Source organism: Lissotriton helveticus, chromosome 4_1 (genome assembly GCF_964261635.1).
Source record: "Lissotriton helveticus chromosome 4_1, aLisHel1.1, whole genome shotgun sequence".
Lineage (NCBI taxonomy): Eukaryota > Metazoa > Chordata > Amphibia > Caudata > Salamandridae > Lissotriton > Lissotriton helveticus.
Genome location: NC_136063.1, coordinates 1345264452 through 1345336540, shown reverse-complemented (window position 1 = coordinate 1345336540; position 72089 = coordinate 1345264452).

The following is a 72089-nucleotide window of genomic DNA, read 5'->3' as shown; positions in this document are numbered from 1 at the left end:
AAACACATAAAATTAGCTGCAAAAGAATTATGGTATTTAAGCAACAATAATCAAAGCATAACATTATAATGCATTTTTAAAGTACACTTGTTTTCTATTCTCTCCAAAGCAAATAATTAACTGAGGCTTTGTTTATCATTTCCAGTAACTAAATACATAAAGCAGGTTACATTCTGTAAATTATGCTACATTTCTTCTTAAACGCAGGTTTTATCTGAATGTCAAACGGAAATGTTTCTGTGTTTCTGTACTTTTAATGTTGTGTTAATTCAGTACAAATTATATTCTACTACCGCACACTTTTGACATTTTTGAAAATTAAAATCACATTCAATAGGGAGGACGCAATCTATGTTAGGAGTGGGCGGAATTTGCGTAATCTCATTACGCAACTCTTCGCAAAAATGTCAAAAATCTTCGCAAACAAGTGGAAATATCACGAAGACGCGGAAGTTCTTTTCCTGCCTGTTCGCGATATTTTCTGCGTGATCGAGTTGGAAATGTCTCGCCAACTTGCCGATGCGGTCGCCTATGGGCACGGCCATCTTGTTTTCACTTGTCCCGCCCGCCCGCGATGCTTATTTCCTGTTCCGGGTCGCGCAATGCATGGTTGCGCCCATTCTCGATACGTATTTCCTGTTCGGGAACGCTTTTAAGTGTTTGCGCCGCTGTTTGCGTGGTCGCGGGGAAAATATCGCGCAAACCTGCCCGCGCGGTCACAATGGGCACGGCCATCTTGTTTTTCACTCTATTGCTATGGTTCTGGGGCCTGCTTTTGAATCCTCCCTCTATCTTTTCAATCCTTTGTTTCTAGGAACTTATTTTTGATCTTTTTTATTTATTATCTCTCAGACTATTTTCCTGATTCTATATTTGTTGTTTTTGTCTACTTTTTCTCTTTTTCTATTGCCTGCTCTTTACATTTCTTTTACTTACTTTTTTAATTTTTACCTTTTCTTTCCCGCCTGCCTACCCCAGAACCATGTCCAAAGGGCAAAGGGCTCGGTGCCAGAGCCGCTACCGCCTTCCTTGCCGAATGTGGCGCCCGCAAGGGGTGCAGGCACGGGCCTTATTTGGGGAGCAGTGTTTCGCTGCTCTAGTGTCTGGCGCACCCAGAACCAATTGACGCACCGGTTGTCCGATATACTGGACCGGGAGGAGGACCTGCTGGACCTGCTAGAAGTGGCGGTCCCTGGTCTTGGTGAGTAACTATTTAAATATTACTACTTTGTGTCTGTTCTTCTGCTCTGTGTTATATATTGCGAATATCTTTCTTTTTTTCCAACCAGCTAGAATGCTGCTGCTTACATTACAGGTAAATTACGTTTAAAAGTCTTCTGTGATTGTTAAGACACAGGTGCTCTTCTGTGCGACTAATCTTACTTTTTTGCAACTTTGCGTTTGCGCTCGCTTAGCGTGATTATGTAAGAGTTTATTTTAGAGAAATTAAGTTACGTAATGCTATAGTGACTCTAGTCCTTACTTTGTCCTGTCACTAAGAGATAGGGGGGGATTGATACTTAGGTTTAGTTACTTCTTAGTATGAGTTTGTAATTTTTTAGTGGTATGCGTGATGCCCCCTCTGTTATGTCACCTGCTGCTAATGCTTACCCCAGTCCTTAGTAGAACTTTTTTTAGTTGAGTGGTAATAGGCTTAGCACTAGCAGAACATCAGCACCAATCAATCAACCAACAATTTGGTGTATGCAAAAATGTAGACATGTGTCCTCCATTTGACCATTTATGCATTTTTGAGGACTAAAAAAAGGGAAATGCATACTTAATGTACAATTGGCACGCCTGGAATAGGTGGGCTAGGTCAGGTGGTGCGTACTACTGAGGCTTAGTTAGTATTCTGAAATCAGAATGGAAGACTGGATTAGTGTTGATAAATAGTAAGTAGTCGATCCGCGAATACCCCGATACTACTTGTTTACCAGATGAGATAGGTCAATTTATTTATTGCAATTGTTGTTTACATAAATGTTTTTTTGACCGTCCTTTAAAAATATTTTATTTGTTTCACACCAATCATCAATGTTTGTCTCTTTCTTATATCTTTCATGTTCAGCACCCAGGGGCAAGCAGACAGGGTCTCAGTCGGCGGGAGGAGCAGAACAACAACAGGAGGACAACGACGAGGGCTCTTCTGCTGGCCCTAGTAAGTCTTCTTGTTTTTTATATTAATAATTCTTATTCCCGAATTTTTACTGCACCATTTTTTTCCGAACTATTGTTTCTGTTTCCTAATGCTATTTTTTACCAACAAATATCCTTCGATCTGGCCTATCTGCTTCTAAATTCTTGTTATCCCTGCCTCTAACTGCCTCTGCTATGATGACTCTCTGTACTACTACTATTAGTCTGTCGGTAGCTTAGCTTGCCCAGTAGGCCACTCTTTATTTAAAATGTTTTAAATAAAACTCAGATTCCCCAGTAGCTCTAGCCATGGAGTCCAGTCCTTTGGGTTGTCCTCTTGTACTACTTCTATTCTTATTGATCTTGAGTCTTTGTTCATCTTGAGGCTTTTCGACAATTCCCACCAACAAATGCCTAAACAGATTTTACTCGTTTGATAGGATAGGACATACTATTACTGTTGCAGGGATTTTGCACATACAGAACTTTGCACAAGAAAATAGGATGTTGGTGATGGTAGGTTGGACCTTCCTCACGCCTCAATCAGAAGTTCAGAACCCACCACAATCCCCTGCTCGACTAGGTATAGTAGTGTCTCGTCATAACTATTAGCTCTCTGCACCCCCCCAAGATACCCAACAAGTAGACAACCCAGAATATAAAACTCCCGAGCTCTCAGTCATGGAAGCAATGCACATGCACAACCTTCCTTTTGCTCGCTCACTCGTATAAGTCTACACCAAATACCACTGAGTCTATGTAAGTTCAAAAGTTTTATTTTCAATTGACAAGCTCTTTAGGTTGTTCTATAATGCAGCACCAACATGAAAATGCATATCATTAAAACAATAAACATTGTTACACTTAGTTACAGTTACAACAACTACAAGTCCATAGATAAAAATGGGAAATGATGATAACTGAACAGTGGTGTAAGCACCACCATCCCCTTGGTAGGAATATAGTTTATATAAAGTTATAAATGAAGATCTCTCAGTGAATTCTGGGGACCACTCACCTTAGAAGAACCTAGTACTGGTAGTTGTTACATCATAAGCTCTGCAAAGCTCTGTTTCGTTGAAGGGAATCTTCAGTCTGTAATGAGAAAAATGGTGCGTGTTACTATATTGCAAGCATCTCTCAGCTGTGCCAAAAAGTGTATCATTTTTATGGATAAGCAATATGGACTAACACCAGAACTCCATAATGTGACTTGTTAATGTTTTGGTTGATGTGGTACGCAACGCTTAGACAGTAGCAGTATGAGGTCATGTGGGCTCAAAGGTGTCTTATACAACAAGCTGCGAGGTAACGTCAAGTGTGCAAAAATAAAAGACACAAAGGTAAAATGGTTGCATGGCTCGGGCTAAATAAGCAAAGACTAGAATGACCCTAGGGACCATATATAACTACTAGTGTCTACTCTACTACTACCTGATTTGTACTGTGGTGGCAAGCCTCAGCCAGGCCTACCAGTGCAAGGGATTTGCCCTTCTCTACACAGAGTCCCCAAGACCAATAGCAAGAAGTTGGCACAGAAACTGGAATAGAAAAAACAGAGTTTATTAAACCTCATGAGGTGGAACTACATTCACACAACACCCTTCGGTAGAGTATGAGGTAGCACACTGACTGGAAGAAGCTTGGTCCTTTTATACCCACACAGGGTCTCAAATTAAGGCGGTACAAGGTATAGAATGCTGGTTTCAAATACATATACGGTCATACAGAGAGTGTGCTAGCAACAAGTGGGAGGGGCTGACAGTTAGCTAATTCTGGTGGGCACATCTTGACAGTTACAAGCCGGAGACAGCTGTATGCTCAATTGAGCATGTGCAAAACAGAGGAGACTAAATATATCTTGTCTCTAGACAGATTTCGAGAGCAGTTGACAGGAAGGTAGGACAGAGCACATGGAGAGCACATGGCAAACAAAATGGCCGAGAAAAATACAAAATGGAGTCTGTAAACTGACAAGATAGTCTCTAAATACAAGATGTCTTCTGCTAATGCTTAACCTAATCATTGCTAAATTACAACAGACGACCCTTTCAGCATTTACTGAAGACATTCGTCTATCTAGGGTAATCTAAATCTGCATCCTGTACATTGATATTCATCATCTCAGTAATCTCACAATTTAGCATTTGTTGTTCTTTTGTAATATTTCTTTTGGCAGGTGTACACGCAGTGATGCACATAGAGCAAATCATAGGGCCGCATTGTATACAAGTACAACATGTAAATAGTATCACCAGTAGTATACATAGAATAGTCAGTAGTTTCCAGACCCAAGTAACAAAGAGTGTCCATATCCAGTTTGAAAATGTCCATGTACCAGTGTCTGGGTGAATGTCTGCAGCAATCTTATGTAGCTTAGAGATTGCATCATAAACTGAAGGTGAGTGGTCAGGTATAAAGACACAGCAACTGCTACCGATGATGAGGCATGCACCACCTCGATCAGCCAAAATCACGTCGAGCACCATCCTATTTTGGAGTGCTACAATTCTTGCAATTTGCAGTTCTTCTGTAATGTTCCCAAGTGGCATGGCTGTCTGATTGGTGACAGCTTCCACAACACGAGTCAATCGTCTGATTTTTCTGCTATTCAATGCAGCACCCACAAAGAAGAACAAACCCAAATTGAAATTGCAAAGCGGTATCTGTCTGGTCGATCTCATCTGTATTTATTGTTTGTATCCATTCTTAGAAATATCATTGTACAACTTCCGGTCAAGATGATATGATGGAGGTGCTAAAAACACAGGGGGTAACAAAAATGATATGTAGCATACCCCTGACCACCCAACAGGTAGTTGATAGTATCCTTTATTACCACACAAAAAGTAGGTGTTGTGCGACGATGTAAAACTACTATTATTCATGCCCTCACTGTTCAGTACAGAAATACATTCTCTTCGTCCTAAGGAAATTCTCCCAGCACTGCCAATACATAAATCTGCTTTTGCTCTGGTTACAGAAATCACAAAGGGTCCAATGTTCTTCATATTCCTCACATTTGTGAAGACATATGGTGTCAAAATATTGTCTGGTTGGTATTCTTCCCAATCCCCATTTAGTCCCTTTGGCTTGAGGATAGCCATCTTTATCTTGGTAGCATTTTTTATTCAACCGAAAAATGATTCCACCTACTGAGGGCTTTCCGATAGCAAACAAAAGGGCATACCAAGCTTGACATGAGCCATTATGGAAAAATGGTAGAGGAATAAAAGGTGTTCCTCCTTTCTTTTGGTGTGCAGATATCATCCCACATACCCAACAATTGGTAGTATTCGTAGCATGTGTTATTCAGATAGGACTGTCGATGTTTCTGCTCATGATAAGGAAGAGTATAGTAACGATGCTCCAGTGGAGCTGGAGTAGTTGCAACAAAAAGCTGTCGAGCAGGAACTGCTTTCTCAACAAACCAAGTGGTTATTGCCAAAATCATCAAGGCAACAACAAACCCTACAGCACAAATAATTCTCTTATTGTTCATTTCAATGACAGTGATGATCGATCTTTCTAAGAACCTGTTGAAAACAATTGTTGGAGCTCTTCTCCTTTGGGTAGCCGTTGATTTCTTCACCACGGGCCAAGACAGGTGTCACTACACTAATGCAAGGCTGGTCCCTTGCCTCATTGGCTCTCCGTTTCACAAACCCAGGGCGGTAGCTCAACCAGTCTCGTTCAAAACTGCAGATTATTTTCTCAGTCTCAAATTGTATTGCGATGCTCCGGGAATCATGTGGTCCGGGAAGACTACCGTAGACTCGTAAGGTGAGATAGCTTAACCTTTCTCTGTCTCCAGAATTTCTCGATGGTCGGTCAGCGCAGCAGGTTCCACCAAGGCGGGCGACACACGCTTACAATGCGTGGTGTGCAGCCAATTCCTTTTGTTCGTCACTCGAACTGCTGTCCTTGTAGCCAACAGCACCTTCTCCGGGCCTCGCCACCTCGGCTCCAAGCTGTTCGATCTGTCGAAGACCTTTATCATTACGTAATCACCGGGACGAAGATCATAGGCCTCACCTGTAGATCTATCGGGAAGAGCTTTGTGAACCTGTTGATGAATAGAGGTCAAACTGTCAGTTAACTGTGCCAAATAATCTTTCAACAGAACACAAGGAACATCATGTATGGGGCGTGGCTTAGGAACTCCCCAAATGTTCATTGGTCTTCCAAATACCACCTCATATGGTGTAAGACCTGATTGTGAGTGTGGCACAGATCTTGTGGATAACAGTGCCAAAGGCAATGCATCTGGCCACTTTAGGGACATGGAAGCCAGTATTTTTGCCAGCTTCAATTTTAAGGTAGCATTATACCTTTCCATCAATCCTGCTGATTGTGGGTGGAAGACTGTATGGAATGTCTGTTTGATCCCTTACCCTTTCAGGACATACTCAACAACTTGCAAAATAAAATGAGGTCCATTGTCACTCCACAAAATTTTACAAACACCATACCTCCGATGGGATGAAGGAAATAGCGAGTTGGATGTCTTCCAACTTTCTTCAATGTAATGTTGGAAAGACCGAGGTGATGCTTTTTGGCAAAGCCAGGGTCCAATGGTCCCCTGACTGGTGGCCACTGGACTTAGGCCCAGTTCCTGAACCTAAATCGATAGTCAAGAACCTGGGGGTTCGATTGGAATCAGAGTTGACCATGAAACAGCATGTTAATATCACTGTGGGATCTTGTTTCCACGTGATAGGTCTCCTCCGCAGGATTTTTCCATTCCTTCCTGACTCCCATAGGAGAACGTTAGTTCAGGCTCTAGTGATCAGCCGCCTTGATTATTGTAATGGGCTCCTGGCAGGTGCAAATGAAGAGGTATTAGATCGTCTGCAGGTAGTGCAGAATACAGCAGCCAGGTTGGTGCTTAATGCACCCCCTAGATCTCCATCGAAACCTTTATTACACAAACTTCATTGGCTGCCTATTACTCTTTGAGTAAAGTTTAAGACCTGCTGTGTCATTCATAAGGGTCTTCATGAATTAGGACCAGAATACTTGGCAAGAACATTTGTTCCATATGTTCCTGCCCGCTCCCTTAGGTCCAGCGAACAGTTGCTATTGAATGTACCTAAAATTAGAAAAACTAGGTTAGGTGGTAGGGCCTTGTCTGTGGTGGGTCCTAATGTCTGGAATGCGCTCCCACTTTATTTGAGACAATGTCCCAACCACCTTCGTTTTAGAAAGGACCTGAAAACTTTTTTGTTTAGTCTATTTTAGCTAATCTCCTTCTTTCTGGATCCTGATCATTTATTTATCACATATAATAAAAATAAAAAAGAAATTGATACTTCTATTACTCATATTAGCTCTTTAATGCGGCTGTCATAAGCACAGAGATACTCCTCCGGGAGTTTATTCATAGCGCTATACAAACCTGCAAATAAATAAATAAATAAATACCTAGGAAAAATATTCCTTCAGAAGCACCTTTGCTGTAGTAAGAGCAGTATTATCCTTTGTAGGATATGCCTCTATCCATTTACTGAAGGCACATACCACCACTAGGACGTACTTTAGATTATTGCAGCATTCAAGTTGGATGTAATCCATCTGCAAACCTTCAAAAGGTGTGGCTGGTGTAGCAAACCCTCCTGTAGATGTTCGTGTCCCTTTTCCAGGATTGTACTGCCAACAGATCAAACAGGACTGTACTATTCTTTTAGCGGTGCTGGCAATTTCAGGATGCTCCCAGACTTGTGTAAGCAATTTGGTTATTGCTAAAGCTCCAACATGTGCCAGCCCATGTGCCATTTGAACCATAGGTTGTAAATAGGCTGCAGGCAATTTCCATTTATTCATTTCTTTATTACGCCAACAACCCTAATCCCCTAACATTCCTTCTTTGGACCACTGCTCAAGTTCTTCAACAGAGGCAGATCTCTGTATATCTAATACTTCCTCTCTAGCATTATGCCAGCGCTCAGCTTGTGTCTTTACTATGTACATAGATGTAGTGCTTCGCTGCATTGCAGTTTCGCGGGCTACACGATCTGCAAAGGCATTGCCTTGTCCAATTTTGTCAATAATTTTCTTGTGTGCGCTACACTTCATAATGGCAACTTTCTTCGGATATGTAAGTGCAGTCAAGAGATTATGTACTAATTCTCCATGCATTATCTGCATTCCGTGGGACGTAAGAAAGCCTCTTTCCTTCCAGAGTAGGCCAAAATCATGAACCACTCCAAAAGCATAGCGGCTATCCGTGTAGATGTTCACACATAAGTCAGTACTAAGCTCACTCGCTCGTGTTAAAGCTATTAGTTCAGCTGCTTGAGCCGACTTCTGTGGTATGCGAGCTGTTTCCACTACTGTCTCGAGTGTGGTGATTGCATATACAAGCTGAGGTTGTGCCATCTGGTAACTTCAAACAGGACCCATCCACCCACAGCTCCCCATCTACATCTGAAAGGGGTGTATCTTGTAAATTGACATGACCCTTTGTCTGTTCCTCAGAAAGGAATATACAATCGTGAGGCTCCTTTGATTGAGACTGAGTCGGAGGATATGGCAACAAAGTGGCTGGGTTTTGTGTTGCACACCTCTTCAATGTAATATGAGGTGCTAACAATGTCAATTCGTACCCTGTAAGGCGAGCACTAGTTAAATGCTGTGTCTTAGTCTGATTCAAAAGGGCATCTACTGCATGGGGTACTAGCACCAACAGTTTGTGTGACAAAACTATCCCTTCGCTCCTACGTATAGACACAGCTGTCACTGCAACTGAACGAAAACATCCAGGCAACGCACGAGCAACAGGATCAAGAACTGCAGAAAAATATGCACAGGGACGCTGCTTGTCACCGTGTGTCTGTACTAGAACTGACAATGCACATCCATCTTTCTGGTGTACATAGAGTGCAAAGGCCTTCATGTAATCTGGTGTGCCTAACACTGGTGCTGAGCAAAGAGCTTGTATTAACTGACGAAAAGCATTTTGACATTCATCTGTCCAAGGAAGAGGAGTGGAGTGTTCTTAGTCAAGAGTGCTAGCAAAGGTTTAACAATGTGTGAATAATCCAATATCCATTGCCTGCAAAAAGAAGTCAAACCAATGAATGCAAGGACATCTTTCTGGGTGGAAGGTACTGGAGTGTCTAAAATTGCTTGAACGCGATCTGGTGTCAGTGCAAGTCCTTAGACAGAAGATGACCTAAATAGGTTACCTTCGGTCTACAATATTGCAATTTCTTCCATGATACTTTATGGTTGTGTGTAGCAAGAAAAGAAAGTAAGGACAAAGTACATTTTTCACACTGCTCAGGTGTATCAGCTGCCAACAAGATGTCATTGACATATTGTATGAGAGCCACTCCTTCAGGCAAAATAAAGGAATCGAGTTGTCTTTTTAAGGCTTGACTATAAATACTCGGACTCTCAGTGTACCCTTGAGGAACTCTACAAAATCTGTATGGTCTGTTATTTAAAGTGAAACAGAACAAATATCGGCTATCAGGATTAATAGGAATCGAGAAGAAAGCGTTCTTCAAATCCATTACTAAAAATGTAGTTGCTGTTGGAGGGACCAAGGTAAGCAATGTCGTTATGTCAGACACTACAGGGTACTGTGGTACTACAATCTTGTTAACTTCTCTCGAATTGATGATAAATCTATAAATCTTAGTGTCAGCATCGTTTTTCAAAATGGGAAGAATCGGACTTTTGCAAACATTATAAAGGACTTCTTCCACAACCCCCACCATAATCAGATCTTGTACAATACGTGTAAGTGCTTCCTCTCCTTCTCGAGAAATGTTGTACTGAGGCAATCTCTGCAGTAAAGCACCCTCCTTGACACTAATATGTACTGTTGGAATAACCATTTGTCCTACATCGGTGTCTGAAGTAGCCCACAAAGTACTAGGGAGTGAAGCTTGTGCAATATCCTCTTTAACAATACAGGATTTCTCAATCATGGGGTGGTTGTCATTTAAAATAACCCGTACTCCTTCCGAAGAACATCATTTCGTAGCCCTGAAATATTTGAGCATATCAAGACCCACAATATTGTCTGGTGGGTTTGGGGAAAGCAAAAACGGACATGGAGCTTATCAACATGAAGTGCAAGTGCCTGTGACAATGGGCTAAGGGAAGATGTTCCATCGAAACCTATTGATGTAATAGTCAAGCCAGACAGGGGAGCCCTTGGAATCAAGTGTTTAGACAAGGCGCTACGAGTAGCTCCTGTATCAACCAGAAACTGATCAGTAGAACCCAAAACATGTGCTGTAACATAGGGACCCCTCTGATCTACTGGAACTTCAACTGATTCCTTACCCCATCCTAGGCAATCCTATGCATAAGCAGAATCTTGCCAATCAGACGGCTCATAGTCGGACATTCGATATTGGTTCCGTCTGTCAAAAGTATTAGACCCCTCTTGTCCACGTGTATTAACATCAAACCTCGCACGATCATTTGTGTTTCTTCTAGGCCCTGAATATCCTGAACGATTTCTCATTTGTCCCCAACCACGTGAACCCTGCTGAGCACGCAGGACTGGACAGTCAGAAAGCCAATGTCCAAATTTCTTGCAATACGCACACTGATCAACAGACAAATTTGGACGAGTATAGGGAGGAATGGACGAACCATGAGATCCACGTCCACCTCTATTATTACCTCTAAAAGGTGGGCGCCATCATAACCTTTGTTTTTAACTCTTTAGATTTTTTATCCTCCTTACTTTTAGCTTCTAATTCTTGTCGTTCATAATACTGAGCCATAGTTAAGAGAGAAACCGGAGAGGAGGTAGTCCATGAACTTTCACTCGCTTTTAGGCGACTAGCTATTTCTGGCAAAAGGTTTGTGACATATTTATCGACAAACAGATGCCTACCCGTGTCATCTGTCAATGACTGGCCACTAAAATCGTGAAATGCTTCAAAGTGTGTGAAGAAGTCTGAAACTGATTCATCTATCTTTTACTCACAAGACGCTAACATAGTCCAATCTATCTTTTTAGGGGGAATAATCATCTTTAATTTAACCAATATAGCTGCTGGAAGATCTAAAATTAGCTAACAAGGTTTCTGTGCAGATTCTCTATCTTCATCTAATTGTTCTATATCTGTCCACAATGCCCCAAATACCACACAATCATCCATTTTACACACAGTTCTCTACATATCAGGCGGTAATATTAATCCAAAAAACAAATCAATATCAGACAAAGTCATAGTACAAGAGCTAATGGCACCCTCAATTTCTTCATAAAAGGCTGTTGGATTCTTTCGTGGATCGGGCAATGCATTTTTAAGAGCCATAACATCTGCTCTATTCTAAGGAGTGTACACCCAATTATAAATAAAGTACCTTTTCGCATCAACAGAAGTCTTATCATCACTTGTACTCGTTCCTTTAAGAGGAACATATAAAGGCGCGGCTTCCTGCATGGGTTTCACATTTACAACATTCTTATCTGTTTCGAGCGTCAGAGCTCGTGCCATGTTGATTCGAGATGTTTGTGCAGCTGCGTCTGCTGCCTTTTTCTCCTCCCGCAAACGGACTGCTTCATCACGTAGTTTAACCAAGCGTCTGATCGTGTCAGCCACCTGGGAGAAGACAAAAGAACCTTCACGTAATTGCTTACAATCAGTTGCTATATCATCTGGCTCTACTTCCACCGAATATTTCCTAAATTGCTCCAGAACCTCTGCAGCAAATATCTCGGTAAAATATTTGTGTTCCCTTTCCGACCAATTCTTAATAGTATCTAGAATTTCAGAAGCAGTATTAGTACTCAGATCGGCTTTATGCGCCGCAGATCTAATCTGAGAGGAATGTTCGGTATTTAACATTGAGCGAGTGCCTCTGGCTTTATCCTGCTCCGTAGGAGAGTCCTCATCTAACTCATCAGGAGCAGAAGGAAAAGTATACGGAGGTGGACAACGATCTAATAAGAGATAATCATCTCGGGGTTTATTAAGAATAGGATAAAGAGGCCTACGAATAGCGTATAGGCCATTTACCTGTAACTGACGCTCCCTATCTTCCCTTTCTTTAATTTCTTTATTTTTTATTTCTAAGGCTTTCGCATTCACACTCTTACGTTATTCTTTTTCAATCAAGGCCTGCTCACGCTTCATTCGTTCACGCACTTCTTTCTCCCACATTCGCACACAGTCAAACATATCTTGCCTAGCCTTTCGCTTAAACATCCGTTGCTCCACATACTGAATCTTTCCCAAATCAAATGACCCATGCAACTCAGGATCCTTACGGGTGTATTTGCTCCATAACGTGCTGTACATTATGGACAAAATACCATACTTAATATACATGTCCCTATTAGGCGTCCCCTCCGGGGGGGTCTGGTTGTGCTTCGTAGATTCTCAAATTGGTACCACTACAAAAGCAACACATCCTACGAAGTGTGCTGGAGACAGGCATGCCAAAAATAGTGTAAAATATGCAGTATTATAATCAAAAGTAGCGCTTAAGGTACTCTTCGTACGTTGCGCCGTTCAAACGATCTTAAAGTACAGAAAAATCTCCTCATTACCTGCCTATATGTATTACAACACATATATATATATATATATATATATATATATATATATATACATAGAACAAGGTTAAATATTTAGCCAATTCCATAAACAAATTACACAGTAAGTGTTTCCAAACTAACTTACCAGTCAAAGGCATCAAAACCTACAGCAAGTGCTGCAAAACGGCTCTTACCAATCAAATGGTGTCCAGATTCCTACTGCCAAGTTCTCAAATCAACCAAACGGTCACTGCATAGCGAATCAGCAGAAGAGATCTCAGTCGAGGACCGGCGCCACCTGGATGGTCAGATCAGAAAGAAAGGGAAAACGCCGTGGATGCCAAGACTCCGGTCTCCTCCGGCAGTGATCACGTCCAAAGCGAGATTCCAATCCCTCGTCCTGACCACTCCTTCGGGCATCCGAGTCGCCGATGAGCCCCACGTTGGAAGCGCCAATTTGTGGTGGAAGCCTCAGCCAGGCCTACCAGTGCAAGGGATTCACCCTTCTCTACACAGAGTCCTTAGACCAATAGCAAGAAGTTGGCACAGAAACAGGAACAGAACAAACAGAGTTTATTAAAGCTCATGAGGTGGAACTACATTCACACAACACCCTTCGGTAGAGTATGAGGTAGCACACTGACAGGAAGGAGTTTGGTCCTTTTAAACCCACACAGGGGCTCAAATGAAGGCAGTACAAGGTATAGAATGCTGGTTTCAAATACATATAAGGTCATACAGAGAGTGTGCTAGCAACAAGTGGGAGGGGCTGACAGTTAGCTAATTCTGGTGGGCACATCTTGACAGTTACAAGTTGGAGACAGCTGTATGCTCAACTGAGCATGTGCAAAACAGAGGAGACTAAATATATCTTGTCTCTAGGCAGATTTCAAGAGCAGTTGACAGGAAGGTAGGACAGAGCACATGGCAAACAAAATGGCAGAGAGAAATACAAAATGGAGTCCGTAAACGGACAAGATAGTCTCTAAATACAAGATGTCTTCTGCTAATGCTTAACCTAATCATTGCTAAATTACAACAGTACTAGTGATGTATGTTGTATATGTATGTATTACTATTAACTAATTTTTCAATCTTGCTACTGAACAATAGGGGGAGTGTATATGACACCTAAAAAATGTGCAATGTTTTTTGTAGACGCACTATCGACCACCAGCTGGCGAGGATGCAGCAGTTACGGAGGGAGCTGCAGGGGGTGAGCCAGCACCAGTGGTGGGCGGTGGGAAGTTAGATTCCTAATCCTTAACTATTGATATTACATCCAGTGCAAGGGTGTACTGTATGTATACTGTACTGTTGAGACTTAGTAAATAAGAAGTTGTGAACGTTTGAAGAGTGAAGACACCCTTTAATTGGCATTAGTAAAGGCATTAGCGGCAGGAGTATTGAGTAACCAATGGCCTCTTCTATCTGATTTCAACTCCGCTTTGAAAGTTTTATGGAGAAGACTAAAAGCCAGATCAGATCCCCTGGTGTTGAACTAAACGGGAAAGACGGGTGGAAGGAAGAAGGACGGGCGAGATTTAATATTTATAACTGACAGAGAGAAGGATATGTGCATGCATAGGTGGCTGATAGGAATCAGATGCATGGTTGGTTGAATGCCTGAAAAAATCCCACAAATGTTTAAGCCCAAGGAAGTGGGAGGAGAGATACTTACCACAAATGTTATCGACTGTGCTTTATAGTGCTACCATGCCACCATGCCACTATGTGTATAATTAACTTGTCTTACTGTTTTTCTAAGAGTATATTTTACAATAGTCTTGCTTTTTCTTTTTGATATATAGCTACTCCTACCACTGGGAAACCGGATCGGAAGGAGTTGGCCTCCAAGGCATTGCGCCGGAAGCTGGAGGCCATCCAGCGAGAATATTGTCAGCTGGTGGTCCTGGAAGAGGAGGAGGAGGAGGAGGAGGTGGCAGCAGCTGCAGCCTCCTCCAATGCCCCGGGTTCCAGCCACGGCCTTCCAGCGGTACGGCACCACTGTCTGGCAGCCGCCCGCCGCCTGTTCATTGCCCTGTTTTTATTTATTGTTTTGGTGGGCAGAAATCGGGCTTTGGGGTTTATTTGGGCAATTGGACATTAGTTGGACTTTTTCTTTACGGACATTGGTTGGGGTTAGGGAGAGAGGTGGGTGAGGTTTTGTGTTTTTTTTTCATAGTTTATTTTTGTTAGGGTTATTAAAGCAATATTTCTACTTTACATATATTGTTGTTAATGTTTTGTGGGTTGGGTTACTGTTTTACATCACACTGTTTCCATGCTGGTGCAGGGCCGCCCACAGCCAGTGTTTGATTTAAATAATTGGCTGACTTTGTAAGAGACAAACAGATAGATGCTGCACCCCTCACTGATTGAGTTGTCCTACTAGTACTGTCAGTCTCTTCTACTCAATGCATTCTTTAACTGGACTCAAAGGGGTGTGTGAATTGATTGAAAACATGTCCATTATTAATTATGCCTCCCCCAAACTTCTCTTACCTTTGCAGTATGTTTAACTTAGGCACAGCTATGGCTGCATGGTGATGATGGTTTCCTTTCCTAGCATGCCATGGTTGTGGTGGTAAGAGTAGTAGACACTGGCAGCAGCATTTGCAAAAAAAGAAAATGAGACAGTCAGTCGCCTGAGAGAGACTGTTAGAGGAGTAGTAGAATGAAGTACAGTACAGAACTTACCGCGAAACAATAATATGCAAAAATATTTTACAACAAACATAAAGGTGGTGGAGATAGCCCAATACTTAATTTGTGCAGGTGCTTTCTGGTGCTGAGCACCGGCACCTATTTCTCAGGGCCGGGTCTATTGAATTTTTCTCCCATGCACATCCAGCACTGTGCACAGGCCATTTAAACGCCCCTACCTTGGAGGGCGGCTTGTGCAGCTGTATGTTCAGATTTGGTGCATGCTGCTAGTGTGCTTGCTTTGGCATTCACCAGTGCTTGGTCTTCAGGGTGGGGGAAGGGCAGGTGTGTTGTGTCATGCGCAGTATAAACTGCACAAACGATGAACTGAGAGCATCATTTCAGCTGACCAGCCAGCGGTCTGCACTTTCCAGTGTAGTCAAAGCCGCAAGGTTAGGTGAGTTGTGTGTGCCTTATTTTGCACACAACTGTTATCCTATAGGTAACAGAATAGTGCTTGGCCGTGGGACACCATTGATAAATTCCTGCACAGTGGCACCCAAAGGAAACTGCCCAGTAACTGCCTCCCTCAGGAACCCAGACAAGGCCTTGCAGCATAATAACAAAATACGGGAAGCAGCTGAGGGTGGTCTGAAAATGAAAAAATGTCTTCCTGACAGACAGTGTATTAGTACCATGCACCTACCTGTCCTAGTACGTCTTGTCTCTATCACATCCGTCCTCTCCCTTCTGCAATGGGCAATGTTTCAGTCACAAGCTCCATGAACAACACCTCCCATCACTAATAGTGTGACTGTGGCCCACTGCTACCTCCGACAATGCCACTCTCTCCACAGTGGCCTTCTCCCACTATCCCAGTGCCCCTCTCTCCACAGTGTCTTTCTCACCTGTATATCATTGCCCTTCTGCTTACAGTCCCCTTCCCCTCTGTATCACAATGCCCCTCCCTGCCACAACACTTGCTCACTCCTGTTACAGTACCTCTTGGCTCCCTCCCTCCCTCTCACAGCACCCCTCCCCACCATTGCTTTGTATTAAAGCATGCACTGGGCCCTGAGTATCCGTCCTTTGAGTTTGCACGTGAGACCGTGAAGCGCTTCTCAGTCTTGGCCACTCAAACCAGAAAGCTTTCCCAATCCCCCCCCAACCAGAGAGAGGATACATAGGGAATTTCTCAGCTTTGACCTGCAGAAAAGTAGCATTGATTTAAACCATGCTATCAGAGGCGCTAGGCTGTGTTGGGCGCTCTTTAACACAAGCATTCTGAGATCTACACCATTTCTTCACCTCCAAAGACCCATGTCCCGTAAACCCAAATACCGATGTCCTGTAAACCCCTAATGCATACTTACAGCCTTATGTCCCTGTTGGAGAGAAATCAGAGTTTTGTCTAGTTGTAATTTTGACTGTAGCACAGAGGGGTAATATGGAACATGTACCATGCAGATGACAGAACTATATCTATGTGGATAGCTCAGTGGGTTTCTGTTTTTTTGTCTCAGTTGTCCTTTTGTTACTCACTGATCATAAATTACAATCCTAATATAGCACAGGCGGCAGACTCAGTTGAATTTTGTGGTTTATTAGTTAAAAAGTGTTCATGGAAGCCTCTCTGAATGGAGTTGAATGTCTGACTTCATTTGAAAATAGGTGGCAGTGGGATTTCCCGACTTATAGCCTGATCATGTAATAGAACTATTTGTTTGAAGCATGAGAGTGTGGTTCTCCATCAAGGTGTTATCCCAATGGTATAACTGACACTTTAATATGTTTTATCAGGAATACCTATTGTGATGGCACAAAACCTCTTTTGATGGCATACAACTTAACACAGTTAAAGAATCGCTATTGTGTGTCTTGGACAACACTGCTGTGCACTGATGAGACAGGCCAAGAATGGTACACTCCTGTAACCTCTCAACTTTACATAATTGATGACTGTATATTTAATAAAGCAGAGGAGTACTCTTTGCTTGCTCTCCCTCAGTATCTGCTTTTCTTCCCCCCTTCACACCTCACTCCTTCACTTCTCTCCAATCTACCTTCACTTTCAGTCTTACATCTGCGTTTTGTCTTAATCGCCACCTCCCCTCATTAAATGCTTTTCATTGATCACCTTTACATCTTTCCCTTCCACTCTACTCTCACACGCTACCCACTGTCCGCTCTTCTTCCCTTGCCTTTCTCCACTTTTCACTTTTCCTTCTCATCACTTTGCACTCCAATCTTGCAATCCCAATTTCTGCTTTCCACATTTCTCTTCACATTGTCTACTGTATCTATCTTTGCCTTCGGACCTCTCCTTCTCCCTCACTCTCCCGTTTAAGTTTTTCCTTCTTGCACATATGTTTATATCTACTCCAGGAATCTATGTTCTATCCCAGTGTCATAAATTTAAATCTTGGTGTGGCCACTCAGTCTTTCATCTTTAGATAAAATTAGTGCAATTGAGCTGGATAACAACATTATTAATTTGGTGTCAAGACCCCCTCTAGTGAAGATGTGCTTTACAAACATACATGGTGTGTTTCTCCCTCTATCCCTTAATTTCTTCCTTTCACATTCTTTTCTTATTTCCGCCTTCTTTCTTCCATTACTTATATATTTCCTTAGTCCAGTGCTCCTCTTCCTGCCGGCATTTGTTGCTGCCTTCTTTGATGCATTCCTTTCTTCATCCTTTCCTTTCTTTTAAACAGTGCAATGCAAGCACATTTTCTTTCTTTTGCAAAGCTGCCTCAAGTCCTCAAATGAATTTTTCTAAAGGTGCATTTTGAGATATACACACATTCTCTTATTAGAGTTCACTTTTAAGTTGTTGTCATAGGCTTCCTATATGTAATAGTATGTTCTGTTATAGCGCACTAATCACCCAGGAGAGTATCCAGGGACTTGGGCAGGTGTGTAGGTTCGTGAGGTGCTTTTGTGAAGAGCCAGGCCTTCATCTTCTTAGGGGACCCAAGAAGTGAGGAGGTGGCTCTGATGTATTGAGGTTTGTGGATGTAGGTAGAGCCAAGCGTAACAGATAGTGCTGTGTAGGAGGACGACAACAAATCCAATCAATGCCGGCAATTAATGTGGATGTATATGTTCCTCTGGTAAATAAAAATCACCTCTAAAATATACTGCTCATGAGTGGGCAAGCAGAAGAAGATCCTTGCTCTGCCTTGAAATTGAAGTGCCCAAGCAAGCGTGTGATAAATTATTGGTGTACATTTAATTTAGTCACACCTCAATAAGTCACACAGCCCGGCGAAAGAGGGTTAGGGTTTGTTGAATGGATGGGAAGGGGGGTTTGGGGAAAGGTTTGAAAATGTAAAACAGTACGCATGGACAAACAACAAACAACAAACTCTGTAGACTACTATATCCATATCAATATGTTAAGGGAGAAAAAGGAAATGCATGCATGATGATGATTGATAAGGAGACCCGGATTACATACAGTTTGTGCTCAGTTGTTCCGAGCTTACATTTTTTCACAGATAGCAAAGAAACTTTTTAAATATCGGTAGGGATGAATCATAAACAGAGAGCAAAACTAATGATAATATTAACAACAAGAAGAACACACTGTTGTAAAGATTGTAGACAAAAAAATGAATCAAATTATTTAAAAGATGATGAAAGTTGATACTGTTACCGTGTTATCCTGGTCGCAAATGTGGATTTGCATCTCGGCATTCCTCTTGGTCCTCTCGTCCATCAATCTTGGGTGTCGCCACTGCCTGCCTGGCAGATGTAGATTTATTGGTAAGGTAAGTCTGCATTGTTTTCCCAAGTATAGCACAGGGTAAGGCCCGGCGTGTAATTGTAGATGGAAAAATAAAAGGGACATTGAGAAACAAAGTTGAAAAAAATGCACAAGTTATGGTGTAGTGCAACAAGAACACTTTCCCAGGTGGCATGTATGCATCATGTTTACTCTAGTCTGTTCCAGCATTGACCTACAACAAAAACAGGACAGAGCAGACCCACAGTGACAGCACGACGCTTAGCACATCCTCCGTTTAGTGTACATTTTTTGAAAGAGTTGGACAAAGCACATATCCAGCAACATAGCATTTTACGATTTAAGTGACTAAATCAATGCACCGCAGTCATACCACCGCTACACTCGACTCCACTTCTACACAGACATTTAGGTCTGCTGTGGTTGTTGTTGACTTGTTTACCTTTTGTGCCACTCATGAAACGTCCTGACTTATTATTCCATCAATCATCTCCGATACTTGTACTGAGTGACTGTGAAGATCGGCCTGCAGTAGAAGTACAATTTTGTTATTAAACAACAAGAGTAGAAATATTATTGACTTGAGTCACTCTTTAGTGTGTACAGTAATACTAGTACACTTTGACTTCACTTCATGCACAACAAACAACAAAAACACAAACACCAATCACTCTGTGTCAGGTGTCCAATGCATGCTATTCATTTCCATTACCTGTTCCTTCTCATCGTAAGCTAAGGGGCCGTCTCTCTCACCATCAACATCATGGCGCTGTTGTCCTACTCAGTTTGCAGTGTACAGATTGAGTCGGCTGGAATGCCAGAAACCGGTCCTCGGAAGCTTGTTTCCGGTCTAGGGAAGGCATGGCTTGACAGTTCGGGCTGGACTGTTCCCATGAGGCACAGGGTCAGACTGATTTGCATATAGCCATGTCTGAACTGGGGTGGCAGAGTGGGCTAAAGAAAGGTGATGGATCAAACCCAGATCTTTTGACTGGGTGTGAGTGTTTGTTTGGTTCTGATGCTCCGTCCATCACCACCCCCTTTTGAACCGCTTTGGCCACCATAAGTGTGGCAGGGTATGCTCAGACGTGAGTCCCTTGCTCACTTTGCCACTGGATTCAAGCAAGCCGGGCTGAAGACGACTGGTATGCCAGAAACCGGTCCGAAAGAGCTTGTTTCCGGTCCTGGGAAGGCATGGCTTGGCAGTTCGGGCTCGACTGTTCCCATGAGGCACAGGGTCAGACTGATTTGCGTTTAGCCATGTCTGAACTGGGGCGGCAGAGTGGGCTAAAGAACGGTGATGGATCAAACCCAGATCTTTTGACTGGGTGTGAGTGTTTCATTGGTTCAGATGCTCCGTCCATCACCACCCCCTTTTGTACCGCTTTGGCCGCCATAAGTGTGGCAGGGTATGCTCAGACGTGAGTCCCTTGCTCACTTTGCCACTGGATTCAAGTAAGCCGGGCTGAAGACGGCTGGAATGCCAGAAACCGGTCCTCGGAAGCTTGTTTCCGGTCCAGGGAAGGCATGGCTTGGCAGTTCGGGCTGGACTGTTCTCATGAGGCACAGGGTCAGACTGATTTGCATATAGCCATGTCTGAACTGGGGTGGCAGAGTGGGCTAAAGAACAGTGATGGATCAAACCCAGATCTTTTGACTGGGTGTGAGTGTTTGATTGGATCTGATGCTCCGTCCATCACCACCTCCTTTTGTACCGCTTTGGCCGCCATAAGTGTGGCAGGGTATGCTCAGACGTGAGTCCCTTGCTCACCTTGCCACTAGATTCAAGCAAGCCGGGCTGAAGACGGCTGGAATGCCAGAAACCGGTCCTCGGAAGCTTGTTTCCGGTCCAGGAAAGGCATGGCTTGGCAGTTCGGGCTGGACTGTTCCCATGAGGCACAGGGTCAGACTGATTTGCATATAGCCATGTCTGAACTGGGGTGGCAGAGTGGGCTAAAGAACGGTGATGGATCAAACCCAGATCTTTTGACTGGGTGTGAGTGTTGAATTGATTCTGATGCTCCGTCCATCACCACCCCCTTTTGTACCGCTTTGGCCACCATAAGTGTGGCAGGGTATGCTCAGACGTGAGTCCCTTGCTCACTTTGCCACTGGATTCAAGCAAGCCGGGCTGAAGACGGCTGGAATGCCAGAAACCGGTCCTCGGAAGCTTGTTTCCGGTCCAGGGAAGGCATGGCTTTGCAGTTCGGGCTGGACTGTTCCCATGAGGCACAGGATCAGACTGATTTGCATATAGCCATGTCTGAACTGGGGTGGCCGAGTGGGCTAAAGAACGGTGATGGATCAAACCCAGATCCTTTGACTGGGTGTGAGTGTTTGATTGGTTCCGATGCTCCGTCCATCACCACCCCCTTTTGTACCGCTTTGGCCGCCATAAGTGTGGCAGGGTATGCTCAGACGTGAGTCCCTTGCTCACTTTGCCACTGGATTCAAGCAAGCCAGGCTGAAGACGGCTGGAATGCCAGAAACCGGTCCTCGGAAGCTTGTTTCCGGTCCAGGGAAGGCATGGCTTGGCAGTTCGGGCTGGACTGGTCCCATGAGGCACAGGGTCAGACTGATTTGCATATAGCCATGTCTGAACTGGGGTGGCAGAGTGGGCTAAAGAACGGTGATGGATCAAACCCAGATCTTTTGACTGGGTGTGAGTGTTTGATTGGTTCTGATGCTCCGTCCATTACCACCCCCTTTTGTACCGCTTTGGCCGCCATAAGTGTGGCAGGGTATGCTCAGACTTGAGTCCCTTGCTCACTTTTCCACTGGATTCAAGCAAGCCGGGCTGAAGACGGCTGGAATGCCAGAAACCGGTCCTCAGAAGCTTGTTTTCGGTCCAGGGAAGGCATGGCTTGGCCGTTCGTGCTGGACTGTTCCCATGAGGCACAGGGTCAGACTGATTTGTATATAGGCATGTCTTAACTGGGGTGGCAGAGTGGGCTAAAGAACCATGATGGATCAAACCCAGATCTTTTGACTGGGTGTGAGTGTTTGATTGGTTCTGATGCTCCATCCATCACCACCCCCTTTTGTACCGCTTTGGCTGCCATAAGTGTGGCAGGGTATGCTCAGACGTGAGTCCCTTGCTCACTTTGCCACTGGATTCAAGCAAGCCGGGCTGAAGACGGCTGGAATGCCAGAAACCGGTCCTCGGAAGCTTGTTTCCGGTCCAGGGAAGTCATGGCTTGGCAGTTCGGGCTGGACTGTTCCCATGAGGCACAGGGTCAGACTGATTTGCATATAGCCATGTCTGAACTAGGGTGGCAGAGTGGGCTAAAGAAAGGTGATGGATCAAACCCAGATCTTTTGACTGGGTGTGAGTGTTTGTTTGGTTCTGATGCTCCGTCCATCACCACCCCCTTTTGAACCGCTTTGGCCACCATAAGTGTGGCAGGGTATGCTCAGACGTGAGTCCCTTGCTCACTTTGCCACTGGATTCAAGCAAGCCGGGCTGAAGACGACTGGTATGCCAGAAACCGGTCCGAAAGAGCTTGTTTCCGGTCCTGGGAAGGCATGGCTTGGCAGTTCGGGCTCGACTGTTCCCATGAGGCACAGGGTCAGACTGATTTGCGTTTAGCCATGTCTGAACTGGGGCGGCAGAGTGGGCTAAAGAACGGTGATGGATCAAACCCAGATCTTTTGACTGGGTGTGAGTGTTTCATTGGTTCAGATGCTCCGTCCATCACCACCCCCTTTTGTACCGCTTTGGCCGCCATAAGTGTGGCAGGGTATGCTCAGACGTGAGTCCCTTGCTCACTTTGCCACTGGATTCAAGTAAGCCGGGCTGAAGACGGCTGGAATGCCAGAAACCGGTCCTCGGAAGCTTGTTTCCGGTCCAGGGAAGGCATGGCTTGGCAGTTCGGGCTGGACTGTTCTCATGAGGCACAGGGTCAGACTGATTTGCATATAGCCATGTCTGAACTGGGGTGGCAGAGTGGGCTAAAGAACGGTGATGGATCAAACCCAGATCTTTTGACTGGGTGTGAGTGTTTGATTGGATCTGATGCTCCGTCCATCACCACCTCCTTTTGTACCGCTTTGGCCGCCATAAGTGTGGCAGGGTATGCTCAGACGTGAGTCCCTTGCTCACCTTGCCACTAGATTCAAGCAAGCCGGGCTGAAGACGGCTGGAATGCCAGAAACCGGTCCTCGGAAGCTTGTTTCCGGTCCAGGAAAGGCATGGCTTGGCAGTTCGGGCTGGACTGTTCCCATGAGGCACAGGGTCAGACTGATTTGCATATAGCCATGTCTGAACTGGGGTGGCAGAGTGGGCTAAAGAACGGTGATGGATCAAACCCAGATCTTTTGACTGGGTGTGAGTGTTGAATTGATTCTGATGCTCCGTCCATCACCACCCCCTTTTGTACCGCTTTGGCCACCATAAGTGTGGCAGGGTATGCTCAGACGTGAGTCCCTTGCTCACTTTGCCACTGGATTCAAGCAAGCCGGGCTGAAGACGGCTGGAATGCCAGAAAACGGTCCTCGGAAGCTTGTTTCCGGTCCAGGGAAGGCATGGCTTTGCAGTTCGGGCTGGACTGTTCCCATGAGGCACAGGATCAGACTGATTTGCATATAGCCATGTCTGACCTGGGGTGGCCGAGTGGCTAAAGAACGGTGATGGATCAAACCCAGATCCTTTGACTGGGTGTGAGTGTTTGATTGGTTCCGATGCTCCGTCCATCACCACCCCCTTTTGTACCGCTTTGGCCGCCATAAGTGTGGCAGGGTATGCTCAGACGTGAGTCCCTTGCTCACTTTGCCACTGGATTCAAGCAAGCCAGGCTGAAGACGGCTGGAATGCCAGAAACCGGTCCTCGGAAGCTTGTTTCCGGTCCAGGGAAGGCATGGCTTGGCAGTTCGGGCTGGACTGGTCCCATGAGGCACAGGGTCAGACTGATTTGCATATAGCCATGTCTGAACTGGGGTGGCAGAGTGGGCTAAAGAACGGTGATGGATCAAACCCAGATCTTTTGACTGGGTGTGAGTGTTTGATTGGTTCTGATGCTCCGTCCATTACCACCCCCTTTTGTACCGCTTTGGCCGCCATAAGTGTGGCAGGGTATGCTCAGACTTGAGTCCCTTGCTCACTTTTCCACTGGATTCAAGCAAGCCGGGCTGAAGACGGCTGGAATGCCAGAAACCGGTCCTCGGAAGCTTGTTTTCGGTCCAGGGAAGGCATGGCTTGGCCGTTCGTGCTGGACTGTTCCCATGAGGCACAGGGTCAGACTGATTTGTATATAGGCATGTCTTAACTGGGGTGGCAGAGTGGGCTAAAGAACCATGATGGATCAAACCCAGATCTTTTGACTGGGTGTGAGTGTTTGATTGGTTCTGATGCTCCATCCATCACCACCCCATTTTGTACCGCTTTGGCTGCCATAAGTGTGGCAGGGTATGCTCAGACGTGAGTCCCTTGCTCACTTTGCCACTGGATTCAAGCAAGCCGGGCTGAAGACGGCTGGAATGCCAGAAACCGGTCCTCGGAAGCTTGTTTCCGGTCCAGGGAAGTCATGGCTTGGCAGTTCGGGCTGGACTGTTCCCATGAGGCACAGGGTCAGACTGATTTGCATATAGCCATGTCTGAACTGGAGTGGCAGAGTGGGCTAAAGAATGGTGATGGATCAAACCCAGATCTTTTGACTGGGTGTGAGTGTTTGATTGGTTCTGATGCTCCGCCCATCACCACCCCCTTTTGTACCAGATTGAGTCCCCTTCCTGTATTCAAAAGCAATGTATCAGGCTGCAGTAGAAGTACAAATGTCTTATTAAAAATAGTTGCAAGAAGGGGAAAATTGCCTTGAGTTACTTTTAGTGTGTAGAATGATGATTATTACAAATAGTGCACAGTGAAATAACTTCATGCACAACAAACAACAACAAAATCACTCAGTCTGCGTCCAATGCATAGCATCATTCATTACCTGCTCCATCTCATTTTCAGTAAATGGGCAGTCTCTCTCTGCTCACAAAGGAGGGTTGCTAGAGTAGTCATCATTATGTTCCACTTCTTTTGGAGGGACTAGGAGAGATTTTATGTTTTCTTCTATTTTGCATCATCCAATCATCATCTGTCTTGAGGTCTATGGATTAAGGGAGATTCAGGAGGATGGAGCGGAGGAGCAGGATTCGGAGGACTGTACTGTGAAATGCAGACAGCTGAAACTCGTATATTGAAATAAAAAGAGTAAAAGACTGTGGTGATGGATTTTTTGTGAATCAAAGTTCGTAACCGGAAAAACAGACACACAAATAAAGGAAAATAGGAGAGGAAGACAGTAAGTGCAAGGCTGATTGTCAGGAAAGTACAGCTCATCCTCAAACTCTGGGGGTTCAACCAAAAGTAGGTAATCATCATGTAACACACTACTTCCGTCACCTGAGCCGCTGTCCTCATCTTCCTCTCTCGATTTATGTATTGTGTAATTCGGGGGTATGAAGTGCTGATTCATTTTGATCATTGTTAACCTCTCCACATTTTTGGGTTAGAGATTGGTCCTTCTCACTGTTACAATGGAACCAGCAGCACTGAAAACACGTTCAGAAGCGATACTTGCGACTGGGCAAGCCACATAGCCTATTGCCAGCCTGCTGAGCAGTGGCCATTGGGCCCTTTTCCCATACCAATACCACAATGGGTTTTGATCAATGTACACCTCTGTTGGGTCGTCCAGATAGGCCTGAACCATCCGCTCAATGTTCAGGGGTGCTAAACTTTTTTCGGGCTCTTTTCTCTGTGCATCAGCACTGCATTTACCAAAGCCTAAATGTAAATACCAATCCTGTAATGATGCTACTTGGCCTAATGATCCAGTTATTGCTGTTGTTGATAGTGATGGTGAGTGTTCTGAGCCAAATGCACTGCCATCAGCCTCCGAAGTTACACATGATGCCGGATGCCCTGCTGCAGTACTTGTTGTGTGTTGATCTAGCGGGCTTTTAATTAGCACCTGTTCATTTTCCAACTTACTCGTGCCTTAGCTATCCAAGTTTTGTAGCGGGCAACATCCATCTCTGAAAAAGGAATTAATGTCTTCAGTGCCCGTGGATCCAGAATTGTGGCAGAAATGTAATGTTCTTGTGACAAAATTTTATTTTGCATCCTTGTATTGTTAGCTAAGCGACAGGCTAAGCTCTCCCCCAACTCCTAGGCTTCTTTCTTTTCCTCTACGCCATTGTATGATTCAGACACCGCCTTCAGCTGATGCTCTAGCATTTGCAATAATGGGATAGCTTGGCCCATATTTTTTTTTTTATTTTTTTTTATTTGAAAAGTTTTATATAGCGCTGGCTAGACCCGGAGGTATCAGAGCGCTTTACATGAGATAGGACATTGTTACATTACATTGTTACATAGTTATATCAGTTACAGTTGCAGTTACCAGTACATGCTTATGAGAAAAACGTGAGCTTACACAATAATATAAGATATTAGCATATAGCATAGCCAAGACACACGTCTTATGGGGAGTGGAAGGTAGTGGGAGGAAAGGTAAAACAGGAGAGGGGAGAGCAGACAGAGTTAGGTAGACTTGAAGTGGGAAATGACTCCAGGGGGAATAAAGTAGTCAAAGCAGTCGAAGAGTGAGACAGATAAAACCGTGAAAAACCATGAAAATCAATGTCTGATGTCCGGCTGGGTAGGTGACAGCTGAGGGGGTATCCCCGAGCCAGACTCCTCTACAGCTGCATAGGACAGCTCCACCGGGCATCGGCCAAGGGTACTCTGGCTCCGTGGTAAGTACAAATAATTAAAGTTTCAGCCTGTGGGGCATAGTCATAGTTCCAAAGAAGGCATCAGTCCCGGTGTTGCTGGAAGGCACTGTGCCTCGTCCTCCAGCTCGCCTCCAGATCGGAGGGCGTAGGGAGAGATCACTGGCGACGTCAAAGTGAAAAGGTTCCCTAGCGGTGAAAGTAGAGGAAACATCTTGCTCAGAAGGGTGTTTTGTATGTAGGGGGACGGTGCGTAGCCGTGGCCAATGACTACGCTTCAGATGCATTTAGGACACTGAAGTTTGATGGGACGCTGGGTTAGCTTCATGGGATACTGCTAACACAATGCATCAAATCCTGTAGGAAAGACTGCCATAGTACAGTCCTCCTTGCTGACTTCATGTGTGAAGACCTCAAAAGGACGAAGCATCTCAGTCAGGCACCATTGGTCCATCTGAAGGGTCATACCTTTCACAGTAGCATCCCCTCTTCGCATGACATATTCATTGAGTGGCCTGTACTGCTCAAATAGACGATCAAGCATGTAAAAAGTTTCAGTTCCAACGTGTTGCCACCTCCTGGATGAGTGCTTTGACTGGCATTCTATAGTCATGTTGAATGATCCTCAGCTGCTTCCGAGCTTTAAAAGAATGGCTGAAATGAGTGCATATTCTTCGGCAGGTGGTCAGTAAGTTGCTGACTATGGTTTCTTTTTTCAGAAAGTCTTGAACTATAATGTTTATGCAGTGCGCAAAACACAGAATCCTGAAATAGGAACCAAGCTCCATGGCCTTAAGTACATTCCTGCCATTATCTGTGGAAACAAAACCAATACTAAGCCCTTGAGCGGAGCCATTCAAAATCCTTGCTGCAAAACTGCTCCAAAATGTTTACAGCAGTATGAGATTTCTCCATAGCGAACATGGCTACAGTTGCATGTTTCCGAGTAGCTTTAAAAATCTTAGCTGTGTCAACAGCACCTCCTTCAGATAGCTTATCTCTAACACCCACAAAAGAGACCCAGTGTGCAGTGATGCACATGTAATCTGTGGCTTGGCAACTGGTCCACATGTCTGATGTCAGGTGGATATTGTGAACAGAACTCTGCTGCAAAGCTTGTCCAACCAATTCCAGCACATCATGATGTAGTGCTGGAACAACATTTCTTGCAAAATAGGACCGACTGGGAACCTTCCATTCAGGGCAGATGGCTGATACAAATTCAAGGAAATCCACCCCTTCCACAAATGAAAAAGGGAGAAGGTCCAGCGCTAACATTTTAGCCAGCTTCGCATTGTACAACCGTGCGATTGGGTGGTTGCGTTGGAACTGCCCCTCCAACCTAAGTATGCTCTCAGTGGTAGGCTGGATTACTTTCCTTTGTGGTGTTGTTGTTTTCATTAACCCAATTAGGCTCCACTACGCACTTTGTTTCATTGCAGTACTTGGTCGCCTTGGTGTCTCAGCTTGACTTTGAGTATGGCTCTTACTGTGGTGCCATTGAGATGTTGCTGAGGAGGATGTGTGCGGTACCACTACACCTCTGGGAACAGGGCTAGAAATGCCTCCCTCTTCTTCACCTTCCACCGCCATAATATCATCCCCTGATTCTTCATGCCCAACATCAATGGCTTGAGTTTTTTTACTTTGTTGTAAGTAAAGTAGGTGATCCTCCCACACGATAGTGTGGTGTATTTTGAGATGACTTGTTTGGCCTCCGGTACCATAGTTTGTACCAAGCTTATCCCGCCGAAAACCTTGTCGACAAATTGAGCATATAGCAACGTTCTCCTCCTTAGTGCTAACTGAAAAGAAGTCCCTAACTGGGGAGGAGAACATTCTGGCACTGCTGTATGTGCCACTTTCAATACCAGGTGAAGTGGAGGGTGTGCTTCGAATGTGACTCTGTGCAGCTACACTGTGACTTCTACCACTACCTACTGAGATGGTTGAGCTGGATGTAGGTCCCTGCCGGGCCTTTGAAAATATGGCAGCTGGAGGTTGTGGTGGTGTAATCTGTGTTGGTGGTATCAGTGCTACATCCCTCTCAGCAGCAGCCTTTTTGGATAGGGTGATAATGTTGATCTCCATCCCCTTTGGGGCAGGAGTAATGTGCGTGATGACTGGCTCGTCATCATTAACATCATCCCCCTCTTGTACATCTACCTCCATAACTCTAAGTCTTTCTGGAACCTTACTTTTCACTATCATTGTCTTGTGGTGTGCATCACTCTCAGACTGAGCTGGTGGCTTCCAAGTGGCATCACGACCATCAGAAGCAGGGCTTGAAGAAGAAGATGATGGAAATAGCCTCCTTTTCCTTGCTGGTGGTCTGGAAGACAATAGATCTTCCGAAACAGTGGTTTGCTCCACTTTGGCTGCAGGCTGCTTAATTTCCTGAAATGCCCCTACTTCAGGAGCAACAACTACTATTGTAGACTCCTCTTGTGGCTGCTGCTGTTCTTGCGGCTGCTGCTGTTGTTGTTGCCGCTGCTGCTTCACACTTATCTGCTGAGTTTCCGCCTGCATTGATTGTGTACTACTTTGTGATAATGACATTTCAACATCGCTGCTCATTAGTAAACTGGCTACCTCTGTGACACTCAAGGGCTTGGGCCTAGGTTGGTGGGGTTGGACAGCTGGTACGAAGGTGCTGCTCCCAGCTTGGTTCCTGGACAATGCTGCTGCATGCGTAATATTTTTGGTCCCAAAAAAAACATTGGCCGGCACACCAGTCGTGGTTAGTGGCACTTCCTTTTTTCTGTTCCTCCTTCTCACCGGAAACTTTCTTGGAACTGGACCTAGTACCTTTCTTTGGGGCCATCTTCTTCAGATGTCAGACAGGACACAGGTGCACAAGTTGTAGTCACACGTGGACGTGATACGCAGCAGGACTTCTGTCTGGCAGTACAACCGTGATGATGATGATGATGACACCTCCTTCTCTTGCTTTTTGTGCACCTAAAAGCAAATAAGCCAGGAGAAGAACATCAGTGAAATGTTGCATTTGTTGTTGTGGTTCAATTACTACTGAACTAGTACAAACAAACAAACAAAAGATATAGTCTAGCCATTTCTGAGACTTTGTCAACAAGGGCTATGGTATACTACTGTGTGCACACTACACTCTCGGGAAGGATAGGAAAGAGAATAAGAACCACCAATATAAAAATGTAATGGAAGTCGGTTGGACCCTGTTTGGCACTAAATTATTTGAGCATCACATCATTCATGGATCTGCTGCTGGCAAAGGGGATAGATGGATGGAAGGAGTAAGCCCATAGGAAAACCATGCAGGCCCACCCAACTACAAGAAACAGAAGACAGACAATGCAGGCCTATTGCAAAAAGCACACTGCCAGCCTCCAAAATGGCCACCAGCCTCATGGCCAGGCCTACCCACAACAAGAAGCCTAGGCCGCAAAGGAAAAGCATGCAGGCCTATATGGCAAAAGCAGCACACTAATAACTCCCACCACAAAAAGCCACCAGCCACATGGACACTCACAAATCACAAGCAACAAGCAGGAGGCCTGGGAAACACAATGAAATGACAAATGGCCTATAAAAGCCAGGCAAAGGATGCATGCTAAAGCACACTGCTTTGCCTTTTCAATGCAATGAACTGCAAAAACAAAAATACACAGGCCAAAAAAAGGTCAGCAGGGTGCATGCATTGCACACCACCACACCAGACAGACACAACCAAGACATTTCTTTAAGACACCCAACAACAGCACCCCTCAAAAAAACACATTTCCCAACTCAATCCAATGCCATCCATGTCCTAAATGATGTTTGAAAATGAAATACATTCAACACACACCAAAGGAACAGTTGCTTCATCATGCACCCACCCAAGACTAGCTCTGGGCCTACTGACTACTACTACTCACAAACAATTTAAAAAAAAAGGAATGATAAGTACCAAAATTAAATTGTAGTTGCAACAACTGCAATGCCCCCAATCAAACAGACACAACACCAACTTACTTGTTAAATATCAAACTCTAAAGTCCTCATATCCAATGATAATGATGCAGCAGACACAAAGAGTGATCCTTCCAGCGCAAAATCCAAAGGTAGAATGAGCAGGAGATAGACAAAGCACTGGGAGGAACCTGCTGGACAGGAACAGTAAGTTGGAGATTCTGTGGCCCTTCCTCCCTCTCCCCCATTTTAAAAAGGACTCCTTGCACAAAATAGGACAGCCAAATGTCAATCTGAGGAGTATTTTTCATCCAAATCATCATTTCTAGAAGGTTTTATGCTGCTAGAGATGATATTCTTCTCCAGATTGAAAATTTTGCGTGTTCGAATTCTCAAGCTTAACCACACCGCCGCCGGATGTCGATGCCGTGTCCAAAATGATGTGTTCCCGTTCTCACTCTCCCTGTCGCGTTGGATATGACGTGTTTGCGTCCTCACGCTCTCGCTCGCGGTGGAGAATGACATGTTCGAGATCTCATACTCTCGCTGTGCCTGATCGCGAGACGAATGACGTGGCGCTGGGACGCTCTAGGGCAGCCATGCGCTTTATAAATCAAATTTCATTTCATTTCATTTCATTTCATTTCACGTGATCGCGGTCGGGAACTCCTGCGAGATAGCGCAAACGGCTACCAACATCTCGTGGACCACGCAAACGGATCGGAAAACTCGTCGGCCAACGGGTGGATCCCGGTAAGGCAATCGCGCGCACGAGAACGTATTTTCAAAGCACGAGCACGAAAAAAATCTCTGATAAAATGCAGATCGTGGGCATTTTTACATTTTCGCGCTCTCTGCGGAACGCAAAATTGTCAAATTATAGCAATTTCCGCGAGCGGAATGGAATTTGATGCCCACCCCTAATCTCTATAAGCCACATTAAATCAAACTATGAAATAATTGTGCAATATTTTACATGATTTTTTAAGTAGAAAGCATCTAACTAAAGCCTGTGAATATCAATGCCTTATGTTTTCATTTTGCAGCACCAAAAGTCTACATGTCTCTTTTTAAATGCAGTTGTATATCTGAAGCCCAATCAGGTTTGCCATTAGTAATGCTTAGTTCTATAGGAAATGTTTATGCTCTTGCAGTCCTCCCTCTGATTATTTTTAAATCATCACACTTCTTATGATTTGTAATTCATCAATCCAACTTCATTTTTCATGTGAAACTGTTTAAAAAGCACCCTTATCATTAGTTGAATCAATATATATTTTTCTCACGTAAAAGAACCCTACTAAAAGTAGTATGACCAGTGTAAGTGTTATTACAAAAATTGAGCACGCAGAAATTTGACATCATTTTCTAAGGCAACACAAGTTTTGTCTGCAATCAGATGACAATACATAGCCCAACTCAAAAGTTCATTGCAAAGTCCTGTAAGGACCTTCTTAGAACGGTTAGTTTTCAGCAGTTGAGAATTCTAAGTAGACAATTCCTTAAACCTACTCCGTGGTCTTCTAATAGGGTTATCCCTAGCTCTTGTAGATTTTTCTTGGAACTAGATTAGTCTGCTGTAAAATAAGTAACTTAAATATTAAAGGTCTAACAGAATGGTACTTTTTAAAAATTATTGTTTTATTTTCAGCTTTTGCTAGTTCTTAGTCATACTTTCAGCTTTTCTCAGTTCTTTTCGTTTTAAACTTGAAATCAGGGTGGCTCATACAGTTCAAATCCTGCATCACGCAGTTCATCCAATGTGACATACAGTGCCTTGTCCATGCAGTATGACCACTCAGGTGCTGAATACCTGCCAACAGAGCACCATCGATCTTTTGCACTTTTTCAACCCAAGCCTTCTACCTTCATCTTCTCTGTGTTCTGATTCAGATGTTTCAGCAGTGGGTGCAAATGCTTTTTCAGGGGACAACTGCAGACTTTTTGGATACCCCTTTCGCCATCTTTCTTCCACCTCCACCCGTGGGGACACAGCACTAGTTCCTTCATCAGAGGCTGGACCTGGTGCATTCACCACTTTGATGCCAGTTTCATCTAGCCAGTTACCACTCTTTGATGTTCTAGTCCCACCTTGCTTTGCTCTAATGCTGCTTTAGACTTAGTGTGTTCCCTTACAACTTGACTGACCCTCTCCTGCGGCCTATTGACCACTGCTGGCATCTCTTCTGGAAGAGGAGCGGTTTCAAGAAGGGGACATGGGACCTACAAGCATGGAAGGCATGCACCCTTTTTGGAAGGCCGCCATACTTCACAGCAGTCGTTGTGACTAGGATTATTTGGAACGGGCCATTCCATCTTAGTTTCAACCAAGTCTTCAGAACATGGTTCTCGTTCACACACCATCTCTCAAATCGAGGTTGTCACACCGTTCACTATGCAGATCTTTTGTTGTAGCTGCAAATTGGTGAGAAACTGTATGCACCATGTCAGCCATTCCTCCTACAATGGCTTATCTTCTCATCTGTGATTTTCACAGATGCCTGTTACAGGTACAGTATCAAGCCACTTCAGTGATGTTGATGCACAGACCTTTGCAAAGGGAGTCTCCAAGGTGTCTTTGGGTTGCTCTATTATACTTGAAACTTTAGGTAGATAACTACAGTGCAATCCTTGTTCTATCTGTGTTCTGCACACATCATCTTCTGGACTTCATTGATAGAATGGGTCTTTTGATCTGATTTCAGAGAAACTGGCAATCTATACCTGGGGATCGATTTGTGCAATAACACATTTGCTACCATGTGCTTGTCATTTCTTCTGGTTGTAAAGGAATCAAGCATTTTGATGATGTTCTTTTGCATTCTATTGAAGGGACTTTCTGATCTCCCTATGTGACTCAATGTACCATGTGTTCTTTTTCCCGTATTCATTTGTTGACATTTCACATCTCAGTGACACTCTTCTTTTGCAAGCTTCCTAAACATTTGGTCGTATCTATTCTTTCTAATGAGACATTTCATTGAATCCCTCTCTAAGTGTGTATCCATGCATGTAATGTGTCATTAGAAATGACAACCAGTCTGGCAACACTGGTCTCCCATCAGCTGACATTTGGATGTCATTTATGTTTTTCTCAAAATTTGTTCTGATCCACCCGTGCTGTTCTGTTCTAACACATTTTCCTGAACCCCTTTTAACTCTTCCCAAGTATCCGCCATTGACATCAACATTGAATAGATAGTGTTCTTCTCAGATTCACATATGATATTTCCCTTAAATGTAAAGGCTAGTAGGACAAAATATTGTGCAACTGAATTGCCATCTCTCTTTCCCATGACAATAGTGAATACCATTTGAGTAGTTAGAGGGCATTCAGTTTTTAATTTTGTACTGAGGTAAATTCTTGTAGCCATGAAGCTTCAACAAAATAATGAATGGCGCACAAGGCATATGCTGTTTCTAGTGTGCCATTGTTACCTCTTAAACATGGGCAGATCTACAAAATGGACATGATCTGTCTCAATCAGGCGTTCATGCGTAGTGTCTAACCTTGGTTTCATATTTTTTTCCTCCATTTTTTTTTTATTGAAACTATTCAAATCTCACAATACAACTTGTGAACCCCTCAGCCCTTTCTTGTCTTTTTTTAAAATATCTTTTTTATTGACATTGGATGATACCACAACACATCTTAAAACCATTGATTCCCATCAAACTGATTACATATTTGTACAACATAGGATGTTACCCCTATTTGGGGTATATCGATACAATAAAACCCCACAGAACATCTGTGTCAATAGAACTGTTTAGTCCACCTCGAATGTGATAATGAAAACTGTAAACAAACAAACCAACAAATAAACATATCCACCTCCCGCTCCCTAAACCTTCCCCTGGTCATGGGTAGCCCTGTTCACTATGGAGTCGAGGGTCATCTATTCAATCCTGTGCTTCAACTATCCATATTTTCAATTATTGTATGTTGGGCTTCTCACGTGGGCAATTGTCCCAACCCCACCTGAGTGGGTTGGGAGGGAGTCTCTGCTATCTCTGGTGGTTCCTTCTCTTTAGACAGGTGTGCAATAATTAAGGCCAGGCCCTCTCGTCATCCTCTAGTTTCTCGTCTTGTCTCACCTTTTTCATCCTAACTGACTCTGCAATGGCCCACTCTATCATGTATTTAATCCATCTCCCGTGTTGGGGTGGATCTGTACTGAGCCAGTGAATCACAATTCGCTGCTTTGCTAGCATGAGCCCCAGCTGCACAAACCTTCTAATAAGTTTCTTTTTTTTGGGTGTGGGTTATAGTCCCAAAATCACTGTTTTAATGGTGACAGATATGACCCATCCTGTAGTTGTCTGCAAAGTGTCTATGACCTCACCCCAATAGGGTGCCAGTTCGTGACAGTCCCATATCATGTGGACAAAGTGTACATCTGATCCCCTACACCTGGGACATGTATCCACTTGTTTAAGGTCTTTTTTATGCAGCATGTGAGGCGTGAGATATGCCTGGTGCACCACATTGTATTGGATTAATTTAAAGCGTGTGTTAGAACTTTTTTATTGGACCCCTTCATGCACTCTCCTCCATTGCATCTCCATAAGTGGCTGGCCTATTGCATCCTCCCATTTCATCTGTACTGGAAGGGAAGCCATGGGGACATCCTCCTGTAGTGCTCTGTAAATGTGTGAGACCAGTCTCCACCCCACTGCTAGTGTGGTTATCGCCTGCAACAATGCAGTGACCTGCAGCTCTTGTGGGAAAGATGGCCAGATATCTCTGTGTACCTCTGAGATTTTGGCATACTGCAGATATTGTCCCCTGCCAAGTTGAAAAATATAATTTGCTTCCCCTTTGGTTATGAACCCCTCCGCAGTATATAAGTCCCCCATTAGGAGGCAGCCACCCTCCTGCCACTGACGAACATTCATTACTTGCTCTATCCGCTTGAAGGGGGTCACTGCCAGTGGAGTCTCGGGTCCATATGGAGCTTTGTGAACTGGATCACTGACAGAATATCGACAGTCAAAATACCGACTTGCCAAAATATCAAGGTAAAAATATCGAATGCCAGAATATCGACTTCCTATCTACAAACAGGTAAGTGCAAAAATATCGACTCCAAAATATCGAAAGGAAAAAATATAGACAGTCAAAATATCAAATTTTTTAAATATCTTAAAATTAATTTAAAACTAATATAATAATACATGGAATTAATTTTAACATACTTAAAATATTTAAATAAACTTAAAATTAATAAATAATTAATGTAACTTTTATTTTAAAACATATATATATATATATATATATACATATTATTAACAAAACATATACAATATTTTTTCCGTAGGATAGCGAGAGGGTTAAATTTACTATTCCCACTCCAGAGAGTGCAACAGTAGGGAAAGCTTTGGATAGCGTAAGTGTAAAAATTACTATTCCCACTCCAGAGAGCGCAACAGTAGGGAAAGCGTTGGATAGCGTAGGGGTAAAAATTACTATTCCCACTCCAGTGAGCGCAACAGTAGTGAAAGCATTGGATAGCGTAGGGGTAAAAATGACTATTCCATCTCCAGAGAGTGCAACAGTAGGGCAAGCGTTGGATAGTGGGAGGGTAAAAATTACTATTACCACTCCAGAGAGAGCAACAGTAGGGAAAGTGTTGGATAGCGCAGGGGTAAAAATTACTATTGCCACTCCAGAGAGCGCAACAGTAGGGAAAGCGTTGGATAGCGTAGGGATAAAAAATACTATTCCTACTCCAGATAGTGGAACAGTAGGGAAAGCGTTGGATAGCGTAGGGAAAAAAATTACTATTCCCACTCCAGTGAGTGCAATAGTAGGGAAAGCTTTGTATAGCGTAGGGGGGAAAATAACTATTCCCACTCCAGAGAGTGCAACAGTAGAGAAAGAGTTGGATAGCGTAGGGGTAAAAATTACTATTCCAACTCCAGTGAGTGCAACAGTAGGGAAAGCGTTGGATAGCGTAGGGGTAAAAATTACTATTCCAACTCCAGAGAGCGCAACAGTAGGGAAAACGTTGGATAGCGTAGGGATAAAAATTACTATTCAAACTCCAGAGAGTGCAACAGTAGGGAAAGCGTTGGATAGCGTAGGGGTAGAAATTACTATTCCCACTCCAGTGAGTGCAACAGTAGGGAAAGCGTTGGATAGCGTAGGGGTAAACATTACTATTCCTACTCCAGAGAGTGCAATAGTAGGGAAAGCGTTGGATAGCGTAGGGTTAAAAATTACTATTCCCACTCCAGTGAGTGCAATAGTAAGGAAAATAAATACTTCATATATAAATATAAATAACATAAATATTAATACCAATTACAAATTAATTAAAATATTTTACAATTTTATAAAATATATTAATTAATCAATTAAAATTACAAATAAAAATTAACTAATAATAAAAATACCTACTAATACTAATTATTTACCAATTACCAATAAATTAATTTACAATATAAAAATAATTAAAAATTAGACACAAATAAAAATATTAAAAACATGTAATTACTTACAATTAAATTACTTCCCAAGCTATTCCCCTATAAACACACAACGCACTACAGAAAATAAATTACTAAAATTAACATATTTATCAATTCATACATTTAAATTAATTACGAATTATATTTTAATTAATTAACAATTAATAGTGAATTGCCAATTAATTTTAAATAAATAGCAATAAATAAAATAACATATTTAATTAATTAAAATTAAATTACTTCCCACCCTATTCCCCTATAAACCCACAGCCCGCTATAGAAAACAAATTACTAAAATTAACATACTTATCAATTAATCAATTAAAATTAATTACCAATTATATTTTAATTAATTATCAATTAATAATTAATTGACAATTAATTTTAAATAAATATCAACAAATAAAATAACATATTTAATAATTATAATTAAATTACTTCCCACCCTATTCCCCTATAAACCCACAACCCGCAATTCGATATTTTTGTAGTCTATATTCTGTCTAGTCGATATTATGTCCATTCTACATTTTTGATTCGATAATATGTCCATTTTATTCGATATTAACATTTTCTAGTCGATATTTTGGTAGTCTATATTCTGTCTAGTCGATAATATGTCTATTCTATATTTTTTACTCGATATTATGTCTAGTCGATAATAAAAACTCAATATTTTGACTCTACACCTTGTGAACTACTGTCCACATCACCATCTCCCATATTGATGCCACATGAAGTATAATATAAGGGAAAGATGTTGGTACCCTTGATCCTATCATAAAGAGTTCAGGAAGGGACAAGTCATAATGCGTGCACACCAATAAACGCTTCCCCCAATGTCCTGCTCGTGGAATCAGTGATCCGCATGTTGCAAATGCGCACGCATGTAATAAAGGTTCAAATAAGGAACCTCCAGACCCCCATGCCCCATCGTCTCTGCAGGGTGTTCAATTTAATCCTTTTCCATTTGGATCCCCATAATAACTCTATGATAAGACTATCAAGGTGTGAGAAGAAACGCTGTGGGATCAAATATAAGGAGGTCTGTAAGGTATACAAACATCTTGGTAACACAACCATTTTAGTCAAGGCTACTCTCCCCATTAGTGATAACGGGAGTCCCTTCCAGAAGGCAACAGATCCCCTAATCCAGTCTATTCTCTACCCTATGTTGTCCATTAGGTATGCATGCTAGTGTGCTTTAATGTGATCCCTAGATATTGGACTCCCTCCATTACCCATCTCATCCCCACTAAGCATAGGCGTAAAATCCGTTCCGCTCGCGGATTTTGCGGATTTTCGGTAAATTCGCAATCTCCGAACTCTCGCGAACTTGCCGAAAATTCTTAAAATCCGTGCGAAGCGGATTTTTTGCTTGGTCGCACTTGCCAACTAGAATACTATACAATTTCGTGGGAGTAAACACTTGCGAACACGTAGATGCAGCGGGCAGCGACAATCTCGCAATTGCGAGATTGCAAATTTTGCAATTTCGCACCAGAAATCCACCAGCAGGCAGCATAAACCTTGAAAATTATGATTTTTATCAGAATAACTCCTCAGGTTGACATTTGCCTGCACTTTTTCTTTGCAAGGAGTCCATTTTGGGGGGTGGGGGTGGGAGGAAGGAAGTGCCCCACAGTCTCCAACTTCCTGTTCCTGTCCACCAGGCTCCTTCCAGTGCTTTCTTCATGTGCTGGTCACTTTGATTTGGATCTTGACCTGGAAGGATTACTTTTTGTGGATGCTGCTGGATATTTGGATTTTTGCAGAACTGAAAGCACTCAGCAGGTGCAAAAGTTCAATCTTATCATTAGTAACCATTCCCTGTAGTGCTTCCTGAGGGGCCCCTTCAGAGTTCATTTGCCTACTTGTAACTATTCTATGACCCTGCTCTGACCCTCACAGCAGGCTCAGAGAATAGCTACAAGTATACAACAAAGGTCCTGTTAAAAAAATTACACTGCAACAGAAAGCAATTACAGACAAAACTGAAAGCACTCAGCAGGTGCAAAAGTTCAATCTTATCATTAGTAACCATTCCCTGTAGTGCTTCCTGAGGGGCCCCTTCAGAGTTCAGTTGCCCACTTGCAACTATAGGCCACAAAGGTCCAGTGAAAAAAAATTGCACTGCAACAGAAAGCAAATTACAGATAAGGAAGCAGGTGCCAGCCAGACTGGAAGTTTAAATTCAATGACACATTAATCAACCCCAAATTAATTCATGTCAGTTGAAGCAGGGCAGGTGTGCTTGCTTTTTTTCACCCCCATAATCTACAGTGATAAACCAACCAGAGGGTGGCAGTGATGTACCAGAGGGTGGCATGGGTGTACCACAGGGTGGCAGTGGTGAAACAGAGGGTGCTGTGAACCTGTGATGATGAACCAGATGTAGAAACAACATAGTCGCGGCTGTTGCGAGCCGACAAGTAAGTTTGCAATTGCAAACTGGTACAGAACCCTCGCGAACTGGCAGAAATCCTTGCGAGAGTTCGCGGATTTTGCGGATTGCGAATCCGTAAATACGCAAGTTCGAGATTGCCAATTCGCAAAATCCGCCCATGCTTAATCCCCACCTTAGGTAAGTCATTCACAGGTTCCCCCACTAGGGTCCCATGGGAAACAATTTGGATTTTCTGGGGTTAAGACATAGGTCGGACGATATCCAAAACCTGTCCAGCTCATCTAAAAGTACCGGGGCTGCCTCATCTGGGCGGAGCAAGTATACCAGATTATCATTGGCATACATGGAAACCACATGAAGCTTCTCCCCTAGCCGTATCCCCTAGCCATCCGTTTTAGTTCTGAATACACTAGCCAATGGCTCCATTGTGATATCAAACAATAGGGGGGACAGGGGGCACCCCTGTCGAGTACGCCACCTCAGGGCAAAGCTCTCTGAAACCTGTCCTCTTACATGCAGCTGTGCAGTTAGCCTATTATAAATGGTCTGCATCCAATTTAAAAATAGTTGTCCCACGCCCATTTTGGTCAGCATAGCCCAAATATAGTCCTACTCGACCGAGTAAAAGGCTTGTTGGATGTCCAGTAAGCCTAATGCTCAATCCACAGACTCCAGGCTCGAATCATGCCACACGTGTGCCAAGCATCGCAGGATATGTGTGGTATTGCGGTTAGGAATCAACCCAGCCTGATCCGGATGGATCAATTGGGTATGTAGGGTAATAACCAAGACGCCAGTATCCCACTAAAAATTTTGGCATCTACATTAAGAAGAGAGATTGGTCTATAAGAACTCTGCAAAAGAGGGTCCCTATCTGCCTTGAGAAGCATAGAGACAATGGCCTTCGACATGGTATTTGGTAACGTTTTCCTACCTAGAGCTTCATTCAATACCTCCAACAAATGGTCCACCAATAAAGGAGTATACCATTGATAAAATTCTGCTAGAAGCCAATCCCCTCCCGGGCATTTCTCCGGCTTTAGGCGCCGTATAGATGCTTGGATTTTATCCCTGGAAATCGCTGCCCGAGGACCTCTACCTCTATTTCATCTAGTTTAGGGAGGGTCACGCCCTCCAGAAACTCCCGCAACCCCTCTGGATCAGCTCGCTGGGCCCCTGTGCATGTGGATTCCAAATGCAACACAAATTTCTTTAAAATCTCCCTCTTTGTTTGTAGTTGGACCCCCTCTTTATTTTGTAACTCCAGTATGGGCATTTGTTCCTTTTCTGTTCCAACTGGCCTCGCCAATAGCGCCCCTGATCTGTACCCCTGTATATGTAATCTCTGCCTATATGAGGAGTATGTGAATTTCTCAAGCCTGGCCCAGGCATCCAGTAGCTCGTTGTGTACCTTAGACCACTCAGCCAAGTGTTCCCTCGACTCTTGTACAGTGCCCGCTAGCCTCTTCAATTGTTTCTCAAGCTTTAAAATGGCCCTTTCTAGCTGTTGCTTTATTCCGTATGTGGTTTTCATACATACCCCTCTTATAACCACCTTCATGGTTTCCCACTCAATCGATCTATTAGACGCAGGCCCCCAGTTCACCCGGAAGTAATGTTGTATGGACTCTGAAACTGCAGCAGCATAACGTGAGTTTGATAAGGCCTCCGCCCCAAGCCGCCAAAGCGGAATAGCCAGGCGGCCTGTACCATTCTTCAACTTGAGCAATAGCGGGGCATTATCTGAAATGTAATGGGGGAGATATGAGATACCCTCTGTATCAGCCGACCACCCAGGCGTAAGACAGCAGTGATCAATACGACTAAGTATTTTTGCCACCGGGGTATAACAAAAGAATGCTCTCGGCATCAGGTGTCTAGCCCTCCATTCATCTCTGAGCTGCATACCCTGCAGTAATGCCTGCAAGGACTGCAGCATGTGTGGTTTAGAATGAGCGCTCTGAGGTTCTCTATCTAGTTGTGAATCAAAGACGCAATTCAAGTCCCCAAGTAGGACAATCTCTGCCCCCAGATATGGTGTCGCTGTTCTAATAATGTTGGGGAAGAAGTCGGGACAATCTAGATTCGAAGCATACACGTTGATAATACACAACTCCCGGCCCTCCCACTTCCCATGAAGAATAACATATCTCCCTTCAGATTCTAAGACATGATTCATGTGGTGGAATGAGACTCCCGGGGCCACCCAAATCATCGTGCCCCACGCAAATCCTGAATAAGAGGTAGCATAGATCTGCCCCTTCTATTTTTTATGAATACTCGTAATAGTACTCCCCATGTATGCATCTCCTGCAATCCTGCCATCCCCACTTTATTCTGCCTCAAGAAGGCATACACCCTGCATTGCTTCACCAGCCCAATCATACCTCTAATTCCAAATAAGGAGTTTCAGAGTTTGTGTTGCCATTACCATCAGACTAAACATCCGTACATCCAAGGGTGTGACTGTCCCATTTACTTTCTTCCTCCCGACCCCCCTCAGCCTGCTCAACAGCAAATATATCACATGACCAAATGTAACACCCCTTAAACATGAAAACAGGGGAACATGAATTGACCCATTTCCCGTCCCCCCTCCCCTTGGGCTGTAGTGGGAATTCCGCTGCTAGCAATACATCTAGTGCAAAAATAAACACAAACCGCACCAGAACACCACCCACCCCCAGAATGACTTTTAGTCCAGAACAAATAGAGCTGTGGCTCCAGGACTACTCCACATTGTGTTTGATCGGGAAAATTGGGTCCAAGTATGTGCTGTACTAGAGAGTCGACCCGATAAGGAGCGAGATTGCTCTCAAGCGTCTCTCACTGGGCCTAACTCTGAAGGGGGCGTCGCTGCCTCATGGCTGCCTCTTAATGGAACTAATGAAAGTGAAAAATCTTAATAGAAAGTCTCTTGTAGTCCTTAAAACTAAATGCGGTATGCATTATGCTTGGCTTGTAATACATCAGTGTGAGTTCAACAATGTGAACACTTATCTGCTTTTTTGGCTTCTCCAAGTCAAGTTACCATGACTGCCGCCCAGTTTCCTGTTCCTCTATATCTGTCTCTGGATCCTGTGTCACCAAAATGGACTAAGGGACAGTCTCCGTATCAGATACGTGCAAGGTGCCATCTTGAAAGACTGGGATCTGACTGGGATCTCTCCGTGCCTCCACTTGCTGCTGTCTTTGGTACTGCCAACGATCCTGGTGAAACCAATCTTCGCCCCATGGTCCCTTGGCATCCAGCCAGTCTGTGGCATCCCCCGCCGAATAGAAGAAGCGCGTGCGTCCTTCATGTTCAACCATGAGTTTCGCCAGAAACATAAGGCTGTATTTAAAGTTCAACTCACTTAATCTGTGTTTGACCACCTCATAGGATTTCCTTCAGACTTGCACCCTCTGGGTGTAGTCCGGGTATATGGAGATAGAATGTCTATGAAAAAATAACTCACCTTGACTGCGTGAGTGCTGCAACAGGAGCTCCCTGTCCCTATAGTTAAACAATTTTGCAATAATGGCCCTCGGCGGTGATCCTGGCTTGGGAGGCAGGACAAGCGCCCTAGGCGCACACTCAACATTGAAAAATTTGGTCAGTTTCTTGGGAGCGATCACTTCGGTAAGCCACTCATCCAGGAATGGTTCGGTGGAGGGGTCCTCTGCCTTTTCAGGGAATCCAACCAGGCGTAGGTTATTCCTCCGTGACCTCCCTTATTCATCCTCCGCCCTCTCATCCAGCTTTAGTACTTGTCTTTTCAAGTCCACAACCATGGCGTTTAGGGACTTAATTTCGGATTGCAATGTGCTCAATGTGGGTCACTCTATCTGATACCTTCCTAAGATCAGCTTGCAATAGATTGACATCTATGGCCACCGAGTCAATCCTGTTGACCATATCATTTCTAGTCGTATAGATGGCTTGAATAACATCCGCCAGCGAGTGGGGATTCTCGCCAGACCTCCCAGGAGGCTCCTGATCCCCGGCTACTCCCCCATCTCTTTGTTCCAATGGTTGTGCATAGTTAGAAATTTTATTTGACTGAGACTTAAGGGGTTTATCTTTCCCCATAATGATCACCTTATAGGAGTCTTCCGTACTCTTTATTGCCCTGGACTGAAGGGACAGCCCCCAGATTACCTTGTATCTTGATGAGAGTGAGCCACTAGTCCCTTACTGCATCCTTCTCGCCGACCACCTCACAGAAATAAGGTATAAACTTGGACACCACCACCTCGTGATAGTCCCCGTCCCCGGAGGCCCCTTATATGACCTGAAAATTCACTTTTACCTAACTGCGCACTGAGTAAGCTGTGAAGAACGTTCGGGAGCCTTGATTAATCTGCCGGCGACACCGCAAGACTGCCCCTGATCCCGCTTCACTATATCAGGGTGCGGTTCCTCAAAAAGGGACAGCAGATTATTGCCTGTAGCTCTCAGTCTTCAAAGCACCCGATGCACCATACAGGGTCCGGTCACCGTTCCTGGTAAACTTGCTGCCAGGCAGATAACAGCTCCCCAGTATGTCTCAGTCCCTCCAATATTCGCTTCCTCTGGTCTTGCCAGCAAGCATTCTCACAGGAGACTCGGACTTGAGGCACTGTTATGCCCGTTTCATCAAAGCCCTCCCGAGCCTCAGTCGTCCTGCAGCAGGGCCCTTCGTGGTTTGTCTCTCTAACACTCCCTTCCCTTCCAGTGCAGGAAAGTCTCTCCGCCCCAGGTGCACCAGGATCACCTGCTCTGATGCCATCAGACTCACTATGCCAAGAATGGTCTCTGATGTGATCAGCCTTCCACCTGGCAGCCACCTCCACTCCGGGGTCAAGCAGCTATCCAGGCAGATCACATTGTTGCTCTACAGTCGTCTACTTCAGTGCAAATGTTGCACTCTGCACCACCAAGGGGTCTGGGAAACCTTCTCCGTTTAGCACCTTTTGTGCCACTGGGTCTACATTGGGCCCCAAGACCCCGGTCAAATCTTGAGCCTCCCGGGCTCTGCCTCCGCCTAGACCAGGGAATCAAAAATGGCGCTCTCCCCCTGGAGGCCAGAGGCCGCTGCAGAGGAGTTTCACCGCAATCAGCCTGCTCCCCGAACCACAGGCTACGAGGAGTCAGGTCAGTGCCTATTCTGATTGCCAAGGTTGCTTTTTCAAGGGCAGGATCATGCAGGATTATACCAAAAGACAGGCCGCCGTGAGGAGCGCAGGCGAGAGTCATCTACTCCGCCATGCAGCTAGGCCATGCCCCTCGTCTAACCTTGGTTTCATGCAAAGATTCATGACACCTAGAAATTCAGGTTTAGCTTCATCACAAACATTTTCCTTTACTGGTAGTACACTCAATACATTTGAACTTAGACGTGCTTTGATCACAAGATCTTTCAGTAGCAACTCCACAAAGTAAGGCACCATTTCACTTACTGGGCATTCCATCATTGTATGCTCAATCTTTTTGTGACTAACATAAACCACTGCTTCTAATTTAAGGCAGCTGTGTATTTCTGTGACAATAGGGTTGTTGGGAAATATGTCACAGACTTTGGAACATCTTCATGTTTTGGAACAGGCACTGAGAGAGCAGAGCCCTACCTCTCACTGCACAATTGTGTATATTAATTAACTGCATCCCTAGTGCCGGGGCATAACGCTTTCTCTTTAAACGCTAGGAATGCTTGTGTGCATTCATTGTCCCTTGGAAATGAATCAGCCACATCCTTGTGTGTCAGCCCCAGTAAAGGCTTAGCCACTAGAGAAAGGTTTGGTGTCGACTGTCTACAGTAGCCAGCCATTCCCAAAAGCCTCATCACTTCTCTCTGAGTTCAAAGTGGATGCATCTGGTGAATTGCTGCCACTCTCTCTGGTAACACCTTTCTAGCTCCATTTTCAATTGTATCCCAGATATTGATTTTCTTTTTGTGAATACTCCTAACTATCCTCATGCAATGGCACTGTGATATAAACCTGACAAAAATAAATTACAGTAAGCCATTCTTCAATACCTGCAATTTGAAAAGGCATGTTGGCTGGATTCGGTACGGTAGGACAACATAGAACAATTATGCTGCTAATATCCTGCACTATTCTGTACTTCCCAATGGGTTTCTGTAAACCAGGAATAAGATTGTTATTTGAACTTTCAATCAATTCCTACAAAAGCCCTCGCTCAGTTTATCTTCAATTACCAGTGAAATTCCTGCAACTGTCACTTGTGTTGAATTGTGTGTTGGTGTTGTCGAATACATGCCATCTGCTTTTAATTTGACTCAAACTGATTCTGCATGTTTTGTTAATCTGACATCTTGCACTGTGAACTCACATACTTCTGGGTTCATTGTTTCTTTCAAATCAGAGGGTCATTTTTCAACTGTCATTTCTGATACCAATCCTGCAGCTTTGTCTGGTTGGGCCACTTTAAACTGTACATCCTCATCAGGAGTCTGATATTCAAAATCATCCGGTTTGCAGTAAATTGTGCAGTTTAACTTGCACCAAAAATGTTTTCCAAGGAGGCTTACAGTGTTTGAGTCACAAACAACAAATTAGTAACTTTCGTCAAATGAACCTATTTTTACTGCAACCTTCTATAAAAATGAATTTGTAATCTGTTTGTTTAATACTTCTACAACTTGGATCTTTTTCCTAAGTAATGTAGGTCTGGAACTTCCACTGCTCTCACAATATATATGGTAATGTCAGAAATGTTGGGACTAAAACTGTCACCTTCAACTACAGCACACCATTAAAATGGCTTTTGATTTTGTAGAATTCAAATTAGCTTTGGACAACTGATTTAAATTAATTTTAGGGTTTCCCATATTTTGTGGGATGATCTAGGCTTGGAGAACTTGTATCATTAGTACCTGTTTCAGATTTGACATCTGCATTTGATGAACTGGAGCATTTTGCATCTGCATTTCTCCCTGTATTTGAACATTTCAATTTATTGTATCAGGCTTAAGTCTACACTACTTCTTCTAATGCTCAAATCTGGTACAAAGATTACAAAAGGTAATTTTCTTCAGCATTGCAACATCCATACACAAATTTGGACTAACCAAAACTCCTCTGCCTTTGTCCTGTGACACACCAAATCCTCCTTGAGCATCTTGTAGAGCTGCTTGTAGAACCACAACTTGTATCTTAACTTCATTCCCTGCAATTGACCTATTCTAAAATCCTCTATGAGCACACTTCCCCTGAACCATCATACATTTCTCCTTAAATTCTTTCTGGTTTATTTCTCGTCCATCCAGTGCAATCCCATTTATAATCGTTCTCTGCCAACCAACCACACTTTTCTGTATGTGCAATTAATTTTAAGGGTTCCCATATTTTGTGGGACCATCTTGGCTCAGAGAACTTGTATCATTAGTGTCTGTTTTGGATTTGACATTTGCTGAACTGGAGCACTATGCACCTGCATTTCTCCCTGTATTTTCACATTTCCATTGATTGCATCAGGTTTAAGTCTACACTTCCTCTTCCAATGCCCACATCTGATTCAAAGATGGCAAAAGGTTATTTTCTTCAGCATTGCAACATCCATATATGTATTTGGACAAGGCAAGACTCCTCTGCCCCTGTCCTGTGACACACCAAATCCTTCTTGAGCATCTTGTAGTCCCGCTTGAAGAACCACAACTTGTATCTTAACGTCATTCCCTTCAATTGACCTATTCTGAAATTCTCTCTGAGCAAACATCTTCTGAACTGTCATACGTTTCTCCTTAAATTCTTTCTGCTTTATTTTTCGTTCGTCCATCCATTGTGATCCCATCTATCAACTTTCTCTGCCAGCCAACCACACTTTGCGGTATGTGCACACTGATCTGACCAAAGATCCTTAATCCAATAACAAATTGAGAAACAAAGAATCTCATGTCATTGACATCAGTACATGCTCTCCTGCTGTGTTGTTGAAACTCCTAACACACTCTTTTCACAAAAATCATTAAAAGATTCATTCAGTTCTTGGGAGTTTCTTTTAATCTTAACCCAAACAAGTTATTTTGGTGGCACTTAGCCCTTTAGCAAAGTAATCACTGCTTACATTTTCTCCACAACTACAGAAGATGGTACACTGAGAGGGGGTACTTCAGTGTTTTCTACTCTGAGAGGCTCTATAGGTTTTGTAGCATTTTTAAGTTTGTAATATGTCATTTTGCACTAATTGTTGGAACTGCCTTGAATCTGCCTTGAATCTGTTTGAGTTGACCTGCACTCGAATTGGACTTGAACAGGACTCTATTCTATATTTAGTTGTCAGTGTATTTATGACTGCCTGTTTTATCTGCAAATTAATTTTAAAAGAGTGTGAACTGCTTTATGAAGCACTGCCTGAGCTTACACACTATTTAGAACTTTGCACTTTTTTGACCCATAAATTCCACCTTGACCATAGAGAGGATCGCTCCTTCTCTCAGTAATAGAGTGGACAGATTATCAGTTTAGCTCCATGTAATTTATGGTGACTGCAGCGCAATTGTGAGCCTGAGAGGGGGCACTTCAGTGTTTTCCACTCTTAGCGGCTCTAGAGGGTTTATTGCGTTTAAAAGTTTGAAATATAAGTCATTTTGCCATAATTGTTTAAACTGCCTTGAATCTGCTTGAACTGACCCACACTTGAACCGGTCTCTATTCTATATTTAGTTGTCATTGCATATATAACTGCCTGTTTTAACTGCACATTAATTTTAAAATAGTGGAAACTGTTTTTAGAAGTACTGCCCGAGCTTACACACTATTTCGAACTTTGCAATTTTTGGCCCATAAATTCCACCTTGACCATAGAAAGGATCGCTCCTCCTCTTGGTCATAGAGGGGAAAGGTTAGCATTCTAGCTGCACATGCTCACATATTTATGGCAGCTGCAGTGTGGACGCACGGCTGGCGCACCAAAGGTGCGCAAAAGGCAAGCCTGTCTGCGCCCGGCATGCCCAGCCGGGACCTGGGGTGAGGAACCCTGCTCAAATTCCGGTGCAGGACCTCAGTCGGATAAGGTACAACTCTGACACCCTTCACCAGCTCAGACCCATATTACCATTGCAGTGTACACATTTCATGGATCCAGACATTCTCCACAGAAGTGCAGCATGCTGCCAACACTGTGGTTTCATGTTGGAGAGTAAAATACCACACAGAGATGATTCAGAGGGTAAACACCCAAAATATCGAATTTGAAATATCGACTGGCCAGAATATCGAATTAAAAATATAGAGAGGCCAGAATATCGAATTACCAAAATATAGTTGGATAGAATATTTTTAAGTGTTATGTATGCTAGTATATGTGTTGAAATTATATATCAGTTTTGTAATGAATGTTGATTTTTTTTTAAGTAATGAATGTTATGTCATTTAATTTTTGCGTAATTTAAATCCGTAGCGGGTTGTGGGTTTATAGGGGAATAGGAAGGGAAGTAATTTAATTATAATAAATTAAATATAAATTTATATGAATTATTAATTATTTTTAATAGGGTGGGAAGTAATTTAATTGTAACTAAGTAAATATTAATTTTAATATATTTGTATTGATAAATAATGTATCACTAATTAATTAATAATTGGTAAATAATTTTGATTAATTGGTAATACTTTTTTATGAATTGATTAATTGATAATTATGTTAATTATGTTAATTTATTATTTGGAGTGGGTTGTGGGTTATAGGGGAATAGGGTGTGAAGTCATTTAATTGTAATTAAGTAATTATTGAAATTATTTTTGTGTATTGATAAATATTTTACTGTTAATTAATTATCAATTGGTAATTTTTTATTACCTATTACATTTTTGGGATTAAAAATTTATTTGTTGTTAAATAAATACTAATAGGTAATTCATGTTTAATAAAAAATATTTATTGGTATTTATAATTAAGTGATTATTAAATATTTTGTGATTGGTAATTAATTTTAATTAGTTGTTTTATTGGTATTGATAATTACTGTATTCTTATTTAAATATTAAATCATTACTTTTCCTACTGTTGCACTCTCCGGAGAGGGAATAGTAATTTTTACCCCTACGCTATCCAACGCTTTCCCTACTGTTGCACTCACTGGAGTGGGAATAGTCATTTTTACCCCTACGCTATCCAACGCTAATTTTTTTACTCTCCCACTATTCAACAAATTCTTTACTTTTGCAATTGTTGGAGTGTGAATAAGAATTGTATTCCCTTAGCTATGTAATGTTTTTAATTTTGTGATATTTAATGTAGTGTAAATTATTAATTAACATAAAAAGTATTATTTTAATTATTTAAATGATTATATATTATTTATTTGTATATTTAGATAATAGGTTTGTTTATATATATATATGTAAATATATTTGTAATAATGTTTAAATATTTTATAATTAAGATGAATAATTATTTTATAATATTAAGTAAATATATATGTTAACATATTTTATTTTTTTACATTACATTTATTATGTTCACCTTTTAGGCTTTTTTACATTATTTTAACTATTTTTTATTTGATTGTGTTTATTATGTAATTACTTTTATATTATTTTTAATACATTTAAAAAATCCAATATTTTAGTTAACTATATTTTAACATTCTATATTTTGTACTCAATATTTTAGTACTTACCTGTTTGTAGATAGGCATTTTATATTGTGTTCCTCAATATTTTAGAGTTGATATTTTGGGCAGTCTATATATTGTACCTCGATATTTAGTCACTGAACCGATTCAGAGGGATTGACAGCACAATGGAAATTTGGGTTCATAAATTGCAGGACACTCCCCAGGCATAAAACAGAGATTGGGATGCTCCTGGAAGAAGAGTCACTCGATGTATTGTTCCTCACAGAAACATGGTTGAATCAGAGCTCTACCCTGATATTATTATGGCCCTTCACCAGGCTAATCTATTTGCAGGCATGACAGGGTGGGAAAACTGGGTGGCGACGTGGCCATCATTCATAAAGCCCAGGTCACCTGCTCTAGTACAGCCATTTACAATGTCAACTCCATGGCCCAATTGTTCATATACTGTACTGTGTGGAGTATGATGTATCTTGATTTGAAATCCAATGTTCTTTTGGTTTTCTGTGTACATTATGTGTAACTATCAAAACTATTGTGGTTTGAAGTTTTGATTATTCTGTCACCCTAACCCGTCCTTATCACAATATCCTCACATCATCACGCACTCCCCCTTCCCCTGGGGCATTGCTCCACCTGTCCAACTTTTAAAGCATGATTATTGTTGCTATTTGCTATTCATCCCCATTGTGATTAAAACATGGTGGTTTGATTCAATGTCTATGTGACTGCGTTTTGTATTATGTTATAATTTGTGTTCCACATCCCTATGGGACCCCTTCCTCGTAATACTAGTACAGCTTTGACATTAACTAACTGCGAGGTCACACAGTTCAGAATTACACTTGGTCACACGTCCTCTTTCTCTTCAATGCTTATTTAAAGACTCCATTGTACTTATACAACTTTTCTAGATGCCCTCCCAGGGCTCCTGGCCAGTCTTATTATAGGAGAAGGAGCTCTCACAGCACTTGATGATTTTTAATATACATCTGGATGACCCTGACAACACGGGTGCTAATAGATTGCGCTTGGATCTTGAAGCTCACAAACTCCTTCAGTTAGTGAACGCGGACACCAATGAAAAAGGGCATTTCCTAAACCCTGTCTTCTCGAATGACCCCAATATCCGGATATTCAGCCAGTTCCGGTCCCATGGTCTGACCACAAGTTTATTCCCTTCCTCTACACTAAAACACCCATTCAGACTCAGCCGGTGAGGGACTTGAAGTCAAGCAGGAAATGTCCCTCGATCGCTCCAGAAAAATGGATTCATTTCCAAAAGTCTAATCCCTAAGTGATGATCCCAATGACTTCCACTTATGCTGGTCTGAGTGGATTGATGACTCAGTGCAAAAATGCTTTTAGAAGCTATTATGATAACACAATGTAAGCCCAGAAGAGCAGGCTTGTTTAACACCAACCAAGTGTCATGTAGTTCCAATAAACCTATACATGATCTGTACGTTTAGACAACATATACAGAAGGATTGGTGTCCAGACTGATTCTAGACACCCCGACCGGGTATGTTAGCTTGTATATCAGCAAGCTCACAGTGCCACTATAAACCCCTCTTACCAAGGAGAGAATAGTACTAGGCAACTATCAAACATGACAACTCTGTCCCATCAGGGATCATGGAAACAGTGTATTACTTTTCGCTCAGTCACTTGCGCTCACTTTGTCTCAGAGAAATACACAGAATAAACGGTGGGGACGTTTTCCAGTAAGCATTTATTGAACCAGCGTCATTCTAGTGTAAAATAGGTGGGTTGAAACAACCAATCGACAGAAAAAGATATAAATAATTAGAAGCACTAACTGAGTGAAAGGATGGTAGATTCCTACCATCGTGCTAAAACAATGAATACAGGCAAGAATGTAAAGTTCATGACAGTAATAAATGCGTACTCTTACGATTCGACCCTAACTAGCTGTATCTAAGTGTACCTAGCATGTATGTAGGTGTAAAGCCAGGAATCCTTCTAGGATAAATTCAACCCCATTACCTGAAGTGAGAGACTGTGGGACCTCGTCTTGCTCTCGAGATGGGCACTCCCACAAGGGATGTCAGACCACTGCAGGCTGGGGAGTCTGTGTCCAGGAACCTCAGTGTCTTGCGGCAGTGTGTCAGCATGGAACATCTTTTCTCCTCTGACTACCTCAGCAGGATATGGTGTTTCTATACTCAAAGTGGTACCCTCAGGGTTTCTACCTTGCTGTGTCATGTCGGACTTAGGATGACGGAAGGAATGACCCATAGTTATTATGCAGGAAATGGTAATTCTGCTGAGTTTCCAAGAATCCTCATGCATAATGCATAATGGATGAGGCTAGCTTTCAGGGAAAACCCTACATCCTGTTACCAGTATTGAAACTAGGTAAAAGGTAAGTCCCAAGCATCGTTATGTAGCGTAATGGTAGGAGAGACTATAGGTGAAGGGTAAGTGATTACCTGAGCCTATATTGGCGCACTTATATGAAACATAACACACACTCCTCTTCCGACTGGATCACATACTAAACAATTCTAAAGTATGGCTTAATGTGGTACACAAACAATCAATAAGTCCCCCAAAAATGCTAGAAAAAAAACTTTACATTTTTGTAAATGCTAAAAAAAATGAAAAATATTGCATGCAATAGAAGTCTGTACTAAATATGTTTGTATATGTAGTCCGAACAATGAGTGACTGAAAGCCATGCAATAAAAGTGTCCTGTTTAAAATTCCAAATTTGGTTGTTTTTTGAAAAAGCTAAATTTGCTGAGCACACGATGAGCCATATGTTTATGTGTCTAGGCTGGGAAATGCAACATCACTGTTGCCTGCAATCACAGATGAAGGTCCCTGCCACACCTCACAGATCTGGTCAATTGAGCATAGATATTCCTCAGTATTCTCCACAGCCGCTGGTGGGGATGCCTGTGTGATGACCAAGGCTCGAGTATTTGTTGAAGAGCTGGTATCTCCAAGGCTAATGAACTGCTTCCGTTGGCCAGAGAAAGGAATAGATTAAAACAATACTGTCTTGAGGACCCTACGGAACTGAAGTTGGTCAGAGCACTCCTGCAGATGGATAGGAAGTTGATTCTAAAAGGGAGGGGCTTAATGGAAGAAGGCTTTACTACCCTGCGGAGTTTTTTTACAGTGTGGAACCACAAGTAAAGATTTGGTCCCTGAGCATAACGCCCGGGGTGACTGATATTTTGTAAACTTTTCTGCCAGATAGCTGGGGCCTTTGCTGTTTAAGGATTTGTGCACAATGCAATAGATCTTAAAGTGGATCTGCTTCCGTACTGGGAGCCAATGCAATCTCTGCAAGAGATCTCACACTCCACCCCTTAACCATCAGCCAACAGTGCCTGCTTTGCAATTCTTTCCAGCTTTAAACACAGAACACCTGGGACTCATGCTGAAGAACATCAAATCAGGGTCACCTCTCGACCCGCCCCCCCCCTTACATTCTTCTCCAAGGCGGGGAGCCTTTTCTTTCCACAATGGCAGATCTCATTTCTCTATCCATGAGCACCGGGATAGTACCAAACAAATGGAAGCATGTCGTTGTAAAGCCCCTGCTCAAGAAACCCCAACATGATTACACATCTTTAGGGAACTATTGCCCGTTCTCATTGCTGCCCATCCTCGGCAAAGTCGCCGAGAAACATGTAAAGAGTATAATCTCGCAAATCCTGGAGGTGAATATTATTCTGCACAAATCCCAGATGAGGTTCCACCCTGAATACAGCACAGAATCCTCTCTCCTCCTCAGAGACTTAAAATGAAACTGGATCGAGGGGGGGGCTGCTGCCATTCTTCTTCTAGATCTATGTGTGGCATTTGATACAGTTGATCACAGTATGTTAATACATAGACTAAGGAAGAATGGGATTCAGGACAAGGCCATCTTATGGCTGCCCTCCTTGCTAAGAAAAGATCCTTCCAATGCATGGAATCGGGCTTTTTACCTGACTTGCTCACTGCCCAATGTGGAGTCACCCAGGGAACAGCACTTAGTCTACCTTGTTTAATGTGTACATGAGTCCACTGGCACAAATTGTAGAGGAGTTTGGAAAGTTAATAGTGTGCTATGCCGATGTTAAACAATTAGTAGTCTCAGTGTCAGAAGACACAAACTCCAATCATCTGAAGTTAGTAAACTTGCATGGAAAAAATAGCAACACGGATGTCCAACTGCTGTCTAATGTTCAGTGGTAAGAAAAATGAGCTTATGTTCCTGGGTAACTGCACAGATCCTTGGAACAGGGTCAGCTGGCTTGACAACTGGGGACTGCCCCTGGCCCTAAGCCCTCCATCAAGAACGTGGGGATGTGGCTTCACCGGAACCTTACCATGGATACTCAAGCAAAAATACTCTTGGCTAACTGCTTTGGCATTCTATGCTTGCTCCATAAGATCATACACCTACTCCCAAAACAGGCACGGAGAACAGTGATTCAGGTACTTGTGGTCTCAAGATGAGACTATGACAACTCACTGTACCTTTGGGCCCCCAAATATGTAGCCGACAGGCAAGAGGTTGTTCAAAATGTGGCAGTCAGGATGTTACTGCAGATACCCAAGCAGGAATCTGTGAAACCCTCTTTGTCCAAACTTCACTGGCTACCTGTCCAATCCAGAATCAAGTTCAAAGTTCTATGCAGAGCCCACAAACCCATGCATGGCAGAGGTCTGGCCCTGTTGCAGTCCCTCATCTTCCCATATGTGCCTAATAGGCCTCTTTGGTCCTCCTCTGATCATCTCGTAAGTACAACAGGTACAAAAAAAGCCAGATGGGGAAGGAGATCCTTTACCCATTTGGTTCCAAAACTTTGGAACTCATGACATATGAATTGTGACTTCTAAAGGACCTATGTAGCTTCCTGTCAAGTAAGAGTTTGCCGACTGCTTTACACTCGATTGGTCTTGCCATGCCTCGCGAGTGGGATGCAGAGCTATTCTCTGCCATTGGTTGCCCTACTGTCCACTGTCGTTCGCAGCTGCCGCCGCATGCTGCCCATGGATTTTGCTTCTGGCTCTGCACCCCCGGTTGATTCCTGCTGTCTGCCATCGCCAGCTGCTTTGGCCTCTGCTATTGCATCGCCGGGAGAAAGGAGGGCCAGCAGCCAGAATGCTTGGGCAGCGGTGACAGGCTAGCGAGCACATCCATTTTTCAGCAGAGAAGCGCACAACATCCGCAGGGGGACTGAGGCGAGCCACACTGGAGTTCTGGGACCCCTGCCGGTGCCAGTAGGTGTTAGCCCGCCAAGACAGCCTGCATTCCTTTTTCCTTTGCTCCTTGGATCTCTGGACTGTTAGTCAGCAGAGCCCCTTCCTGGACTAAGAGATAAGGGCTCAGGACCCGAGAACTCTGTGAGCCTTAGTGAGCTGCCTCAGAGTGTTGCCCCGGAGAGCTCCTAGGACTGGGTGCAGTTTGTGGTGCCCCGGAGAAGCCCTGCTCTGCACCGCTCAGGGATGTTTAGCCTACTAGCACCCATTCACTACTGCTTAACCTGTGGACCGATAAACCAGCTGGGCCAGTAGGAAATAGCAGGCAACAGGAGGGGCAGCAGGAACAGCAGGAACTACACTGAAGTAAACCTATTACTCCACTCATCTATCAAGAGGCCGGTGGAGGAGGTCAGAGTTTCAGCCACTATCCACAAGGTGCCGCTGGTTCAGACATATTGCATCGCTTGAGGTTTTATTGCCTTAGGAGGACCGCAAGGTAAAAAAAAAAAAAAAAAAAAAACAAAACAAAACCGACAAAGGGGAAGGAAAGTAAAGGAAAGGAAAAGGATCCCAAGGAACCAAAGGGAAGAAGGTAAAGAAGGTAGGGGAAAAAAGCCAAGCAAGTAAAGACCAGGCACGCCTATCTGAAAACACAAGGTCCATTGAAAAAAACTAAAAACTTTCAAGGGATCTTACGGGCTACAAGAGATGAGATCCAGAAAGGAGCAATGGTTGGTTACATCAATTTGCAGAAAAAGAAAAAGGAAAAACAGAAGCCTCAACGAGATCTCAAAAAACGAAAGTCAGACGATGGAGGAGAGCACACACAAACATCATCAGCACATACTGGTAGACGCTGTCTGTACCAGTTCAAAAAGAGAAATCCAGGGCTGAAAGACCTAGCAAAAGCCATAACGTAAAGGAACCAAACAGTGGCAAAAAAACAAATTCACCATCTCTAGCAATTGAAAGGAGCACAAGTAATAGCACAAGGAACCAAACCACCAGACCTGAAAATCGGTCAAAGAAAGGGGGACCTGAAACACACCGCAAGCAGAGGAGAAAAGGAAGATAGAGGAAAAAGAACATAATGGACAACTACCAAATATAAAGAGCAGAGCATGGGACAAAAGGCCCAGCATATAACCCAACAATGGAACAACTGGCTTCAAGAGTAGACACTAAATCAAGTAAACTGGACTATTAGAACTGGGGGTCTCTAGTTGGTAATGGGTTGCACCTTTGACCAAATAAGGACCCTTGCTTCTAGTCAGGAAAAGGGGATTACATTCCTGGATAACCCCTACTCAACCCCTTGGTAGCGTGGCACAGGCAGACAGGCTCATCTCAGAGGCAGTGTCTAAAGTATTTGTGAACACATACAGAAATACAGTAGAAACACTACAGATGGACACCACTCAGGTTTTATAAAAATAAGAATTCTTTATATAGACTTAACACAAGACCACAAACAACAAAAATCCACAATACTGTAATCGAAAATAATACTTCAAATGGTAGAGGTAGTTCAAAAATAGGGTTTTCACTTAAAAGCAGTCTTTAGCAACAGATAATCACAACTGAATATATGAGAGAGCCAAGGTCAAAGGAATCCCAAAGTACGGCACCGACCGCAAAGTGTGCAGCGTTGGGCCCGGAGTCAAAACAGACCCACACAAAACAGTACCTTTGAAAAGCGAAAACAAAGACAGCTCACAGTGTCGGGGAGATGCTGTGTCATTCCTTGCATCGGGGGCAATGCGTCGGGTCCTTGATGGTTGCACAAAGCAGGGGAGGCGTCAGTTCCTTACCGGAGAGGAGGTGACATCATGATGGCACCAAAACCACAGTTCCGTATGATGTCACAATGTCGATGGATTCTTAACCATCCACGTCGAGGATCATCACCCCAATGATGACGGCTTCGGAGTTGATGCGGCACAGCAGCCGGCATTAGGCCTACATCGCAAGTCAGAGCAGTGCTCACAGCTTATGGAAGGTTATGATGTTGCTCGCTGGTGTCGATGTGGCACAGTGGCCGGAGTTGGGTCTATTTTGTAAGTTGGAGCAGCGCTCATGGCTTCGAGGCAGAGTACAGCGGCGCTTGCTGGCGTTGGTGTTGTGATGTCCTTCTGTAGCAGCTAGAACAGCAAGTTCCAGATGCACGCAAACAGAAGGGGTGAGGTCTTTAGTATCCCTGGAACTTCAGACAAGAGGCACCTTCAATTTCAACCCCTTGGAGAAATATTCTGCAAGATGATGAAAGTTCCTTAAAAGTCCCTTCTCCTTTCCTTGGCAATAAAGAAACCATTGCAGGCCAATCCAGCAAAACAGCACACTGGCAGAGGGGCCGTCCAAACTCCTGCAGCTTCCTTGGTTGTTCTCCTTGGCAAAGGTTGGTCTTGATTTCCCAGAATTGATCTAAAGTTCTGGGGTCTGGGCCCCAATATCTATACTGCAAAATCTTTTGTTTCTGAAGGCTGAGAGTGTCTGTACCTAGTCCAAACCAGTTCTTGGTGCATCATTCTGCCAGTGCCAGGGTCATGAGATGCACCACAGGAGGTAGAGCTAGCATTGTGGAAGGCAGGCACAGCCCTATTCAGGCCCGGGTGCTACTCCTCCCACCACTCCCAATGCAGATAGGCCTATTCAGCCTAGTGCTGACTCACCCTGTCTCCTGGAGCCCCCAGCCCCTGTCACTCACAAAACCAGTCATACACAAGCTAGCAGAGGCAGGCTGGATGATTAGGCAAAAAAATACCTACTTTCTAAAAGTGGTATTTTCAAACACAGAATGTTAAAACCAACTTCACTAAAAGATGTATTTTATCACTCTGAGTACAGGCATTTTAAACTCAAATTTCTACCATGTTCTCTGGGTCAGTTAGGATTATAAGGTGTTATAATTAAACTGGGCATTCTGGCCTATGGGGACAGGTAGCCTTGCCATAGCGAAAAATGAAATTGGCTTTAATTCACTATCGGGTCATGCCACACACATCAGGGCATGAACTACATTTTACATACAATGCACCCTGCCCTAGGGCCTACCTTAGGGGTGTCTGATATGTATAAAAGGGAAGGTTTAGGGACTGGCAAGTCGGTGCACTTGCCAAGTCGACATGGCAGTCACAGACTGCCCACAGGCTCTGCAATGGCAGGCCTGAGACACACTTTACAAGCTGCTTCTGTGGGTGGCACAACCAGTGTAGCAAGCTCATCAGCAGCATTTGATTTACAGGCCCTGGGCACACATGGTGCACTGTACTAGGGTCTGACAAGTAAATCAAATAAGCCAATCATGGAGCCACTAATCAATACACAGATTTACAATAGGGATCACTTGCACTGTAGCATTGAATAGCAGTGGCACAGTGCCCAAAGCATCTAAACCAGAAAAACATATAAAAAAACAGAGGTGGCAATCAATAAAAAATGGAATGGAGACTCACGCCAATGGTACCAGGTCTAACATGTACACAACCAACTCTTCGGTGGGCCTAGATTTTGAGTTAGGAAGGACAGAGGGAGAATTGACCATGCTAACTTACAGCCCAATGGATGAAAGCACACAGCCGACAAGTAGCAGCAATCCCTCCATTTCATCCAACAATACACAGGTACACTCACCCTCCTCAAACAAAGCTCCTTCTACTGCCAAGGATGCCATTGGAGAGGAAGCTACCTTTTGTAAACTTCACCCACAAGAGGGCCAGGTCACTCATGCCTAACTTGTAACCACCAATAACACACAACTAAATAGCTCGATTCTGTTGATTCCTGAATTCAAGTCAAGGGGCAGTGAGGATACCCTTAATAGAAGGAACATTTTGCAACTACTTCAATCAATCAGTAGCTTAGCGGATATAAGCTTCTCAGACCTAGAAAGAATATAGTTTAAAACCATCAATGTACTCTCAAATAGAGAATTAACCAAGGCCACCTGGCTTTCAGCAAGGAAGGTTCTGGAAGAAGAGGCCCAGCTAAAAGCCTGGGGAATTAAAATACTTCCACATCAAAAGCCGGGCTATCCAGACCCCTTGATACCAAATAGACTCGGCCTAGAGACTCCTTCATCAGGCATGTTCCCTCAATCCTCCTTAAAGGGGCATACAGCATGGATGTGCTACCGCTAGAATGAAGAAAACAGGACCAAGCAATTACACCGGCAGATTGGACCTGGATAGCCAGAACCATAAATACACACATGAGAGAGCTTAACTCAGTACCAACCAACTCCCAAAGGCTGACAACAAATTTGAATCTACTCTTGGAATATAAATGGCCTTGGCTCCAATGCATTGGACAGATATTTTCTTGGTTATCGGCAGGACATTGACCTTATCTTATTGCAAGAGACATGGCTTGAAGAACCTATGCATCTACTCGGCTTCAAAACTCACCAAATTCCAGCAGTAAAAGGAGCCAAATTTGGGCACCTAAAGGGCGGCCTAAAAATGTATTCATCAATTAGGTCCATTACAGGGATCAAAGATGTATATACTACCTCAACCTCCACAAATGGAATCAAAGCTCTTAGAGTGCATATTTGGGATGGCAAAACAAAACAACACATAATAGTGCTAAACGTATACGTTCATCCCCACGATAAAACAAAGGAGTCAAACTGGTGGGCGGAGAAATAACAAGACTACTCTCGGAAGAAGCAACAATCAACTTACTGTTGACAAGCAATTTTAACATGTATCTGCTAGGTCCTGATCACAGGGTTGAGATACTGGAGGAACAATTAACTGCCTGGAACATTCCTAACCAGTACCAGAATAAAAGATACAACAATCTACCCTCACCAGAAACTTCATTTGAGATATCGAGCACTTAAGCCTTGTGGCACTAAACTGGCATTTCCCCAGAGATCAGCCGCCTACGGCAAGATTTCATAGTGCCACGGCAAGCACATTAATAGACTACACCTTTGTCACCCTACCACTCGTCAGCAGAATCGCAGGCTTTCAGATTGGACCCACAACCTTAGCGATTATCTGCCACAGGAAATTATCATGAAATTAGCACCTTTCACTCCGGCACAACCAGTGGAGGATCAAGATTCCATTCACAGTGAGAATTTCAGGAGATTAAAATGCAAAACCAGCCAACCAAAAAAACTGCAAGCACTAGCAAGGTCAATCTGAGACAACCAGGATGAAGCACTCACGAACATGATAACTCGCTGGGATTGCCTCACCAAAAAACTAGGACACCCACACATCACAAGATCAGGTGGCAGCCTGATGCCCAGGGGTACGCCTCAAACTCAGAGTGCATGTTGTTTGGTAGACATCCAGAATAACCATCTCCCCATGTCTAAGATGCCAAACCTTTGGGCGCTTAAGACAGCAATAAACAAAACATTACACAGGCTTAGACAAAAGGGATACAATCCAAAAATCCAGAACTACCTTGCGGAGCTAAATGCGAAAAAGAAAAAAGTAATTTGGCAAGCGAAAAGGGAAGAGGAAGACAACCTGTGGGCCAAGCTATTGCATGATGCAAAGACAAACAGTAACACAAGATTCCGGTGCATGATAAACAACTTAGGAAACCCAAACATACAAAGGATCAACTCACATTTAACGGAGTAAGTATGGGCATCACACCTCTTGGATCATTTTAATTCAGATGAGGATATTCTTAGGAGTTGGAAAATCGGGCCCGGTCATACAGTTGAGGAAATTTCCTGTGTCAAAATGATTGTACAGCAAAATGACCCCCTTCAATTCTTGACTGACTAGATAAAGATCCGAATAGCCAAAGGCAAATGGGAGGGCACACCGGGCCCCAACGGGATCCCCCAATCCTATTTAAACCTGACCCGCATTATTGGGCAGATGCACTACTACCTGTGCTTCTACATCACTATGCTGTTCGAAGAAATAGGAGGAGGAGATTCCATACCAGACTCCTGGAAAGCCTCATAAATTCCCCAATATTCAAGAAGGCATCCAGCTACTGCAGTGAGGCATTAATTGACATTGAGGCTAAATACTACACTGGCCTCCTCCAGGATGTCCTAACAGCTTGGGCAGACGAAACATCGATCATCCCCCTTAACCAGACAGGCTTCTGTAAGGGCATGGGAACCACAACAAACATACTCACCCTGTCGATGATAATAGATGGGGGCAAAGCAGCTAAATTCCCCCTCTTTGTGTGTTTTAGGGACTATTCCGTAGCCTTCAATAATATCGGTAGGTACAAACTTTGGGCTAAACTCGAGAAGATGAAATACCATCCGCTCTACTTAATCAGATAAATCTGTTACACACCAACACGTAGGTTCAAGTAAAGTTAGGCATTGGCAACTTCCTGTCCAGAAAAATACCAGCAACAAAGGGGCTGAAACATGGGTGCGTGCTGGCTCCAATGCTATTTATTTTGTATATGGCAGACCATCTGTAATTCACACCTCCCAGGGCGGGAGGTATGCCACTCTCTAATCTGCTGTATGTGAACGACGTTGTGCCAATCAGCTGAACCCCCATTGGTCTCCTACATCTGCTATATACAACCAGCCGCTACACAGCTACACAGCTAACAATTGTCTAATGATAAACCTAGACAACTAAAAGGGTATGCGATTATACCAGAAATAAAAAATATCAAGTTACTGTTGTTAATTGGCAGGCACACCCCTAGAAGTAGTGGAAGAATACAAGTAGTTGGGGGCGATAATTGACAATAAGGGCACATTTAAAGCACAAAAAGATATCATAAATAGAAGAGGCAATTCATTAGTGATTGCTCTAAAATCCATCAAGCTCAAAACTGCTGGTCCTAGCTTTATCCCACTAATACAGGTCTTACAAGCTAAGCTCATCCCGGCTATCACCTATGGGATTGAGTGCTTGAGGGGAAGAGACGCGGTCTTGCTAGATCGTACGTTATCAAGATGAGCCAGATTGATCTTCAACCTACCCAGTTATGTCTTGCCCACACAAAGAAGGCTGGAACTTGGATTACAGTCTCAAAAAATAGCCCGCAGTGGCACTTAGGTGAAATGCTGCCAAAGGATCATAAAGCGTGAGCCAGGAACATTGAATACCCACCTATGAAACTGAATAAATTCAAGCAAGAGATGAGCAGCCATGGATTACCTGAGAGCATAAATAAACCATCTAGGCCTGTAGGACCTCTGGGCTGCCTCAGGAACACACAACAGATTCAAGTTTGACACTCTCAGAACCGGCCCCAGTAATTATACCATGTATGTTAAAATTGAGATCTCAGTGGCACAGCTGTTTTTCAAATTTGGAGACTCAAAGTATATGGCATCAGGCACTTTATGAGACTAATACGCAAACTTGCCTAAAACCTGTGACAGTTGCTTTCTTTATTCCTTTTTATCGTAAGTATACTATGTTAAAATTGAGATCTCAATGGCATGGCTGTTTTTCAAATTAGGAGAATTAAAGAATATGGCATCCGGCACTTTATGAGACTGTAATACGCAAACTTGCCTAAACCCGTGACATGACACAGCACACATGCATAGAGAAGTGTGGCTCACTGGTTAGAGTGCCAGACTCTGAAGCAGAGATCAGGCCCGGGACCAGGGTTCAAGTCCCGATGCGGCAGGGTCTTGGGCTCAATGTCTGCGGACTCGATAATTCTCGCCTCAGCGCCTACTCTAATCATGGGTCCACCGCTGCAACTCTGGGCAATAGCTTGCCTAATCTCCACAACGGCCCCAACAACACCGGGATGCCTGGCTTCACCTTGGGGGTGCCTAGGAGAGGCATCTCACAGGGAGAGCCAGGAAGGGTTCCACAGCGTTATACAGCGCTTTACAAAATACACTACTACTACATACATACAATGCTAAACTTTCAAATTCATTGGTTGAGCTGTTTTAAAATTTAATAGACGTAATGTTATTTATTTTCATGCACATTGTAACAGGGCACTCTATGAGATCAAAATATGCCGACTTGTTATAACCAGCCAAAGGTCAATAACTCTGTTTGCTAACTTCAAACAAGAAAGCGTGCAGGACTCAGGACTAAGGAACAAGATAAGATGTCTGTAACTGCAAGCTACTGAAATCTAGCAGATTTATTCAGCTTGAGTGGAATAGGCCATGCTTGATTGTAAATTCAAAGCCTTGGTTTCTCCATTGTCTAACATCAACTAGGAACCAGCTGTTTTCAGTTATGAGCTTTGATCCAATATCAGTGGGCCCTGCTGTATCTTTGTTTGATGTGGATAAAGTCTGATACGTAAGATACTTATTTTGCTCTTGTAATGCATAAGGCATTATCCCGTTTGATGCGTTGGATGGCCGGGGGCCGTCTGAAGTCACAGTGGGCGTGTGCAGAGGACGGCGGGGGGCCATCTGAACAGCGCCCACTGATTAATTCACCCGCACCATGGTGGAATTTGCACCACGGTCAACGGGTTAAAGAGCGCACTAAATGCTTACTAAACTCCGTTTGTAACCTTAAGCTAATATCGCATCTAGAACTTTAGTCTAATCGAGAAGCAAGTATTGCACACTGAATGAACTGCCACGCTGCAGAAGTTTTTTTACATTTAATTAGCTAGAATGGACTATTTTATTCACGGTCGCAAATGAGAAATCAAGCTTTTTGCCGTCTGATCAGTAACTAGCTGTTATTATCGTATTCTTCTTAACTTGGAAATGTAGATATTTGATGCGTCATGTTGCTTAAGTGAATAGTGTAAAGGTTTTTATTAACTTATACAAATAAACTACTGCTATTACTGCTACATAGCTTCAGGAAGAAACTTTAAACCTGGATTTTTCCATTATCTGCCTTCCACATAGACCCGCCACCCTCTCTGCGGTGCTGGGAAGCCCTTGGGCAGCTATGAGCTTTACAAGTCAAATAAATAAATAAGTGCAAGAATGTCTTGTTTTCTCCTCACTTGGCCACTGCACAACAACTTCACATTCAGATCACAATTCAATTGGCTGTACAGTGTCAAAGAACATTTTGAAACTAATCCAAAACACCTTTGAGATTTCAATCAATCCATCAACTTGTGGGTACCACAGTGCAGGCTTGTCTCTCAACTTCGGAAATTTGTTCGCAAATGCTCCAAGTTCACCTTCGTTTGATGGTCTCAATGTAAAAGCTTCCCCCTCATCCTGTTTATTATTTTCCTCAACTAAGTCAGATGGTTTCTTTTTCTTCTCATATTTCCTTGCCAACTTGTTTCTTAATTTCTCAAGCCCATTCCATTTAAAAATGTATTTCACCATTCTGCAATGTGTAATCGTATTCCTGAAGAACGTGTTGTCTTAATTGCTTCATCATCCATCTGTACCCTGGGACTTTTCTGAAATGGAAACCTTCCTGAAACATCAATTTAATATTTTCGGGCCAAATCAGTCAGTCTATCATATGCAGTTACTGTGAATTTTGTAATTTCCTTACTGAGGTAAAGTGTTTTTCCTAATATTGGGTCAAATTCTCAAGATCTAAACATTCTCTGATAATTTCTTCAAGTTTTAATTTTGAAACATTCAGTGGTCTCTCTTTTTCGATCTTGGTCAATTTGTTTCTCCGTGCTCTCTACCTTTTCAGTCCATACTACTTCCACAAACCGTGGTTGAAAAGTCCCATCTTCAAATAAAGGTGTCTCTCCCTTAGCTATTGGTGTTGTAAAGACAATCCCTCCTCTATCATTCAATGTTTGAATTGTCCTATGCAGTTTCCGTTCTATAATCTTTGAATTCTGATATGTCGAGGTAAACCTTTATGCAACTACTCTTTCTACAGTTCTTTGAGCTTCTTGAGTTAGGACCTAGTTAATTTGGACAGTAACAATTGATTTAGGCACTGTTTGTGCAACTACAGTTTGTAATATTTGTACCAAATTAGTAACACTTGGAGGAGTAACATCTGGAGGTATCACTGTCATTATTGAGTCAACAGGTGGTAGGCAATCTGAAATGTCTGTAAAGTACTCTCAATCTGTGTTTCTCTTGGTTCAACAGAAGCAGTAGCCACTGAGGTACTTGCTGTTACACTATGATGAGTATTTTTAGTGGGGTCCACGTTAGGTGGTGGACACCCAGTTAACAATGCATCCAATATTTCATCCCCCAAATCACTAGCGGTTTGAAGCTTTTTGTCATCTTAATCTCCTTCTCCTGATTCTGATCCTTCACCTTTTCATCCTCTCTTTCCTTGTCTCTTGCTCTCTTTTCCCACATGTTTAAGGCTTCAAATTGTGCGGCTCTGGATGGTGACTTTATATTTTAGATAACATTCCTCTTAATCTGTCAACAATTTGCTGTTGAAAAGTATCCAATTGAGGGAAAATCAAAGGACCCTCTTTCTCTGTAACCTTGCACCATTGGTGAATCCACAAACATGAAATTAGTCCAAAATACCAGATGCTTTGTCGCTGATTCTTCCGAGTGTGTATGTGCGTGTGCTGTGAGTGCCCCGTTACTCCCCCCTCCCCCACCCTCCCCCCTCCCCTGAACCCTCCCTCTCTAACCCTCCCCCTTCCCCCCCTACAGGCAAATAGGTCACGCATGACCTATGTGTGGACGCTTGGAATGCAGTTGTCGCCTCCCCCTCCCTCCCCTCCATACTAGCCCCCCACCGAAGAATTAAAGAAAGTGAACCTCCCTACAAATTCAAAACCCTGTCATGGTTTAGCGGACCTTATGCCCTGCTGCACAAGCCCACTGTGCTTCACTTTTCGCTGTGCCCCAGCACCTCCACCATGTACTCCTTAGCCTTAACCTCTGAGTAGAACAGTAATAACTTTCAGCTTGGCAGGATACAAAAGGTAGGCCTCTGAACCCAGAGCCTGAATGGGGTGATGAGTTGCCTAAGTCTCCACCTGCGCTCAACTGTGACATGACAGAAGTCAGGCCTGGCAAAAAACGTAACGTTATTGAATGCTCGCTTAGCCTCTGGCTTTGCTTTTTCCAAAATAAGCTGTCTAAGCAAAAAATTGCCCACAAAAATCAGAATCGCTCTGGGCCTACCCTCTTGGACTCCTGCCTGTCCTCTCCTAACTGTAAAAGGGAATCAATGCGCCCGCTGGATCTTGGTCTCCCACTGCCAAGATGACAATTCCAGGAAGGCCCCCTTTAGAAGATGTACAACAAAGAGTCTCGGGTTCACTCCTTCCAGCCCCTCTACCACCCCCAGTAGTCTAATGTTATTATGGCGCTGCCGGTTTTCGTCATCTTCCAATTTACATCCTCCGCCACTTTCTGGTGCTCTTGCTTATAGGTCTTAAGGCTGTTGAGGTCGTCCTCCAATTTCCCAGTTCTTTCCTCCACCTGGGCGACCCTCTCTACCACCTCATCATACCGTTTATTCATTTTTCTTAATGTACTCTGAATCTTCCTTGATTCTTGCCGCGCCCTGCGACTCTCCACCCTCGCCTCGTTTTGCATTGACTTTAGTGTGCTAAATAATAAGTCCATTGAAACTGGCTGAGATGACACCTGGGGAGAGACCTGACCGGCGGAAAGACAAGTAGCACCTTCTTGCTCCGCAAAGGTTTGTGAAGTGGCCGAGTAATCCCAAGCTAATTTTTTTGTGGGATCCGTGGTGCTGCCTGTTGTGGAGGGCTTCCTTCTTGACAGGCGTATTTTTGCGTGCATTTTTGGGCCGGGGAGCTACTCCCTGTGTCCGTGTACTCATCTGAGCTTCCCTCCTCAGAATCCAAAGACTGGGACTGAGAGTCCTCATTAACTGAAAATAATCTGTCGGGTGAGGTAGCGCCACTGCCAACACCAACTTCACTTAGCGTACCATGACCCAGCCTAGCCAATCCATTTGCTAAGTCTGTTATCTCTGACCACTCTGCCGTGCTCGGGCCGTTCCCCCATCCGGCGGATGCCTCAGTTCTCAATTGTTCTTCCACGGGCCCCTCAAGCACTGTCTTGCCTTCACCCATGTCCCCGTCTGCACTTTCACCGACTTCCTCCCCAGCGATTGGATCCTGATTGTCCCTGCCGCTTCTACCACTTGCCTTTCTGTTCGCATTGTCCTTGGCACCCGAATGTGCAGGGATTACCTCCTCACTACTACCCTGGGCTCGCCTCGGCTTCTGTTCCCGCTCCGGCACCAGCTCTGACAGCGCCGCTCTCGCCTGCGCTGGTTGCTTAGCAACTGAAACCCCGGCGTCCACGAGGACGTTCAGGCTACCGGAACCTCCATTCCTTGGTATTCCGGCAACGGCAATGGCATCTCCGCTCCCCGCAGGTATGCTCGCAAAACTTTCCACCACAGAAGGCTGCCACAGATTGTTCTATTTGATTTTAGCTTTCGCCGATATTCCATGACCGGGAATGTTGTCCCCTGGGCCCCCCTGGGGTAGGTGTAGCATCGGGTCCGAGTTTCTTGCCGGCCGGTTTTTTCACCCATACTGCGCCCTTCTGTGGACCTGCTCCTGCCGATATCTTAAATTCCGCCTTGCTTTTCTCCTTGCTTGGGGGCTCTTTCTGAGCGTTGGCTTCCTTAGCCGGCTCTTTACCGTCCTTTGCCTCGTTACCTTTAACCCCAGAAGGAGGCATCTTGAACAAGCTCTTAAGGACCAATGCGAAAATGTCAATGAATTTCCCCTGAACACGAAGAAGCGCCTTTCCGATAATTCCCCTGGGGTGTTCTCTCCAAAATCTGCCAGCCTGCTCGCCGCCCTTGAGAATCTCCACTGCTGGGCCCCAGGAGCCCGTTTTCATCACCGTGTGGAGGTCACACTCAAACCATCTAACAAATGTGGTCGGGAGGAGGAGTGAGATGCGACTTCTCACTGCACACCACTAGCGGCCATCTTGCCCCCCATGACATTATCTTTCCTGAAGTGATGGAGAAAGGAATTTTAGATTAGGTGGTATTCCGTATCTTTGACATCTAACATTGTAAGGCCTTGTGTCTGGTGTTTTTCTTTTTGCAGATTAAGGAAGTAGTCTGGAAAGCAGATGCTGCATGTGTTGCGCTCGTCTCTTGAAGTCATGAGCATCGAGCCACTTATGATGATGATTCCTGGATTTAGAAGTAGGTCTCGAAAGTAATATTTGCAAGTAGATGCAGATAGCGGAGGTAGTGATGTTTGCAAGTGGATGCAGATAGCAAATGTCTGTAAGAGTTGAGGCCATCCTGTCAAGTATGACAAAGTCCTTGTCTTTGAACAGTCTTGGTACAACATGCGGAACGCTCCTCGGGTGGGTCAAGTGAGCATCCTGGATGCCTTCTGATGGAGCTTTCCTCCATTGAGATTGAATCCGGCCTTCACTTGATGTAGCCGAGACGCCGCTGCCGAATAGATAAACACGTTTTCAGGCAGACACGCCGCTGTACTATAATCCAAGGTGGTCCAAGTTACGAGGGTCATCCACTGCGTTCAACTAAAAAAGACTATCCATTAAAATAAGGACTTTTTGGAAGTGACTAGAGAATCGATTAACTCAGATCATCAAGATCGACAAAAACGTGATTGTTTACAACGTTTCCGAAATCATAAAGGATTGAATATAACCATAAAGCGTTACAAAGGGGTCACAGCGTTTAAGAATATTCCTGTCCTGAAGATGGTCTGACTGAATTATATCATACTAGACCGAAACTTCGACGACTACACCCATCTCCTTATCACTGTTTATCACACAAGTGATCTTTATTTAAGAAAAATAAGCGTCATTTGTCCTTTACATGTATTTGGTTTGGGTTGGCACAAATGAGATATAGGAAAAAGTGAAAATTCTCCATATACATTTGTCTTTTGTACTGTTTAGACGCATGTACCCTCTTTACCTCATTTATTGCATTTATATAAAAAACTTTTTCTTAATAACATATAGTTCCCGTGTTGTTTTCTTTTTCATAAGTCATTGTTATTTGCTTAAATATTTCGCAAAATACTGTTATAAATATTAATTAAATTGAAACAGACATATAAGGAGACACATATAGTCTGTCATCAGAGATTGGTTCTTTAAAATAAAATCCCTTGTTGGCATACTTTCAATACAGCAATATCTGCCCAAGCCCACAAGGGTATATTGGGTCTCTTACCCCTTTTTTCTTTTCCATTGAGATGAGGCAGGATCAAAAACATTTTTGGATTTCCTCTTCTGGGATCAATGTCTTCACTTTGCGTAGATGGGACTATTGGTCCCCGGCAGTCATGGTCTTGGGTGCATCATGAGTTTTGAGGGTGAAAGTTGGATTGATGGGAAACCCCAGAGACTGCACTATATATGAGTTAGACTAAATCCACGTAGAGCTACTTAATTCACAATATTAGCACGTTGAGATGATTGATTCTTTGGAAGGGGGCAGAGAGAGTGCCTGTTTTAGATCCCTTTTGAAAAGCATTGAAAACAAGCATTGGCTAGCTAATAGCTCTTGACAAGCTGGTGTATTATTTTTTTCCTGCAAGCTTATGCCACTGGAATAAAACACAGAAGAAAATAGCTAAAGAAGCTGACCGATTGGCTCATGTGGTACAATGCAGTGCGCGGAAGCAAAATGTGCATGGCAAATGAACAGACCAACGAATGAAGCTCTTCTATGCATGCATTTTTTTATTGATCACATTTCCTATTACATTAGATAAAACTCCCTATAGGCCAGGCCCAAAAATGGGGCATTGGAAGGAAAGAGAGACGTATGGCCAATTATCTAATTTGTGCTCTAAAAATAAATATCATTCGTTCTGTTCTGCAGAGCGAAAGTGGTAAAGCATGGAGTGGAAATGTGAACACTCTGAAGTAAAAAACAAAATCAAACGTGCAATTTGTGTGCTTACTGTAGAAATGTGTTGGGTGGTGGAGATTATAGTATGACAGGGGTCAGACTTACCCGTTGTCGGACCTTTTAATACTTTCAAATGGGGGTGTTTATTTTCCTTTTTTTTCGTTAGTGACTTACGTATATAATAAACACTGGAGTTATTTAATACATACTGAAGTAATGACATCCCATTTAATACTTTTCAATATGTTTTCTTTTTGAGTTATATATTTATTCTTCGGTGTAGAAACTTTACAACCCTCTCCCAAAATGACCCTGATGTTGACTCATTCCTCATTCTCTTTGAGTTGGGTACATCACGCACAGGCTGACATTTGATCGCACATCCGCCATATTACTTTCATCTCCTACTTGTTAAGAGGGCCCGGAGATAAGACTGTGATTGCAGAGCATATAAGGTCAATTCAAATGTTAACCCTAGAGATTGGAAAAGATGCCAAGTATTTGCAATGGCTGCTTCCAAGTCAGTCATTTCTATGCACAAGCACTTTGTACCACGAGAGTTATTGGATTGCAAACTCACAAAACCTGCATTTCTGCAACTTTTGTATATTGCCAATCACCTTTAAGTGCTCATAAATTAAGCCTAGACACGTTGTTGCCTCAATGAACAGTATCTTATAAATTAGGCAAGGCTGGCAAACATCGTTTTATGATAAAACATGATATTCACTCCTTTCTGCACTGCAGTGGAACACGTACATAGGTTTGCTTTTCAACCAATGCTTCTCTGATAGCCATGATTCCCAGCTCTAATATGAGAATGACCTTATATAAATCAGGTAATCACTTGGTAAACGCTAAAAGCAATAGAAAATGGCGGGTTTCCGTCTTCTGTGACAGAATGGAACCAAGATAGAAAGCAGAAAAAAAGACTTTTGAACCAGGAGGGCGCCGAGCTCAGTTTCACAGATTGATGAGATGCGAATGAATGTAAACCAATAAAATTGAAAATGCAGAAAAACGATTGCCCCTTCCCCCTTGGAATAAACAATTGCATATCTATAATGAAAATCAGAATGGTTTGCTTGCTGTTTGAGAGAAAATGAATGGGTTCAAAATGGCATTTGTAGCTTTCGTCTTCCAGTTTCATCATTTTTCTGGAAGTTTCGTCCAGCGATTGTCGACGCAGGGCAGTGCCATCGTAATTAGCGCGCATATTGTTTGATTAAGCAATTGAGAAACTGTAATTATGATGAAAAGGAAATCATGCCAGGGTCCAGTCTCTGTTCAAATTGTTGAAAGCCTTAACCATAGCTGCCCACAGTATGTGCTGTTGTTATTACAGTGATTGTCATCAATGTTTACATTATGAATAATACAAATCATGTTAATGTGAAATTCTCTTCAGTTTACTGCGTGTTGAATAGAAGAACATAGTAAAAACGTGACTAGCAATATAATAAGATGGACAACTAAAATTAGACTGTCAGGGGTTGTTAACAACATATTACAAGGCAGCAAAATGACCTAATCTCAACACATCGGTCTTCGAGACACAGATGAATACAATTCACGTTCCTACTGTGTGTTGGGTCAGATACGAACGTTCCTTTAAAGAAAACATGAAAAGTCTTGGAGGAGCAAAACCATGGAAGCTATTTCTGGCATCTAGCAAACGATTTAGGAACATACGTGTTTTTTTTACCTTGTTTCACTATATTCCTATAGTTTAGAACTGTTGGTAGAAAGAACGATTACCACACTCAGTAATTATGGTATGGTTACAAACATTACTTAATTTGTAAAAAAGAAAAAAAAAATAAGTGCCTGATTTAAAGCTTGGCGGACAGGTTACTCTGTTACAATGGGGACTGATATCCCATCTGCCGAAATATAGATCCCATTATATTGTATGGGATATTATATTTCGGCAGATGGGTTATCCGTCACTATTGAAATGGAGTAACCGGCCCGCCAAGATCTAAATCAGGCCCTA